This window comes from Triticum aestivum, chromosome 2A (assembly GCF_018294505.1).
Source record: "Triticum aestivum cultivar Chinese Spring chromosome 2A, IWGSC CS RefSeq v2.1, whole genome shotgun sequence".
Taxonomy (NCBI): Eukaryota; Viridiplantae; Streptophyta; class Magnoliopsida; order Poales; family Poaceae; genus Triticum; species Triticum aestivum.
This window is the reverse complement of record NC_057797.1, coordinates 57,247,832-57,305,366: the sequence shown is the minus strand read 5'-3', so window position 1 is coordinate 57,305,366 and position 57,535 is coordinate 57,247,832. Positions and strand designations below refer to the sequence as shown.

Sequence of the window (57,535 nt, the reverse complement as noted above, 5' to 3'; positions counted from 1 at the left end):
ATGCCCACTCCCACACATAATCCAAAAATTTATGGTATTTCGATACGAAGAGCACGTTGCGTCACGCCCGGTCAGCATTTAAAGTGTTTCGACCAAAAAAATTATAGAAAATTCATAAAATGGCAAAAAGCCACGAAACTTGCCATGCATCCTATTCATGATGGTACAAGACTGTGGAAAAAAATTGGGTTCATTTGAAGGATGTCGAAAAATACCTGTAATGTTGACGAATTTACCACATAAGATTAAGTAATTATATTAAAAAGAATACTTAATACGGAATTTCTTTCGTATTTAAATTATATATAAGAAAACTTTAGTATTGTTATTTCTGCGCGAATTGACTAGCTGATATTAAAAAATAAGATAGTAATAATGTCGGTTGACTTTAGTTGAAGTCATATGACATTATTACTATCTTATCTAGTAAATAGCTCAAAGGTGGCTATATAAGCCGGTCCTGGCGTCCCTCGACGCGCGAGGTGGGACTAAAAAAGTGCCGCTTCCACCTCTCCCGCGCCGTGAATCGTAGAAGCCAAAAAAATGATTAAAACAATAAGCCCGCCTGTGCTGGCAGGACTCAAAGTGCGCCTAATCGGTCCGGCCCGATCAAGCCGGGTGGCGAAAGGGCCGGCCTTTCGGCCAAGAAATGGCGGCCAGCACAGGCCAACGGGGCAGCGGCGGGACGAGGCGGGGATCAGAGGAGTTCTGCAAGGGCGGTGTGAGCTGGGCATATAAGGCGATCGCGACGTGGATCGGTGGGCGAGGTGGGACTAAACTTTAGTCCTCACCGCCGACCCTGCCCCCGCACCGGGCGCACATTCTGGGCCGGCCCACGCGCGCCGTCGCCCACAGTCACTGGGCCGGCCATCGCGCGGCGTCTTTCGGCGGGCCAGGATGGGATTATTTGTTTTATTTATTTATTGTTTAAAAATGTTCATTTTTATTTGTTATAAATGTTTTATAATTTATTTAATGTTCATTATTTATTTGTTGTTTGTTTTGCATTAATGGCTACAGTTGTTTTCATAATAGTAAAGTGTTATTTGTTATAATTTATAATTTATAATAATTTGGAAAATACTCATACATAAAAAAAGTACTTGATATGAAATTTATTAAGTAGTTATGTTAAGAACAATACTTAATGTAGAATTTAGTATGTAATTACATTAAAAAACTACTTAATATAGAACTAGTTAATATAGAAAATGGCACCTCAATTTTATTATTTACTTTATTAGTAAGAATAATAAGTTGTTTATTATAAATTATAAGTACTAATAATCAATTTTTTGAAAATAATTGATTATGACTTTCTGGTTACTGCCTAACATTTTTGAGTTTATTAAAAAATTATAATCAGCTAGTTGCTATGAGTACATGTAACCCCAAACCGACACCTCAGGTTTGTACTGTGACTACACGTCAACATGGACGAAACGCACCCAACTTTTGCATGCGCGTGTGAGTGACCCCCGCGTCTCGCACGTCAGATTACGACGGAATCGGAGTACGAACGGAAGTCGCGTCACGTCAGGAGACGTTTTTTGGGTATTTTCACGGAGAAAATCGTAGTAAATGCATCGAGTGTCGAAACACACCCAAATTTTGCAGGCGTGCTTGTGTGCCACACTGTAGCGTGTCAAAAAAAATTCCGACGTTTCATGGCTTTGCGAGAGAGAACACATATTGAATGCATGTCACACCCCAGACGGACACCTCAGGTTTGTACTGTGAGTACATGTCAACATGAACGAAACGCACCCAACTTTTGCATGCGCGTGTGAGTGACCCCCACGGTCTCGCACGTCAGATTACGACGGAATCGGAGTACGAACGAAAGTCGCGTCACGTCGGGAGACGTTTTTTGGGTATTTTCACGGAGAAAATCGTAGTAAATACATCGAGTGTCGAAACACACCTAAATTTTGCAGGCGTGCTTGTGTACCACACTGTAGCGTGTCAAAAAAATCCCGACGTTTCATGGCTTTGCGAAAGAGAACACATACTGAATGCATGTCACACCCCAGACCGACACCTCAGGTTTGTACTGTGAGTACATGTCAACATGGACGAAACGCACCCAACTTTTGCATCCGCGTATGAGTGACCCCCACGGTCTCGCACGTCAGATTACGACGGAATCGGAGTATGAACGGAAGTCGCGTCACATCGGAAGATGTTTTCTATGTATTTTCACGGAGAAAATTATAGTAAATGCATCGAGTGTCAAAACACACCCAAATTTTGCAGGCGTGCTTGTGTGCCACACTGTAGCGTGTAAAAAAAATCCCGATATTTCATGGCTTTGCGAAAGAGAACACATACTGAATGCATGTCACACCCCAGACCGACACCTCAGGTTTGTACTGTGAGTACATGTCAATATGGACGAAACGCACCCAACTTTTGCATGCGCGTGTGAGTGACCCCCACGGTCTCGCACGTCAGATTACGACGGAATCGGAGTACGAACGGAAGTTGCGTCACGTCGGGAGACGTTTTCTGGGTATTTTCACGGAGAAAATCGTAGTAAATGCATCGAGTGTCGAAACACACCCAAATTTTGCAGGCGTGCTTGTGTGCCACACTGTAGCGTGTCAAAAAAAATTGCGGCGCGTGGAGAAAATAATACAAAATAAACAAAAAATAAAAAAGTCCCATATTGCGGACGGACTCACTTAAGAAGATTAAAGTGAATTATTGCAGTGACACTCCATGATTATGGAGTGCCAGAGCATAATTTACGTTAACCTCCTTAAATGATACCGCCACACTAGAGGACTCGACATTGCAAGCAGACTACGGTATTTAAACAGGTGAATTAGCACGACGAGAAGCAATGTGGGACTAAACATTAGCATGTTCGGCGGTGGCCGCCGTCGCTATAGGTTGGGCGCTATAGGTTCGGCGGTATCGGGCCTGGGCCCAGACAGCGAACGAATAATTTTTTTTACTTTTACAGCGCTGTATACTGCCACGCACGGTGGAACCCTATCCACACCATTCGCCCCCCCCCCCCCCCCGTACGCTGCCCCGTGCCCTAGTCGCCCCTACCACGATCGCCCTATGACGATCGCCCTCAGGCGCGCAACGATCTCACCGCACGTGCGGCACCGTCCATCGCCGTCCACAGTTAACGGCGCTCGTTGGCACAGACTGCCCCACGCCCGCAGGCGCAGATCGCCGACGCTGGGCAGTCTGCTTTCGACTCCGCCACAGCCGTTGTTTGATGGCTGTCGCCCGGATTAAGGTCACGTTTCCCACCTCGAACAATTTATGTCGATGCTATTGCGTAATCATATGTATTAATAGGAAAAAAATTAACATGCGGTATGGACATCGATGGTGTGATTCCATGTTCCATAGACAAGTGGATAAGTCTCGTTGAAAGATTTACCACCGCTCAGCGATTTAGGTTCTACGAAACAGGCTTGGAAGAGATGTTGATCATTCCGTCAATACAAATGAGAGATTTTTTGCTGCATTTTATGTTGTTAGGTTATAACCCAAACAGCAAAAAATTCATGATACAAGAAAATAGTGGCAGTAAAGGCCTAATTTCACTTAGACCGGACGATGTGTTTTCAATATTTGGGTTTAAGAATGAAGGTGAGGATGTTTTGGCATTCTTGCGACGGAAGGGAAAGAGTTAATAAAGAAAATTCCTATTCAGTACGTTCACAAAAAAATGGTCACATAATGATAGATGACTTGATTCAAAAAATTGTGAGGAATAAATCCGCCGACGATGAATTTCTTCGGATGGCTGTTCTTGTTTTGCTGGGGACCATTATTGCACCCATATCGGCTGTCTCCATACCAAAGGAGTACTATGCGTTGGTGCATGATGTGAAGCGGATAAGCACGTTGAATTTTAACGTGTTCATTTTGCGAACTTGTTTGACGGAGATTGGTAAACTCAAGCAGGACGGCCGTGTGAGGCAATGGCCATGTGGCAACCTAGCCCTACTCCAGGTATGCTTAATTAATGTTATTTCATATTCCTTTAATTTATGTGTTCGTAACTTATTTTGTCTTTTGTTTTGTAGTACTTATATTGGGAGAAGGTGCAGCCAACCACCGGCCCGAAAAATGACCCGTTGTCGTTGCAAGTTCCCCTAATGAAAAATTGGACTGAATCTAAAGCGGAGAAACGAGACAAGTACGACCTGGAAAATGGTCGTGGCCATGGATTGGTAATATTATAATGCTTATTTACTTGTACATTGATTATGCATTGAGAATGTTATGTACTCATGTTGTCATTGCATACTCACTTTGCAGATTGATGACTGCATTACGAAGGAGTATAGAATGAAAAAACTTGCAGATGAACAAGCTGAAAGCAGTAAGAAACATAATAGCCGAAAGTCATCCGTTACGGGAAAGAAAAAAGTGGACAACGTGTCCGAGGTCCCTGCTAATCTAATGCCTTTTATGGACAGGGTTATGAATGATATGAAGGAAATTCGTAAGGAATTGTTTCGTATGCCAGAGTTATGCGCACAGGTAAAAATGTAACAACTCTGCTATGCACTTTATTAAACTCGATAAATTAATAAAAAGATATAACATGTGAATGAGCTTACTTTTGCAGAGAGTGTTAGAGAAAATGAATAAAACAGGTGTACGGTACAAACCGGGCACAATGGCAGAGCAGGAAGAAAATCTGTATGGACAGAATAGTGAGTCCAGGTATGAAAACAAGTATCCTCAAAAAGAATTTCAGTATGATGACAAACACACACCTAATGGCCGAAATGACAGTGGGCATTATGATTTGGATTCTGAAGAAGGGGATTCGTTCAAATTCAGCACTGGTCACTTGAGTAGCTTTAAAGATGAGAAGGAGGATCCTATAGAGGTCCCGGAGCAGTCAGAAAAAAAAGAAGCATCATCTCTAAAAACCGATGAAATAGAAGCTACAAGATGGCAAGTCCCTCAAAATGAGCAAGAAGTGTCACAGGCCTTGTCAGATGGTAATAGCGAGGTAGAAGAGAAGAAGGTGGTGATTCCAGCGAAGCGAAAGCGGTGTGGGTCAAAGTACACGAAATCTCCTTATGTTAAAAAGACTCCGAGAAAACGTGCGAAACGTTTCGCGAAAACGAGTAAGTTAAACATGCTATGAATATATTATTGGAAATTGTGTAGTATAAATTTGTACTTTAACTTTATTGACTTGTGTTGTAGAACTGTTTAATGAAACAACCCCTCAATTTGATCATTCTGTGGATGATATGGTGTGTGCCGCTGTGCAGTACGTGAAAGCATACGAGCACTCACCAAAACATAAGAATCATGAAATATTCAACAACGGTAAAGATGAAGCACTTTCTGCGGATCGAGTTTGCCAGATACTTAACCATGCATGGATATCCGGTGATGTATGTATTTTTATTGTCATGCTTATGTCATGCGTTAAGTATGTTGCATCCATCTTAAATTTACTTATTTATTTCAGGTAATTGACGCTTATGCGACGTACATATCGGATTCAAGTCTCGTCAAAGACAGGTATATTGTACCCACATATAGATCTTACTGGTTATTGAACACTCGGTCAAAGTCAGTAAGACGAGGGAAATCAGTAGACGATCCAGAAGGTTTAGCACATGCAAATGAACCTCTCAACAGATGCATGACAGAATATTTTGCAAAACCGAAGGTACCGTTTGTATTGCAGAATTGTATTTTTATTACTATCTTATGTGAAAGCCGAGCTTACTAACAATATTTAAGTTATGAAATAGGCTTATTTTGCGTTAAATAATGATAAAAACCATTGGATTACATGTGTTTTGCACACTAGAAAGAAAGAGTTCTAAATTCTTGATTCTTTGAGGGGGGAAGTAAATATCTCTGAAGCTACCAGGATATTCGTTGAAAATTTGTAAGTTGCGTATTCATGTGTGTACAATTAACCATATAATTTGTTTACCATATGTAGTCAATGTGTTCATATTTTTTTATCAGAGAGAGCAACTTGCAGGAGATATTGAAGATGCAAACGGCAGTGCTATTATGTCGTTTCTGGATGTGTCCGCATGGCCTATAGTCCCCTACGACATGCATCAACAAGAAGATGGGTGAGTTACATGTACCATGTGCTTTTGAAATATATTAATTGGTCAAGTGATATCTTACTTAACGTGCTTTCAAAATTGCACTTATGTTTTTTAACACAGGAACTCATGTGGACTGTTTGTTCTTTGCTGTTTTCAATACTGGGACGGAGAAAAATTTATTACTCCTATTTCTCAGGTGGGTACATTTTAAGTAAGAAAAATTAGTACATTATATTATATATAAGTGATGAAAATAATATTATTTTTATTACTTTTCAGGAATCTATTGATAGTTCGAGAGAAAAAATGATAGCTGGAATTATTATGTCCCCCGGAAATAAGCTTACAGAAGTGAAGAACAAAGTAATTCGACTTGCAAAAAAGAAACAAAAATAAAAATATCATATGAAAATTCGACGTGATTGTCGAAATATTATTTGTTCATGACTGAGAATTGTGTGTGGATGCTTTATTTCTTTATGTGAGTTTCAAATATTTTTAGTATGTCAAGTTTATATTACCTGGCAAATTTATTAAAAATATATTTTATCATTTTTTATTTTATTATTTTATTTATAATTTATGTTCAATGAGTGTTCTCGCGAATATATGATTTGTGGTTTTAAAATACTCCGACGATATATGACGACGATATCTCACAGGCGAGCGCCGCCCGCGCCGCACGTTTGGCGCTACATGGCGCACGTGGGCCGTGTCATCTGCCAGCGGGCGCGCACCGCGCGTCACCCCAGGGTTGGCCATTGCCGGCACCGAGGCTGATTCTACCTCGTCCCGTGTGCGCCCCTCTGCGCCCGAGGGCGGCGTCAGCCTCGGGATCGCCCCCGCGGCGCCTACCGGCGGCTGTGCAGCGTCTCGGGATCGCCATCCGCGGGGCACCTGTTAACGTAATTTTTTTAAGGTTAAAGCAACCGGCGGCTGTGCAGTGCCTCTGATCGTCCAACATGCATGATTTATATACAAAATTATATATTGATACAAAAATATATATATAATACATATCATGTTAAATTTATATAACGCATATCATATTATAACGTAAAATTTATATGTCGCATATCATATTAAGAACAACGAGTATAGTGCCAACAAATATGACATAAGTAAACAGTGATTACAAATCTTCCGTATCAATATAACGAAACAAATATGTAAGTACTATTCTTTAAGACAACCAAATAAATCGTCAACTGTAATCAAAAGTTGTTCTTTTTATTTAAACATTTCTTTGCTATGATTATCATGCCATGTTCCTGCATAGAAAGATTGTAATATACGTCAAAAATTTGTAAAGTATTAACTAAACAAGAAAAGAACGTTAATGAAATGGTGTGCACATACTTTGGATTCTGAGGACAATTGTTTTTTAAATGACCATTTCCTCTGCATAAACCACATAGACGTATAGGTTTCTCATCAAAACCTTTGGGTCTACCGTTTGTAGTCACACCAGATTCCTTACCACGACCTTTGTTATTCTGCCCTTTCGGTGCTCCTTTTGTATTGATTTTTTCTGGATTACCAACAAAAACATGATTTTGATTCGGCACAAAAGCATCATCATGTGCAACTGTATGCTGTCTCACGTAATCTTCCTCCTGAACATCCTTATTTGCTATCACATCCTCCAGAGCAGCCTTCAGTTTATCAAATAGAAATGGTTTATGACATGCCGCATGATTTGCTTCCGCAGACAAAATAGTCAACTCACTATACTTAGTTCTCTCCTCAGTACCTGCCCATCCCCATGCGAAGAGATCGCTAGTGCGTTTCACGGGCAGTCCACCTCTAACATTCTTGCTGAATCTTCGCAGCACCTAAGCACCTAGGTAAGTCCTGCACGTTCAACCTGGCTAAAACATAAAGAACATGCTTGCATGGAAGACCTTTACGTTTCATACTATCACAACTGCACTTCACTGTTTCTTCTGAATTACTAGGTGTATAGTCCACTTTGAATCTCAGTTGCCTGTTATTTTTCCATGCCACTATGAATCTCCTACTGACGACTCCACTCAGTCTATCTATGATCTCAAGATCCGCTGCCTTCTTCATTTCTTTCTGCAAGAGGTAAAAGTTCACCGCAGTGAAGTCACGGGCAGCGTCTTTTTCAATGCATTTGAAGTCGTTGAGTACTGCTACAGGGAGTGTCTGTGTGGACAGGCAGTCGTCGTGTGACCGGTTCTCACGGAGCCGAACAATGCAGTTCTCATAATGCACAACCATATCAACAATTGTCATGCCAGAGTCAAGATGCATATGAAGGCAAGAGTTCAGACTCTCGCTCCTCTGGTTACTCCGTATACCAAGGAAGAACCCACCGGTCAGATATGACGCAGCCCATAGCCTTTTCTTCCGGTACATCCTACGCAATCATGTTTCAGTTTTCTCCGACTCCCATTTAGCTCTAAAAGCTGCCCATCTCGCCTCAAACTCATCATGTGTAGTGGCATAATAAATAAGAGCCATGAACTCCTTAAGGGACTTGTGGTGGAGGTGTTTCTGCATGTTTTTCTCAATATGCCACGAACATAGTCGATGCCACACGTCAGTAAGGACCTTCCTGATGGCCCTTATCATGGCTGCGTCTCCGTCAGTAATTACAGACCTCGGCTTCTTTTGACAATGAGCTCTTAAGAAGGTATGCAACACCCAAACGTATGTATCCTCCATCTCATCTGACACAACTGCACAACCGAACACATGGTGCAACGATGATTGTTTAGACCAACAAAAGGTATGAATGGCATTCCGTACCTATTCATCTTGTAAGTGTTGTCGAAGACGATTACATCAGCAAAGTCAAGGTAATCCCGACGTGACTGAGAATCACATCAGAATATGTTCTTCAGCTTTCCTTCTGCATCGACGGTGTGCTCAAAGAAAAAGTCTGGATCCCTTGTCTTTCTCGTCATCATGATACCAATTGCAGTTTCCGCATCACCCTTTGCTAGCAACTCCATTTTCTCCCTATAACATATGTTATAAAGCTTCCTCCTCCCGAAACCAGCCAGTGCATATGATCCATACCTACTAACGAAGTTGTCATAAATCCAATGTTTTTTGAGCCCAGCACCTGCCATTGCTAAGATCTCGAGCTTCTGGTATCCCTTTATCTGATTATGAGATCGAAGATATATAACTTCATCTGGTCTAGCAAGAGTGTGACTACGATCATCGCTGAAACTGCTGACATACCAAATGGAGCGCTCTCTGTCAACCTTCACAGTTAGATGGGCCTCACAATAGCACCGAGTCTCCGCTCTCAGCCTGCGCTTCTTCCCTTCCATGGTACAAAACTTGGCCTGTCGTTTCCCAGACCTTGAACAGAGAAACCTCCTCAACCGCCTATGTGCGTCGATACCCTTATTATATTTCAAGTTGTCCCTCCCAATGCTGAAGCCTTGCTTTTTCGCATAATCGTTATAGAAATCATATGCCTCCTCGTCTGTCCTGAACGTCGTGGACATCACCGTCCAATGCCTGTCCAGTGATTCTTGCTGGTATTCATCGTACCCAGTATCAAAATTGCACTCATCACCATCGGCATCATCGTCGTTTTTGCACGCGTCACCATCCTCGTCCTGAAAAAAATACAATGAACAGTATATGTCAGTAAGTAGTTGTATAAGGACTATCATATGTATTCACTTTCCACTACTTACTTTGCTCGAGCTGTTATTATAAGATGCATCGATATCGTTTTCGTCATTGGCATCATCGGAAAAATTCCACTGATAGTACCCTTCCACTTCCATCTGCGCAAATTGTAAATATGATATGTAAGACTTGATGCGTATTTAATTTCACTTTAAAATAATATTTAATTTCACTTTAAAATAACCTACATAATTCTAAACCTACATGGCTTCCGCTTTCAGCATATGAATCATCTACATCCATATCCTCATTGTCATCATCCCCTCCTATCTGTTCACCGTCGAACATGTTATTGTCATTGCAGATGCTTGTATTTAATATGGTTGAGAACATGCGGACCACTTACATTGCCACTGTAAGACTCATCCAAATTCATATAATTTTCGCCATCATGTTTGTCTTCGTCCAATGACAATGATCCGTCCTCGCTACCGCCATCATCACCATCATATCCTATTTCAGCCTCAATCTATACACGTTCATATATAATCAAATATCCATTCAAATATCACGTAACATCTTTTCAATTCAAATCCATTCTTAAATTACTATGCCAGCACCTCGCGTACCTCGTTGCCTTCGTCAGACATGAGGCGGTTGTCCCCGGATACGAGCCGCCGGCGGCGGAGGCGTCTGCCAGACCGAGGCGGTTGTCGGCGTAGCGCACAGCGCGTGCATTTTTTTTCATCGGCCAGGTACTGCCGGAGATGGCGGCTGCGGTGGCGGCGCGAGAGGAGGCGGGTGAGGCGTCTTGAAGATAGGGTTCGCCGATCGTTTTTTTTAATCACTCGGGCGTACGCAGCGGACGCGGGCGGGGCATGCATGCGGGACGTGGGCGCCTACGGGTGCCCGTGCATGCGGACGTGGGTGCGTACGGACGGCCGTACGCGACAGCGCCGTACGGCGACGCGGGCGCGCCTACGGCGGGCGGGTATTTTTATACGGCGTGTGAAAATGATCGCCCTTACCCTTTATACGTTTTAGGGGGGGTGTACCGAAGACCACCTCATGATGCAAAGGAAAATAATCCCCTGGTGCACTCCAATCATCATCCGGTGGCCCAGTTGACGTGTAAACTCGACCGTCGCGTGTGCCACTGTGGTACCTGTTTGGTTCAGTCTAAGATCCATCTTTGAGCTCAAAGATCTGCGGCGACCGGTCTCTGGCTCCGATGACACTACAGATGGCTGAGGTAATGAAGCTAATTTGGTGTTGTAAATATTGGTGTATTTTTCCATAAATTTTTCAAACTTAAAAAAGTTTTACTTGGGACAAACCTAGAACTTCAAAGTATTTTGGGACGGAGGGAGTTGCTCTGGCCATTAGAACACACAAGATTTTCATCCTTGATCAGTCCATGGTGTCTTGTAACCTGCAAGGATCGGTAAAATTTAGGCCTTGTTCACAACACTGGAATTTTTACAAATGACAAAATTTAAGTGTTCTTCAAAATTTCTTGTGAGTCAGCTGTAACATCTTCAGCAATCATGCCAAACTAAAACATTGATGGACTTTTTCTCTTCTTCCTCTCCCTTGTGAAAGGTGTCTTTTGCTAATCTAGAAGAGCAAAGCTTGCCCTTTCATGGCCGCCATGGGGTTCCTCTCCGTTTCTGCTCCTCTGTTCATTGATTGTGTATGTAGGCACTGACTTTGTACAGGCAAACATAAACGAACACGGTCAGATCAGGGACCATCATGTAGTCGGAGATGCCTCCTAGACATTTGAGTCGTCTCTAAGCTAATGGCTAAGCACACTTGGGTCACCAAATCTGGGCCATGTCAGCTCCAAATCCTTCTCGAGATCTACCTAATCTTCCTCTTAAAATAATGAAGCAACCTAGATTATTAGTACTACTTTTCTTATCAGTTGGCTTCTGATGGAACGTATAACATGGCTGTATAACATGGGAGTACTAGATAGACAGTAGATAAATAAAAAGAGATTGGCAATAGGCAGACACGCTTGTTTGAGATTCTAGTGACGTGCGAAAAGGAGGAACTCTAACTTTTTTTTTGCGGGAAATTACTTGTATTACTCACGTAGCCGAGCTACTAGCAGAATTACACAGTTTGACGACCTCATCAGGTCCAGATCCGAGCCACACCATGGTATGACCCGTAGTTCTACCAAAAGATGCCAACAAATGGCTTACAGTGTTTTGACTATGATAAATGTGAGTAATACAAGAATTTCGTTGATCCATGAGTATTTTGATTTCATGAACCATGAAACTGTTCGCAGATCTATCCATTTCTCCCTTCTTCAACAGATTGATAGCCTCCAAGCAATCAGACTCAATGTCTATAGGTAGCTCGCTCCATTGTAAAGCAAGTGACAGACCCTCTCTGATGGCTGCAAGTTCAGACTCTAAAGCATTGAGGCAATGATACAGATGACGACAAGCACTGAGGACTATATTACCGTTGTGATCACGCAAGATCATGCCGCTGCCAGCAGTACCGTCCGCTGAAACAAAGGAGCCATCTGTATTGAGTTTCAATCGTCCTTCTTCAGGTCTCAGCCACACAGCTGGTGGAATTACCAGTTCAAACGTAGCCGCAGGTGCAACAGAAAAAGAACAATCTAGCATAGCAGATTTCCCCTTCAAGGGGTCTATCTCTGGCTCTTTGGCGATTGTCAACATGGACTGAACATAGCTTCTAAGAAAGCATACAGAAACCTGAACTGGCGTTGCTGGTTTATCATGTACTACCTCATTTCGAACGTACCAAATTCTCCATAAGAGCATAACCAGGTGCAGGCGCTGCTCATCAGGCAATTTGCATAGGGCATGGAGAAGCCATTCCGGGCCCGTGTTCATCATGTCTTTAACATCGGGGATAGGCCAAATATCAGCCATTGCAAGCCAAAGATTCCTGGCATTGGGACATCGACACAAAGCATGAAACGTGTCTTCTTTTTCAATGCCACAAACTGGACATAAATCCACAACCTCCAGCTTCCTAGCATGCTTCAGATCCCAAGTCGGAAGTGAGTTGTTTGCAGCACGCCAAGCAAAAATGCGGGTCTTTGGTGGAGCATTACAAGACCAAATAGCTGACCAAGCTCTTCGTTCTCCATCAGGAGAGTTACTGGAAGAAGATTGATTCGGCTGGTTCATTTCTTCAAAGGCAATCCTATATGCGCTACGAACCGAGAAGATGCCCGTCTTCTCTCCAGCCCAAGCAATAAAATCGTCCTCGTTGCGCACGGAATTCTTGATCTTCAAGATTACATCAGCATCAAGCGGAAACCATTGACGGACTGCAGCAACGTCCCAGTTGCCATTGATATCCAAGAGTTCGGACACCCACTTCAACCTGCAACGCCCCTTGGCAGAGATTATTTGGAAGGAGGGTTTTCGAGGGATCCATCTATCTCTCCATATTCGCACTTGGGTGCCATTTCCAATCCTCCATATTAGCCCTTTTTTCAAAAGCTCAAGACCATGAGCTACTCCTTGCCATGATGATGACGGGTTACCAGCAAAAACAGTGTCCTCAAGCCTACCATTAGGGTAGTATTTGGCATGTAGGACACGTGCACAAAGACTGTCCGGGATTGTCAGGAGACGCCAAGCTTGCCGCGCAAGTAAGGCTTGGTTAAACAACCTGAAATCCTGAAAACCAATACCACCCATACACTTCGGTTTAGTAATCTCCTCCCAAGATTTCCAATGGGTTTTCCTTTTCCCTTTTTCTGAGCCCCACCAATAGTTGCGGATCATCTGATTTAGTTCATCGCAAAGTCCTAGAGGCAATTTAAAGATACTCATGATATAAGTTGGAATGGACTGAGCAATGGACTTTATAAGAACTTCTTTACCACCTTGTGAGGGGCATCCCCAAAGCAACATTCTCTTTGTCAGCTTAACTTGTAGATTTTGGAATTTACCTTTTGTCATGCGACCATCAGGAGTCGGTAAACCAAGGTAACTCTCTTCAAAATTTATGGTATCAGCTTGGAGCATGGCTCTGACTTCATGCTGCTGAATAATGGGACAATATTCCCCAAAAAGGATGGAGCATTTTGCAGGGTTGAGTAATTGTCCAGTAGCAGCAGTATAAGCATTCAAAATACTCTTAACATGCATTGCCTGAGATTGTTTCGCTTCAAAGAATAGGAGTGTATCATCAGCAAACAATAAATGAGAGATTCCCGGGGCGCTACGACATATCTTCACAGGAGAAACATTCCCTAGTCTGGTTGCACTGTCAAAAAGAGCAGACAGACCGTCTGCAACAAACAGGAATAGGTACGGAGATGGAGGATCACCTTGCCGTAGCCCACGCGACGGTGCAAATGAATCCAAGATTGTTCCATTTAATTTTACAGAATATCTCACAGTGGTGACACATGTCATTATCCAGTCAACCCATTTGTGAGTGAAACCAATCTTTTCCATCGTTTTCCTAAGGTAATTCCAATCAACCCTATCATAAGCCTTGGAAAGGTCAAGCTTGTAAGCACAGAAACTTTTTTTCTGGGTCCTTCTCTTGCTTGATATAATGGATGCACTCAAATGCAATTAAGGCGTTATCCGTGATCATTCTACCCGGAATAAATGCACTCTGAGTAGGAGAAATAATATCATCGAGTAGAGGTCTCAGTCTATTCACCAGGCACTTAGTAACAACTTTATAGATAACATTACAAAGGCTAATAGGGCGAAAATCAGTTAATTTAACCAGGTTCGGAATTTTTGGAATCAGAACAATGATTGTATTATTAACAGAATCTGGCATGATACCTGAGTTAAAGAATTCCTTAACTGCTGCTATAACATCTGCACGCACCGTGGACCAGTTTCTTTGGAAGAATCGAGCAGGAAATCCATCCAATCCCGGGGCTTTTAGCGGTCCAATTTGGAAAACAGCATCCGCTATCTCCTGTTCAGTAAACTCAGCACATAAAGACTCATTAATTTCATCATTAACATGTGTTTGCATGAGCTGTACAATAGGAGATGGATCAAGCAAGGGGTCGGCAGTGAAAATGTTTTGAAAGTAAGTAGCAGCCTGGCCCATTGCATCTCCAGAATGAACAACCCCATTTGTATCTTCAAGTTTTTTAATATTGTTTTTCCTCGCCCGCCAGATCGCTTTGGCATGGAAAAATTTTGTATTTCGGTCCCCTTCTTTTAACCAAGCAATACGAGACCTTTGCAACCACATCATCTCTTCTCGGTATAGTAATTCATTCATTTTATCCTCCTCCTTTCTCAGTTCGGCTCGGTCCGCATTCATATTCATTAGCTCCTCTAGCCTCGTACGAGACTTCTCAATCTCCCTAGTTACATTGCCAATTTTGGCTCTGCTCCATTGATGCAACGAGGTCATTACCTTCCCCAAAGCTTGACCAATCTCCCCAAGTGTACGTTTTTGGCCCGCATCTTTCCACATGTTTGCAATAACTTCTATGAGGGCAGAATCCCTCTCCCACATGATCTCATAGCGCTTAACTTTCTTAGGTTTTGGGCCCGAATCAGCTTCGCACTTGACAAGCAATGGACAATGATCCGACCGGGGTGAAACAAGATGATGGATTGAGGCAGCAGGGACCATGTACCTCCAATCCAGATTTGCAACTCCACGATCTAACCGTACTTTAACATTTGCTGCACCACTCCTCTTATTATCAAAAGTATATGGCCTTCCAACAAAACCCAAATCAGTCAGCTCGCACACTTCAAGTGAATCCCGAAAAGCAAGCATTTGGGTCGGCGCACGCGGCGTGTTGGAAAAATGTTCAAAATCTCACAAGGCTTCATTAAAATCTCCAACAGCCAACCAAGGAAGAACGTTCTGGGTAGCTATATCTTCCATCAAGGACCACATTAAGTGTCTATTCTCAATACGAGGCTCTCCATACACGCATGTCAGGTGCCATTTAGTCTCTCTAGGAGCTTGGATGTGTGCATCAATGCATCTTGAATTTGCAAGCCTAATATCCACTGTCCAATTTTCATGCCAATAGAGAGCAAGCCCCCCGCTATTACCATCACTGCTAACACCTTCAAAACCTCGCAGACCAAACCTATTTCGGTAGCTTTTCATCTTATCCTTACTTTGCCTAGTTTCACAAAGGAAAACCAAGCTAGGGGAATGCGACTGGATCATAGTCGCTAGGTCTCGAACTGTCCGGGAGTTCCCCATCCCCCGGCAGTTCCAACTTAGGATAGTCATTGCCCCCGGCGGTCCTCCGCCACGGAGGCCGCCGATCTACAAGCTGTTGTACTGTCAACTGCCATGCCATCTCCTCCTTTCAGCTTCTTTTTATTCACATTTTTCTGTGGTGTTCCAGTTATGTTATTATCGGTAGCTCCTCTTCTGATGCCTCAAACTGATCAATAATATCAGAAGTATTTCCCAAAGGAACAATTGCACCGCTATTCTTTTCAATGATATCCGCTACAGCAGAACCTGCAGGAAGGGAGCCCGAGTCCTTTGCAACTCTTTTACGAAGGGCATTAAGATCGTCCTTTCGCTGTTCTTTCTCTGCACCAAGCTCAGACACTCCGCCGGTCTCCATAACTGCAGCAGCTAAGTCCTGGGCATTAAAGCGCCAGCTTCGCACATCTGTCACCCTTGCATCTTGGCTTATCAAAGCTTGACCATTATTTATATCATTCTCTCCCTCCTTCATATCCCCCTGATAAGCTTGATTAAATCCCCAATTTCCTGCTGGTGCCATTCCATCTCTGACACGGCCGCGCCTTTGTCTGTGACCAGCAAAGCCAGCACCTCTTCCTCTACCGAAAGGATTATTTGTTCCGTTAACTTCGTCAGTGCCATGTCCACCTCTGCCGGAACCGCGTCCAGAGCCTCTTCCTCTGCCCCCACGTCCTCTCCTAGGCGCCATAATAAAAGGCCCCCACTCCAAATCCTTCTCAGCATGCTCTCCTGTACCACACTCCTCATGCCAATGGCCTAGGATCCCACACATGTAGCAGAAAACTGGAAGTTTTTCAAACTGTACTTGGTAAAATTCAGTCTTGCCAGACTTGGTGAAGCTTACGAATCTGGTCAGTTTTTTGTTTACATTCAGTTTGACCCTGACCCGTATAAACTCACCTACAAAACCACTCGGTAGAACTATCTGAAGCTCTAGCACCTCTCCAATACGCTTAGCCATGTTTTCCACAAACTGCTCATTCTTCAAAACACCATCAGGCAACTTGTGAATTTGGCACCAAGTTTCAATCTTGTCTAGCTTAACGCTTTCTGGATTAGTGAAACCATCGTATTCCTCGATGATCAATGCCATGCTCTTGAAATCCCACGGCCCTTGATGGATTGCCTTGTTCCAATCCGCTAAACAATTGAATTGTATCGAGAACAGATTGGAGTTGATTCTACGCCAAACCACATCATGTGCCGGATTCCAAGCCGCCTTCATGTATGCGATCAACGCACCCTGCCCGAAGGTCTTCGTCATCAGTACCTTTGCAAGCGCCAGCCACTTCGGGTTTCTCCTCTGATTCATCCACTTCCTCTTCCCAAATCAGATTATCCAATTCGTCTTCCTCAAGATGCAGTCTTTCCAGAAGAACACTAGGGTCCTCTGCTCCTTTCTCGCGTGATCCGCTCGACTCCGAGGGGGATGCCATGGCTCGCGATCTTTCCCCCTACCGCCAACCCCTCTTGCCTCACCAACCAAGTCCGGGCAGTCCCAGCGGTAGCAGACAGAGAGGGGATCGCCACAGCAGGGGAGAGCAATCGACGACGGGGAACTCAAGCGGCAGCGCCGGAGGACTGGGGGGAAGCTCACTCTGCAGCAGGCCGAGAGGGGGTCGGCGCAGCAGTGGAGAGCGCTCGACACCGGGGAACTCACGGCGGCGCCGCCGGAAGACTGGGGAGAGCCCGCTCTGCAGCAGGTCAAGAGGGGATCTGCGCAACAGCGGAGAGCACACCGGGGGAACTCACGACAGCGGCGCCGGAGGACCGGAGGAACTCACGGCTGCGGCGCCGGAGGACTGGGGGAACTCACGGCTATGGCGCCGGAGGACTGGGGGAACTCACGGCGGCGGCGCCGAAGGACTAGCTAACCTAACTCTGCCCTTTCTATGTTAGCCGGAGGACTGGGGGAACTCACGGCGGCGGCGCCGGAGGACTAGCTAACCTAACTCTAAGTAACTGGTAGCGTTGAATTTCTCTGAAGAACAATTCAAGTGGTCAAGATATTCTGTTTTCGCGCATCCACGGTATTCTCTTGCTCGCCATTGTTAATCATTAAATGTACGAAACTGCTTCACACACGATAAACTTTTGAACGATCTGTGCACGATTAAAGAATCCACCGGCCGTTGCTCTGCCGTGAACAAGATTGCACGGCTGGATTCAATCGTCGGCTGCAAATCGTCCAAATAATGTCGTCTGGATAGCATTGCTCTTAAATGTATATATATGCTTCGGTAGCCTGTCTGAAACCTTTGACCGTGATATGCAGAATTTTCAGGTCATTTCCACAGCAACTGTTCATCAGCAAATGTTCAGAATAGGCAAAGCTCTGTTTCTCCAAGAGAGAGAGAGAGAGAGAGAGAGAGAGAGAGAGAGAGAGAGAATTTGTGCTTCTTTCTGGGCACGGTGCCGATCTGGAAAATGATACAGTACTGTGGAGTACTACTGCTGATACTGAAAGCTCCGTGCATCCGTCTGGAACACGACAGACAGAATAAATACGCCACGTCGTGGGCAAGGACGACGGCGGCAGGGGCTGCCGGCCGAATGAGAGCAACAGCGCCTGATCGACGCGGCAGGCATGGAGTTTTGCTGGTCGCCGTGGTACTGCAGCGCGGTGGTCCGTCGGCTCCACTGAATCACTCCACAAGCATCGCTCCACAATGCACTGAGCTGTTCTGGGACTGGCTGACCGATTGAATGATTCTTGTGACCTGTTCCTATCTCAACATGTGCCATGGTTACTGTCGAGGCGGCGGCGTGCCGTGGCCTGTGGATGCTGAATGCAATGAGATGCGTCAGCCCACACGTCATCTTGCTGGGAGGCTTCTGCCTGATAGATTGAGAACCAGCTGAGCCTCTGCGCACGTTGCAGCAGACACACGAGCATGCGTGGAACGATGGTTGCAGCTTGCGGGCGCATTGCATAATGAGAAAACTTCAGTGACTGTCTGGACATGCAGGGGCGGAGCCAGGATTTGGGTATAAGGGGGGCCAAACAAAATAGAAAAAAAAGTCCAGTGCAAAAGATAATTACAGAGAGCAAGGTTGATAACTTGCACAACAGCCTCCTTAACAATTTTAGTAAGTTGAGAATTCGAAGCAGCCAGCTTAGAAAATAATTGATCTTAAAGGTGTTTGGCAGCAGGTTATTTTCTCTTCATAGTTGAGGAATTTCAATTTCAGAAGGAACCAGCTTGGAAACCAAATTAATTTTAATGGTGTTTGGCAGGGCTTTTTCTCTTCATAATTGAGCAATTTCAGTTTCATAATTAGCTATACTGTATACGGTTGACATAGAAATTTTTCGCATCACAAATAGGAACCGATACAAGATAATTTGGATCACGATAATTTGTGGGATACTTACACAATATGAATTCTTGATAGCATCTCAAATCTAAAAGAAACTAAAATCTATGTATAGTTTCAAATTTCAACACTGATACGAGATGAGAGTTGAGAGAGATTAGTAGTGTGATATGTTAACCTGCTAATTCGTCGTATGAATCAGATAGTGAGTAGTAGGGCAAGGAGATCAGAGGTAGACGGTGGCAAGGGCACACGGGGGCTGCAGCCGCGGCCGCGTCTAATCCCATCAACTACACACCAATCACGCATGAAAGAGGCATCTCAGGAGATTAGTTTTTTTAAGCAGTATCTCAGGAGATTAGATCGGAGGCTACATTGCCCATATGGCCGCTAGTGGGCTCTTTCACTATGGGCTTTTTCCTCCTTTACCTAAATACACGTACAGAACCTGAGATAGGGGGGCCAAGTATGCTTGTACGTGCGATCGTATCGCTGATTGCCTATGCATCTTTCACGCATTGCTCGATTGTTAGGGGGGGCCAGGCCCCTGCTCGCCCCCCTTGCCTCCGCCACTGTGGACATGCTTTTCCGCTCTGTGCAGAGACGTCATGAGAACTGTAGGAACCTAGGATAACGATGAGACAACACTGGACGATAATTGGTGCCGAGTTGAAAAGATACACTTCGTGCATTTTCAACCCTAAACCGGACATCGTATCTCTCCGCAAGAGCGAAGAGGACTAGTCTATGAACGCTGCCATGAGAGCTGGCCATCCGACCCTATCCGCATACATTTCAAAGTATGGTTAAAAAAACGAAATTCATCCAGCCACCTCAGGCCACGCCGACGAGCCCAGTGGTTGAGGGCATGGACCTCTTGAGCGGCGGCGGTGCCTCCGCCGGCAACTGCGCCTCCTCTTCACCGGCACCGGCGCCAGCCTTCGCAAGAAGGCGGGGCATGGCAAGGTGCCAGCTCTGGCACCACCGTCGTCGTCCTGGGCTCCGCCAGCACATCCTACAGCTGCCTCGTCTCCCTTGACTCGGCTTGGTCCACTACGCTGCCTCCCTCCTCGTCGTCCCAGACGTCGACCCCGGCGGTCGACGCCCACGCAACAAAGCAGAACAGATCAAGGAAGAAGGCAATTGAGCTTGTCGTGAAGGACATTCTGGAGATCGTCGCGCTTCTAGTTGATGTGGCCATTGTGATGATGTTCGTCATGGCTGGCATCTTTGAGATGCTTGCTCTGGCGGCCGAAGCCATGGGACGTCATCAGGCGGCCGCGCCGCCTGGTGTATGGGCCTGGTGGTGGCTTTGCGTCAATTGTTTCAAAAGGCTGACGGATTTTGTTTGTTTGTTAGTGATAGCTCAATGAATAAGAGCACAGCAACACCGGCGGAGCTACATGCAAACCTGAGGGGGCGGTGCCCTCCCCGCCATAGGAAATTTACTGAAGAAACTTTTTTAGGGGGAGTTGAGTGACAGGTGCCATTTGTCTAGGTTTGCTTCTTTTTTTCCACTCTGTGCAACATGTGTTTTGAGCATGCTTCGGTTTAGGTGTTTCTTACTCCCTCCGGATTCCCAATTGTCTTACTTACGGGATGATGAACCTCCAGATTTTTTATTACCACATGTACTCAATGATGTAACTCTTTCATCCTTGGAATAAAATGCCAACAGGTTTTCCCTAAAAAACAGCAAAAAAAGGCCAGCGGAATCAAACGCCCAGGCTAGCGGAAAGAAAATCAACAGGGGAATCGGATCCATCGCTACATCCATGCTACTACCACTGTAACTGCAAAAAAGTCGCCAGGAAAATCCTAAGTCAAACTTTTTTTAGGTCTGACCAGACATTTAAAACATCAAATTAGTTTCATTAGATTCATAATAAAGTACGTATTTTTATACTTCCTCTGTAAATAAATATAAGGCGTTTTAGATCACTAATATTCACGGTTGTGAATACTTGTAAGTATTTTTTTATAAACTTGGTCAATATTAAGATAAACAAGTTGAAATTGTTCCCAAAGTTCATCACAAGTGAATGAGGCTATTTAGTGTGTGTATTTACCATGTCGGCAAATTTATGCCATGCATATTTAGTCTCCAGCCCAACACTATGTGGCAATGATCATGAGGAGCGTATATACACCCTATAGAAATGAAATTGGTTTCTTAACACCACCACAATTGCATTAAGGGGATGACCGCGGCACGGGCTCATCTCTAGCCGCCGCCGCCTCCTTAAAAAAAAAGCTAGGGTTTTTGCTTCCCGCCGGTGTTGCTGTAGATCCGCCTCTTCTCCGGTGGCCTTAGGGCCATGGGGGCATGGTGGATCTCGGCAAGGGCCGGCAGGAGGGCTCCGTTTTTAGTAGTTTCTTTCAGTTTTGTTAGGGTTTGTGTCCTGCTCAGGAAGACGAGATGACGACGACTCCCTGAAGATGGAACAAAGGTCTTCCCGCCTAGGCCCCGTTCTGGTGGTGTCTCTAGCGTTGTTGGTGGGTGTGTCTCTGGCGGATCTATCATTGGTGGATTTGCTCGGATCTCATCGTTATGTCTACGTTCGTGTGTCTTCGGGCTGTATCCTTCTGATCTATGTTATTCTTCATCTGTGGCGGTTGCTGTTCTGGTGCATTGGTCCTACGAGGCCTTACACGACGACTTTCCGACGGTCTACTGCAACAAGTTGTGCCTGACTCCGGCGATGGAGGGGCGATGGCGACGGTGCGCCTTCTGCTTGCTTCAGTGCTTGTAGTTGTCGTTAGATAGTCTACTGATATGGATGTAATTTTTATTATTTTTAGTATTCGATGTACTGCCATGATTGAAAATGAATAGATCGAAAGATTTTAAAAAAAATTGCATTAAGGGAGGATTTTGGCGTTTGGTTCGTTTCTGCAGTAGAAATTACAGTTGGGACGGATTGGTGCAGCTTCGTCGCAAAAGCAACGGAGTCAACGCCTCTGGATGACCACTCACCTCTTCCCGCAAAAGAAAATGTCCAAGCAAAGCAGTCTCCCTCCTCCTCCCCTGTCCCGCGCCGTGTAGGTCCGGCCACACAGCCAAATCGTCGGCGCCGGAGTGGCGCCGGCGAGACGAGCCCTCCCAGGCAATTCGTAAAATAATCCATGGTCTTTTACTAACCAGCAACCACACCACCACGATATAGGGTTAATCTGGAGCCTAATCACCCGGCCACCAACCCCCACTCCCACCCCAGCATCTTCTCTCCTCGCCTCGCCGTCGACGACCCCCACCCAGCCGTCGTAGCCACCCGCTGCAACTCCGCAAGCCATGGAGAAGCCGTCGCACGTAGCCACCGCCGACGGGAAGCAGGCATCGCACAGGTACCTTCGCTGGTGAATCTTACTGGTTTCTGATTGCATCCTGAGTTGACCTTTGAATACTGAGTAGTACTTAGAATATATATCTAGCGTCTTCTCAGATTGGGTGGCACTCTTCTGCACTCTAGGTTGCTCATTCTAGTATGCTTAGTGCTGGACCTGTTCTTGGGCAGCCCGGCCCGAAACCCCGGCATCCGGGCCAAGCTCGGGCTCAACTTTTCCACCCGAAGCCCGGCCTGAAAGCCCGGAAAAGCCTGAAATGATCATCAATATATATTCATTCAAAAAATAGGTATAATGCATTTTTGTTGTTCATAAATCAGGTTCTACCCATTCCTCCTAGTAGTCAGTTTCTGCTACTACTAGTGTTTGCCGGATCATCCAATCCAAGAATAAAAGTAAAAATGGGCAGGGATGCTGATATTCTGCCTGCTTTTCATCAGGATTGCGGTGGTCACTGGTGGAAACAAGGGAGTCGGCCTGGAGGTGTGCCGGCAGCTTGCCGCCCAAGGTGTGACTGTCATTCTCACAGCGAGGGACGAGAAGAGAGGGAAGGATGCCGTCGAGTCGATCTGCCGTGAATCCAACCTCTCCAACGTTGTCTTCCACCAGCTCGACGTCCGGGATGACAGCAGTGTCGCCTCTCTAGCGCGACACATCGAGAGCAGATATGGAGAGCTTGACATCTTGGTAAAATGAAGTCGCTTTTGTTAGATCGTCACTTATGCATCTTTTCCGGGAACATGTTATGTGAATGAGGATGAGTTGGGTAACATCATATACAGGTTAACAATGCAGCAGTTGTAGGAGTTGCAGCAGATGAGGAAGGCCTCAAAGCTCTGAACCTTGATGCAGAGACATGGGTACTGATTTCCTCTGAATCTTTTTTTGAAAATAGTTTATCACGCTTGCCACACGATAATTTTCTTTTGATCTGAACCTTTTGCAACTTAGCAATTTCATCTGTAACTTGGATACTTAGTACCGCGACCAATGTTCAGTGTTCAGTTTTAAATTCGTGTTTATGATTCAGACATCTGGCAGAGCAGCCACTGTGCTCAAAGACGTGTTCCAGAATACCTATGAGGTGGCACGGGACTGTCTCGACACCAATTACTACGGATGCAAACGGGTTACAGAAGCCCTTCTTCCTCTACTGAAACTATCCAAGTCGGGAGCGAAGATCGTTAACGCCTCCTCCCTTGCGTCAGAGCTGAAGGTACGCTATCAGTTGAAATTCTTTCTCCAAAACCTCTGAGAACCAAGAAAGAGATGCATTCTGCCCGATCCATAGTCAGTCTTATGTGTTCAACTTTGGTGCCTGCCAGAGAATGCCGAACGAGGAGCTACGGAAGGACCTGAGCAACATCGACATCTGGGACGAGGCGCGGATCGAGGCGGTGCTCAACACCTTCATGGATGACCTGAAGAATGGACGGCTCGAAGAGGCAGGGTGGCCGGCGATGCTGCCGGCATACAGCGTGTCGAAGATGGTGATCAACCTCTACACGAGGATCCTGGCGAGGCGGTACCCAGAGATGCGCGTCAACTGCGTGCGCCCCGGCTTTGTCAGGACCGACATCAACTGGAACCTGGGGACCCTGACGCCGGAGCAGGGCGCGAGGGGCCCGGTCATGCTGGCCCTGCTCCCTCAGGACGGACCGACCGGGTGCTACTTCGATCAGACGGAGATGGTGAATGTCTGGTAGTGTCTGTTCACTGGATTGTCTGCAGCTACGTTATGGTAAGTTCATCTTTCTGTGTCATGCCTGAGGCCATTGGCCAGGACAGTTTTCTCTTCTTGCATTTTCGATATGAATAAATAGTTCAAGACCAGCTATGGTCCTGCGTAGTAGTCAGATACCACTCCTCAAAAAGGAAGGGCTGATTGGATCTGAAACAATTCACAGTAACACAGTCCATTACTTCCTCCGTTCCTAAATATAACCCCTTTTAGAGATTCCAACATGGACCACATACGGAGCCAAATGAGTGAATCTGCACTCTAAAATACGCCTATATACATCCGTATGTTGTCCGTATTGAAATATCTAAAAGGGCTTATATTTAGAAACGGAGGGAGTAGAAGGTAACCAGTTTGAATCCCAAAACAGAAACAGAGTGTTTTCTTTTATTATGATATCACTACTACGTTGCTGAGCCAGACACAGCAGGACTGCACAAATATTTTGTGTTAAGATAGCAAGTAGTAGAAGCTGCACATCCAAACCACTTTGCCACTAATAGCGCAGTAAACGTGAGAGTACAATGCCACTCAATCACTAGTCACTACTAGTTAATTAAACAGATCAAATGTTTAGCACTGTCACACCAAGAAAATGCGCTGAGAATACAATTTCAATTGGTGACCAGTTAGACCTCACCTGATCTCATTTCTATCACCACATTTATACCTGCATAGTAGTTAGGTACCGCTACTCAAAAACAGAGGAGCTGATTGAATCTTGAACAATTCGCAGTAACACAGTGTATTAGAAGGTAACCAGTTTGAATCCCAAAACACAAACGGTTTGTGTTCCTTTATTATGATGGGTTGAATGAAGGGCACAGCAGGACTGCACATTTGTGTTAAGATAGCAAGTAGTAGAAACTGAACATCTAAACCGCTTTACAACAAGTAGCCCAGTAAAACTGAGAGAACGATGCCACTCAATCACTAGTTAAACAGATTTAATCTTTAGCACTACTAACTAATTACGCTACACTAGTGTCAAAAAACGTCTTACATTATGGGACGGAGGGAGTAATTATCACACCCGGAAGAGGCGCCCAGAATAGAAGTTCCAATTGGTGATCAAGTTCGACCTCACCTGATCTCATTTCTATGACTACATTTATGACACGATATGACAATATCAATAGTATCTATATGATGTTAAATTTGAGTCATTCACTTCCCTCATATATTGCCAGATATGGTTCATGCAGGATATAGAAAAACAATCGCAGTGCATTGATCATTGCGTATCAGCAAGTATGTATCTGGCCTCCCCGGTCGTACAACATTTAGTTGGCACAAAATAAATCTCTTGTATTGTATGCTGCTGCATGCATGCGCTAGATCTCCAAGTGATTTATCTTGTGCACCATAAAGGTTGCAGCACATTGATCACTCGCGCGTGCTGTATAAATGAAGAACAGCGGGTGATGGCCGGATAGACACTCAATCGCCATCGCCATCGCCTTCCTCAGTTGTGTAGGTTTGCCTAGCTTCAGCCATGGCGTCCTTGACCAATCTCATCATACTACTACCACTTCTCTTCCTCGCCACCCTCTCTCCTACACCCTCACTGTGCTATATCAGTCCAGCTGCTGCAAGGGTACAGCAGGGTTCTACAGGAACCTCTGCTTACCGCACTTACATCGTACTCGTCGACCCACCTCCCTCAAGTGCCGGCGAAGTCGGGCATCGTCGGTGGTATGAGACTTTCTTGCCGAGCTCTCACATCGGCGAATCTGGCGAGCCACGTCTCCTCCACACCTACACCGAGGTGTTCAGCGGCTTCACGGTGAGGCTCACTGATGCCGAGCTCGACGCGATGGCCAAGAAACCAGACCGGATGCTGCAGCTCATGACCACGCACACGCCAGAGTTCCTCGGGCTGAGGAGTGGCACCGGGTTTTGGAGCGACACACGCTACGGGAAGGGAGTGATTGTCGGGATGCTTGACAGCGGAATCTATGCAGCACACCCTTCGTTCGACGATCATGACAAAGTGGAAAGGCTCGTGCAGGGAGGTCAGGTGCAACAACAAGCTCATCGGTGCCAAATCATTCATTGCCGGTGATGACCGCCCATTTGATTTTGCGGGGCACGGAACACACACCTCATCCACTGCCGCTGGGAACTTTGTTACCAATGCGTCATACCATGGCGTAGGCATGCGCACTGCTTCCGGAATTGCTCCAGGTGCCCACATCGCCATGTACAAAGTGTGCACTGGGATTGGCTGTGAAGAATCTGCCATAGTGGCTGGCCTGGACGCGGCCATCAAGGATGGGGTGGACGTGCTCTCGCTTTCCCTCGGCAGTCCCACCAGTGTGAGCTTCGACAAGGATCCCATCGCCATCGGCGCGTTCAGCGCGATATCTAAGGGTATCATTGTGGTGTGCGCGGCTAGCAACCATGGTCCCAATCCACGGTCGGTCATCAACGACGCACCGTGGTTGCTCACGGTCGCTGCTGGCTCGGTGGATCGGAGATTCGATGCTGGTGTTCATCTCGGCAATGGGTTGCGCTTAAATGGAGAAGCGCTTACCCAGGTGAAAATGCCAACCTCAAAGTCGTATCCTCTCCTCTACTCCGAGGAAAATCGTTTCTGCGAGAACGAGGATCGCATTTCCATCACCGGGAAAATCGTGGTATGCCAAGCCATGACACCCCGATGCCTCAGTACTCAACCATTCGCAGCATAATGGATGCTGGAGCGGCCGGTGTGGTACTGTTCAATGATGAAGCCGATGGCTACTCCATTCTTCTTCAGGATTACTACTCGAGAGTGGTGCAGGTGGCCGCAGCTGACGGCATTGCTATCACAGGTTATGCGAAGTCGGCAGCGAGCAAAGCCGTGGCCACTTTCACATACAACAACACAGTGCTTGGTGTTCGTCCAAACCCGACCGTGGCGTCGTTCTCTTCACGGGGTCCAAGCCCTATCTCCCTGGGCGTGCTCAAGCCAGACATTCTGTCTCCCGGGCTCAACATCCTCGCCGCATGGCTGCAAGAAACAAAATCTGCATCGAGGCCTTTCAACATCATATCAGGTACATCCATGGCAACACCACATGTCAGCGGTGTTGCGGCGCTCATCAAAAGCTTGCATCCCGACTGGTCACCGGCTGCCATCAAGTCGGCCATCCTGACAACGTCGGACACCTTCAACAACATCGGTGGCCCGATATTGAATGAGAGGCATGGTAAAGCCAGTGCGTACGATAGAGGCGCCGGCCATGTGAACCCGGCGAGAGCTGCCGATCCTGGTCTGGTGTATGATCTCGGCGTAACTGATTACATGGTCTACATCTGCTGGCTCCTTGGCAACAAAGGCTTGGTGACGATCGTGCACAACCCGAGCTTGACCTGCGAGAAGCTGCCCAAGGTCAAGGACGTCCAGCTCAACTATCCAAGTATAACTGTGCCATTCACATCAACGCCATTCATCGTGAACCGAACAGTGACGAACGTTGGGCCAGCAACATCGATATACAGGGCGAAGGTGGACGCACCCAAGTCAATGACGGTGCGTGTTTCTCCGGATACACTGGTGTTCTCCAAGGCCCGGGAGAAGAAGACATTTAGCGTGTCGGTGAGCAGCCACCACGTGGATGAACAAGAATCCATGGAGGGAAGCCTGAGCTGGGTGTCCGAGAAACACGTGGTGAGGAGCCCGATCGTCGTCTCCCTTCGAGTCGGTGGTCCTACTCCCCTGCGATCACCATGAATGACTTTTGTGCTGTTAGATTAGTGGATGTTTTCATCTGGCCCTGTTTAATCAGTTCAAATGCATCGTCTCTAAGGAGAATGCTTGCTTGAGAAATAAAGGAGTTGCTGCGATAAGAAAATAGAAGCAGAGCCCAGTTATTGATATCTTGTGAAGCATTTTGGTCTTGTGAAGCATTTGGAGATAAAGAAACAGATCAAGACCGATGCGGGTCAGTGGGCGTTTCCCTCTTTAGTTTTGTTTTATGCTGCCGTTGGGTTCATTCGCTGGGTAGTAGTAGGTATTCAGTGTTTCTGCCTGGTTTAGAGAAATCTGATTCGCTAAGCACCAGCAGATTGGTCCACTGGAACGCCAAGTCCAGCCGTTCCTTCCATGCACACCCATTCTGTCATTTTCTTCCATTTCTTCATGCAGCTCCTACTAATATTTGTTCAAGAGTTTTTTGATAGAACTCGATCAGGTTTTGAGCGTAAAAGAAAATGACCCATTCAACCTCACCTAATTTCATGACTTCGATATTGCCATTTACTCCAATATTTTTTCTTCAGGAATCTGTTGATAGTACTCATTGTATGAGATGATAACACATCATAGGTGGGGATACAAAACCAGAAGCTGTTAATTTTGAAAAATTAGTTATCCTCCCAATTTACAGATATTTAATATATGTGTTAAAGACCATCCAGAAAATCGAAAAATACCATGTATCTTTTTCCCTACACCCCGCACCATAAACCCGGGTAGATACATTACCCACACTCATTCCTGCCATCCCACATAATCTTATCATATCTTCCAGATTTAACAGAAGTTAAACTCATTAATGTGTTACCATATGCTCTGGATTTGTCAACTGATTAATATATGCCAAAAGTAACACACAACACATTAATTGTTCGTGTTGTATAAAGATTGCCCGGTGATTGATTCTATTCTGGCATTGCCATCATCTTCATCGTGTAGTTGTGTGGTTTGAGCCTCGAGGAATGGCGTCGTTCACAAATCTCTCAATACCACTTCTCTTGCTCGCCATCCTCTTTCCTACTCTCGCACTATGCTATATCAATCCAGCTGCCACAAGCGTACACCAAAATGCCACAAAACCCTCTGCTTATCATGCTTACATCATGCTCGTCGAGCCACCACGCTCGAATGCCGGCGAAGACGCCCATCGCCAGTGGCACAAGTCTTTCTTGCCGAGTTCGTTGACGGATGAGTCCAACGAGTCGCGCCTTCTCCATTCCTACACCGAGGTGTTCAGTGGCTTCGCCGTGAGGCTCACCGGCGCCGAGCTCGATACGGTGGCCAAGAAGCCAGGGTTTGTGCGTGCATTCCCCGACCGGACCCTGCAGCTAATGACCACCCACACACCAGAGTTCCTTGGACTAAGGAACGACACCGGGTTCTGGAGCCAGGCTGGCTACGGGAAGGGAGTCATCATTGGACTGCTCGACACCGGCATCTATGCGACACACCCTTCTTTCAATGACCATGGAGTTCCACCACCCCCAGCAAGGTGGAAGGGCTCATGCAAGGCGGCCCGGTGCAACAACAAGCTCATTGGTGCCAAGTCATTCATCGAGGGTGTTGACTCTGGTGACGAAGAGGGACACGGAACGCACACCTCGTCCACGGCAGCCGGGAACTTCATCACCGGCGCGTCATACCATGGTGTGGGTGTGGGAAAGGGCACTGCAGCCGGAATTGCTCCTAGCGCACACATTGCCATGTACAAGGTATGCGACAGTAGAGGCTGCGAGGAATCCGCCGTACTGGCCGGCCTAGAAGAGGCCATCAAGGATGGGGTGGACGTGCTCTCGTTCTCCGTTGGTGGCACCATGAGTCCCATCTATGATCAAGACCCCATCGCTATCGGCGCGTTTAGTGCTATGTCCAAGGGCATCCTCATGGTGTGTGCCGCAGGTAACGATGGTCCGTATCTGTTCTCGGTCACCAACGTCGCCCCGTGGTTGCTCACAGTCGCCGCCGGCTCCATAGACCGGAGCTTCGGTGCCAGTGTGAATCTTGGCAATGGCAAGATCATCGATGGAGAAGCGCTTACCCAGAAAGCGAGTCCGAGCTCAAAGTCGCACCCTCTCGTCTACTCCGAGGAACGGCGGTACTGCAATTACAGTGATGACAGTGGCATCGCCGGTAAGATCCTGGTCTGCGAGAACACGAAGTCGGAGACTCAAAAGTCCAACGTCCGCAGAATAGTGGGTGCTGGTGCGTCCTGTGTGGTGTTGTTCAACGACAAAATCAGTGGCTACACCACCATTGTTCAGGATTACAACTCCAGTGTTGTACAGGTGACCGCGTCCGACGGTGGCATCCTCATAGCTTACGCCGCATCGTCGACGAGCAGCTCTGTGGCCTCTCTCACGTACAACAACACATTGTTTGGTGTCCGCCCGGCCCCTGTCGTGCCTTTTTTCTCTTCGCGGGGTCCAAGTTTCACCAACCTCAACATCCTAAAGCCGGACATATTGGCACCGGGGCTCAACATCCTCGCTGCATGGCCGCCAAGCACGGCCTCCGGACAGGGCCCTTTCAACATCATATCAGGCACATCCATGGCGACGCCCCACGTGAGTGGTGTTGCGGCGCTTATTAAAAGCATCCATCCCGACTGGTCGCCAGCCGCCATCAAGTCTGCTATCCTAACGACGTCAGACATCGTTAATAGCACTGGCGGCTCAATCTTGGACGAGCAGCATCGAAAGGCCGGGGTGTTCGACACAGGCGCCGGCCATGTGAACCCGGCGAGAGCCGCCGACCCTGGCTTGGTGTACGACCTCAGCGTCACTGAGTATGCCGGCTACATCTGCTGGTTCCTCGGTGACAGCGGCCTAGCAACCATCGTGCGCAACTCAAGCTTGACCTGCGGGAAGCTGCCCAAGGTCCAGCACGCGCAGCTCAACTACCCGACGATAACCGTGTTGGTTTCATCGACTCCGTTCACAGTGAACCGAACTGTGACGAACGTTGGGCCAGCGGATTCGACATTCAAGGCCAAGGTGGACGTGCCGAAGCCTCTGACGGTGCGTGTCTCCCCGGAGACGCTGTCATTCTCCAAAGCCGGAGAGAAGAAGACCTTCAGCATGTCTGTGAGCGGCGACCTGGGCAAGGAAGTACTGTATGTGGAGGGAAGCTTGAGCTGGGTATCGGAGAGGCATGTCGTGCGGAGCCCCATCGTCGCTCTTCCGGCCTCATCACCATGAATGATGTACGTGCCGCAAGATCACTAGATGTTTTATTTCTTCATGTTTAAGTCATCTTTCAGTATTTCTTTTGCGTCAACATAATAATAAATAAACAGTACCAATGGAACAAAAACTTGCATTATGATTTACTTACTGGTGCAAAGTTTTAAGTTATGCGATTCGAACCAGAGATGAGCGGTTGATACTTGGTCCTGCTGCTTAATGCCGCGGCATCTCTGCCTGTCTGAATTCTGAAACTCCATTACCTTTTTGTTCAGAGCAAGAAAACAAAGGTGGACGGAAACTTCTGAAACTCTGAAGTTGTATCCGTCCCTGTAAACTTCTGTTGGATATAGGAAACAGAGTAAATAAATGATATGGCCGTGTCCATCACAGGCAATCTGCAATTGAAATTATTTTCTCTTTGATGCAGATCTCCCTCTAAATGCTCAACAAAAGAAATGTGAAAATTGTTGGTGTTAATCTCTTCAGTAGGGTTTTATGGATGTGCAAGTTTGTAGGTTTCCTGGAGACATGCGTGAGTTTAAGTCTAGTTTGTGTTTGCCTTCACATATGAATACTTCAGTATGAGCGTATATATGCTAGATCCAAAATTCTGATCACTGGATATGCTAAAAAAAAGTTAGAATGCACATCGCAAGTTTTTGAGTAATGCTAGTGCTATCAAACATTGTTGTTGCCACTTTCCATCAAGCACCAACATCCAGGCCGTAGTAGTACAATGCATTCTTGTTTTACAGCGGAAGGACTAACTGAATCTCATTCCAAAAACTGTTTCCCTGAGACGTTCAATCTCTCCGTTAGTTTGTGAGATCTTGAACATTGTTTTGGTTTTTTAACTGCAGGATATCATGCACTGCATTCTGTTACCGAGCTTCCATTGGCTCCTGTCTCATGGACATGTTTTCTTTGGCTGTTGTGGCACATACCTAATTCTTGATCTTTGATGCGAAGTCAGAAATATTATGGGAGTAGAATCTTTAGAATTTTGATTTGTACTTGGGAAGTTCTCCTATGATTCGTGCTTGGGAAGTTTTCCTTTGTTTTAATGTTAATTATGGCATAATATTTTCTATGCCACAGCAAACTATTCGTATTGCTTATTCATGTTGTCCCCATATATGTAGAAAATGGCATGTCATGACATCCAATTCCTGTGTTTTAAATTTTAATAGATTCCAATGGCCCTAGCATTTCATAATCCGCCTTTTTCCTATTCCCGTGTTTTTGAAATATGCAAATTAAAAGGCTACTTAAAATTTGGGTTCTCCCATTTCTTGCCCAAAAGCATGACTCTAAGCTGTATGATAGAGTGGAGAATCGAACTTGCAACCCAAAGAGATGCTCTGCTGCAGAAACAACGCCCACCCAGAAAGGAACTTGCAACCTAGAGAGACTAACTGAAGAGTTGGTTTTGATTAGCTGATGTTTTCTTCTTCTCACATCTCACTCAGCATTTCCTCCCAAGTATAGGTTCCTAACGCCCTATGAACATGGCGGTGCAGGTGGAGGGGGAGGCCGGAGATGATCCGCGTCACCTGCTCCAGATTCTGCAACATCAAACACGACCATGAAACAGTAACGAGAAAGAAACTTTGCTCTGATGAAGAGACTTGATCGTCAGCGATCAGTGTCTGTTGTGGTGTTCGGCCGATAGCATTTGCGATATTTGAACAGGTTGTTGGTTTGTCGACAGAAAGCTGCCGTCTTATGCAAATGCCAGCAGTGGCAATCCACAAGTAAAGCAAGAATTCGTCTGGCTCTTATCCAATGTAGGAGGTTTCGGTTAAGAGGTTTAATCATGACTGGCTGAAGAGTTTGCAAGCACATATTATGCCTGTAGAAGCGCCATGGATGTGCAATCTTGCACACTATCTACGATATGGCTGATATCTGAAAAAAATGAAAGAAAGATGGGTTTGGTTAACCAGGCCCAACTGCTTTGGTCTTTGGATAAAGGGAAGAAAAGGATTGGGCCATGGTCCGACCCAACAACACCACCGGCCACGAAGAAAAAAATGTGTGATCCCTAAAAAAAAAGTGTGCCGTAGACGTACCTCCCTATCCAAACCCAATCTCCGCTCCCCCGGCGGCGCCGCCGTTCTGCACCAGGTCCGTCGTCGGCTTCTTATTCCTTGGGTCGGCATGACCTGATTTTTGTTCTCATTTCTTTTGAATGTACTGCTACTACTACAGGAGGTAAGGAAGGAAGGACGATCTTGCTTTGAGGTGTTGGATCTTTGATCGGAGATGAGCGCCCGGCGGTTTGTGAACCTGCTGGTGTCGGATTGCCAGAAATTCACCTACACGCTGCGGCGCTTCGACCTGTCCCGCAACCAGCTCTTCTACCCGACACCGGAAGAAGCGGCGGAACATGCCAAGGTGGTGCCTCCATTGACGGCCCTGCCCAACAGGCCAGACCTAATAAACAACCCCTCGGCGGTGGCGGGGGCGGGGGCGGGGGCCAAGGGAAAGAAGAAGAAGATGATGATGATGATGAAGAAGCCGGTTTACATTCGGCTGCCGGCGGCCACGGTCACCATGAAACCGTCGATATGCGCGATGACCCCGTACGATCGATGGGGCAGGATGTACTGCTTCCCTCTCACCGAAACCAAGCTCTTCTTCGGCGACAGCTCCACGCGCATCTTCCGCTTCGACGCCGAGACCCACTGCATCGACACCATGCCCAGCCTCCACACGCCCAAGCGCCCCCCCTTGGCCCTCTCCATCCCTCAGTATCCGGCCATCTCGAAGGAAGGCCAAGGTGGAGCCCTCTACAATACATCATGGATAGCATCCTCAGGCCGCACAGCGAGGGCCAGGTCCAGTTCGAGGCTATCGTGTACCGCAGGCGCTACCACCCCACCTCCAGCAAGGCGTGGCACTGCGACGCCCTCCCGCCGCCGCCTTTCGTCCATGACCTGCAGGTTGGTAACAAACCGGCCTCCGTCTGCTCGTACGCCTTGGTTGGCGGACACACCATCTGCATCTCTGTCACGGGAGTCGGCATCTATTGCTTCGACACGGTGACTCGCGAGTGGAGCAAGGCCGGCGACTGGCTCATGCCGTTCCACGGCAGGGCGGGGCACGACCCGGAGCTCGGCCTCTGGTTTGGTGCCTCTCACAGCAACTCCCACCTCCCCTGCGCCGCAGACATCTCCGGCGTCCTGAGAGGGGAGGGGCCGCTGCCGGAGCACACACGAATCTGGGCGGACACTGACGTGCCAGAGGGATGGTACCCACCCCGTTACGGTGGCTGCCCCACCAAACTCGTCAACCTGGGTTCCGGCAGGTTTTGCGTCACCAACTTCTACGAAACTATGGCATATGATGAGCGCTGCGGCCACTGGTTGGTTAATGACATATTGGCTGTCTTCACGGGCATGGAGGTAGTGTTACCTACCGATGGCAATGGGAATGACAATGATGAGGGTGATTTCAAAGGCAACAACAATGGGAACGACAATAATGGCAATGGCGATTGCAAAGGCAATGCCAATGGGAACGACAACGTGTCACCTGGTGTCCGTATGATTAAGCATAAATCCAGATTTTGTGGGAGTCACGGCACCAACATGATCATGTCGGTGCTCTGGTTCACATATTTTGAGGCATATATAAGAGCATCTCTAGTTGGCTCTCCCATCAAATCTCTTCTAACTCCCTAAATTTTGGGGGTTAAACCCCTTCCGGCCCTTCCCTCAAACTTGCCTCTTCATGCTCAAATTTGTGGGGTAAAAGAGCTATTCTCCTGAATGCTTTTTCCTTCCCGACACTATTTTTTCCTTCGGCAGTCACCTAACAGCCGCTGTCCGTCACTTCCCATCTCCATGCCGGTGGCACCATGCCCTCTCTGCCATCCACCACAACCCTATGTGGCCCCTCGCGGCCCTAAAGAGATCAGTTCCATGAACCTGGGGCGGATGATACCTTTTGGTTGCAGTCGACCAGCTACTAATTATATTGAGAGCACCTCCAGCTTCCTGGAGGCGAGATAATTCGATCCAAACAGTGGTCCGTGGAGGACGAATTTTGCCGACTTCCTTGAATCCTTTCTAGCATGCGTTCTTCACGCTTGATGAGTCCCTTTTCAAATTACTTATGCATATCATCTACTGGCCAGAAAGTTGTTGTTGTGCCCATATCAAATTTGAGGAGTTAAGTTTTGATGGGTGGTTTGAGGAGTTTAATTTCAGGGAAAGGGCTAGAGATGGTCTAATAGTCTGCTCTCAGGCCATGTCTAGATGATTTATCCTTTTTTTTCTGTTTACCCATATATCCATTGTAAGAGACGTATGTATATTGGGACTTCATTTGTTATATGCGCGTAAGGGCCCAAAATTTCATGAAATAAGAATTCTAGGATTTCATTCTTCTATCGCATTGGGATGTTTGAATTCTTGAATAAACTAATTTGAGAACAGTTGGATGCCGGCAAAATCATCAAAGAGTGTCATTCTTTATTTCGATGTATTGGGACTTAATTTGCTGCTCTTTTGTACCTCGTTTTCGCAGCAGCAATCTAACTTTCAATAATCTCTCTGGGCAGAGAAACCGGCTGATGTTACTGTGGAGCATATCGAGCTTTTATCCAGATTTACTGTTGAGCAACTAATTGAGACACAACTTTTGCTACTGTCAAGTGACCTGTAAAGAAGAGCAGCTTATGTATAGTTGGAGTGCTGCCAGTAACTAAATCCATCCAGAGCTTGGCCGCCAACTCTGAATGTGTACTCTGAATCTACACGAGTATCTTATTGTGACTGCTTACTTTGATCAGAAGGAGATGGTGAATGTCTGGCAGTGGTTGTTCACTTGATTGCCAGGAACGACGATATGGTAAGTTCATCTTCCTGGGTCATGCCTAAGGCCCATGGCCAGGGCAAATTTCTGTTCTTACATTTTCGACATGAATAAAGAGTTCAGGGCCAGCTATGGTCGTGCATAGTACTGTAGTTAGATACCACAAATCTCAAAGAATGGATTTACACAGTAGGAACACAGTTTATTATAGCGTACGTAAACAGCCCAAAACATAAACAGATTATTGGATCTTTATTGTGATGGATTTGAGCGAAGGATCCTTGATACTGAGAGTACAATATCGCTTGATCACGCTAGAAAAGATTGTGTATTTCCCCCACATACCCCACATCATAACTCTGGAGATACACTATACTGATCATAAAAAATGTGGGTACTAGTGTATATATATATATATATATATATATATATATATATATATATATATATATATATATATATATATATAATTCGCTAACAGATCCAAACGATCTACACGTCGTTGGATCTGGATCACACAATCGTGATTTTTTAGCGGAAACTAACTGTAGTCCTACGTGTGCCGCGGAAACAATCCCTTCGCTCCTCCCCGAAATCACGTTGATTATTACCTTCCCGCCCGTACTTTCCTTTTTTCGTGCTGAATTAATTACCCGCACTTTCCTTTTTTCCGCAGGTATTAATAACCATCTAAAAATAGAGCAGGTTGGGCAAAGAAAAATTGTATGCAGGAACTCGAACTGAGCACCTATAACATGAAGCTAAGGAAGACCTCAATACACTAACCACTCCACACTGTCTAGGTACATGGTAAGTTGGATAAAGCTAAACTATTTGGTCATGATATTTAGTACTGTATTTCTTAGTAAAATATACATTTTCTCTTTTTAATTCCATGAGTTTTCTCTATTTTATCGTTGTTGTTCCACTTTATGATGGAAGTAGGTATCTCCGCCAACACTTGGATGACAGCGCAGATGATTTTGGTGATGTGATCAATGATTCTTCTAAAGAATATTCAGTCCGAGAGGTAGGAGATGTTGACGAAGGGAAGGTGGTAGGTCGTCTATGAAAGACGGTAATTTTTGGGCCGCAAACGTGATAATTTACGTACACACACCGTGATAATTTTAGCCCAAGGTGAAAGAAGTTGTTGAAATATACCAACCGGTAATTTTCTATGTGAATAGCCTGGTAATTTATGCACCGCGGACCTGATAAATTACATGCAAACACGATGGTAATTTTTAAACCAGAAAAAGTTGATGAAATATACCCCGGTAATTTCCGTGTGAATATCATGATAATTTACGCACCGCAAACATGATAACTTTTCCCTCCGCCGGAGGGAGGGGTTTTGATGAAGTATACCCTCGATAACTTCTGTGTAAATATGATGATAGTTTACGCATCACTGTCCTGGTAACTTCTATGCAAATAACATGATAACTCATACATCGTAGACATGATAAATTATGTACCCAGTCCTGGTAACTTTGTCGGCGGGGGTAGGGGTGGAGGGGAGTCGTTGGAACATACAACGGTAGCTTCTATGCAAATAACATGATAAATCACACATCATAGACATGATAAGTTATGTACCCAGTCCTGATAACTTTGTCGGTGGGGGTAGGGGTGGGAGGAGTTGTTGAACCATACCACGATAACTCTTATGCAAATAACATGATAACTCACACATCGCAGACTTGATAACTTATGTACCTGATCCTGGTAAATATGGCGACCGTGGCGAGGGGGGGGGGGAGGGTGATGCTCCGCTAATTTCTGTGTAAATTGATAACTCCCATACAAACGCCACTGTAACTTTTGACCTGAATTTTTTTTGTTAAAAAACATACACCCGATAATTTCTCTGTAAATAACATGATGATGTATCATTGTAGACTTGATAACTAATATCTTACGTTTAAACACCATGGTGTCTTTCATCCAAGGGGAACAAGTTTTTGAAACATTTCACCGGTAATTTCTATGTTAAATTACCATACTTCCCCATGCTTTTAACCTTCTCGTACTGTAGTTACCAGCCTTATCATGGTATAGTTATCATGTTGCTCAGACCATAGTTATCACGCTGGTCATTGCCAAAGTTACCAAGCCATACTTTATTTTTTCTTCTGATATGGCAGAAATAAGAAAGGTTCAAATAACATTGTCATTCTACAATAGACAACAACAAAAGGTAGCTTAGTTGGTTATTGGGCTTGATAGGTATAACATATACCTGGGTTCGAATCCTCTTTCAAGCACTTTTATTTTCTTTTTATATTATGCAGCGAAAAACTAGAAAAAACCACTAGCAATTTACTACGGTTTTTGAGAGAAGGAAAAAAATCAGTGAAAGCGAGCGTGGGATGATAACGATCACGTAGGAACTAGTCGTGCGGATCTGTCGCTAACGACCAGTCGACTGATTTCCTTTCATTTCCGCTCATATTGTAGTATATGATTCATGAAGGAGATAGAAAAAGGATCGTGCTGCATTGATTTTTTTCTCATTGTTATCGCATATTTGCGTCTCACTGCATGCGTATTAAAGATGTTGTATGCTTTAATAGTACTGCTTTTATCACACAAAGTAAAGCTGTTGTATGCTCTTGCATGCGCTAGATATCCATGGGATTAACTTTTGCAGCATTAAAGTTGCATCACATTGATCATTCATACTATATAAATGAAGACCATCGGGTACTGGCTGGACAGAACCTCCATCGCCATCTTCTTCCTCGGTCGTGTAGGTGTGCCTAGCTTCAGCAATGGCATTCTTGACAAATCTCATACTACTGCCACTTCTCTCCTACACCTTCACTGTGCTATGTTAGTCCATATGCTGCAAGGGTACATCAGATTGCTACACAAACATCTGCTTACCACACTTACATTGTGCTCGTTGAGCCACCTCCCCCAGGTGTCGACGAAGAGGGGCATCGTCGGTGGTACGAAACTTTCTTGTCGAGCTCACACATCGGTGAATCTGGGGAGCCACGTCTCCTCCACTCCTACACCGAGGTGTTTAGTGGCTTCACGGCGAAGCTCACAGAGGCTGAGCTCGATGTGGTCGCCAAGAATCCCAGGTTTGTGCGCGCGTTCCCAGACCAACGCTGCAACTCATGACCACACACACACCGGAGTTTCTCGGACTGAAGAATGGCACCGGATTTTGGAGCGATGCAGGCTACGGGAAGGGAGTGATTGTCGGTCTACTCGACACCGGGATCTATGCATCACACCCTTCGTTCGACGATCATGGTGTCCCACCACCCCCGATGAAGTGGAAGGGCTCATGCAAGGCGGTCAGGTGCAACAACAAGCTCATCGGTGCCAAATCAGTTGTTGGAGATGATGGCTCGTAGGATTATGACGGGCATGGAACACACACCTCATCCATTGCCACCGGGAACTTCGTCACCGGTGCGTCAGACCATGGAGTGGGCACGGGCACTGCTTCTGGAATTGCTCCAGGTGCCCACATCGCCATGTACAAGGTGTGCACCAATAGGGGCTGCAAAGTATCCATCATAATGGCCGGCATGGACGCGGCCATCAAGGATGGGGTGGACGTGCTCTCGCTGTCTCTCGGTAGCCGAACCACTGTCAGCTTCATAAATGACCCCATCGCCATCGGTGCATTCAGCGCAATATCCAAGGGCATCATTGTGGTGTGTGCGGCTGGCAACAGAGGTCCCACTCCACGATCGATCACAAACGATGCGCCGTGGTTGCTCACGGTTGCTGCCGGCTCGGTGGACCGGAGATTCGACGCTGGCGTGCATCTCGGCAACGGCAAGCGCATCGACGGGGAAGCACTTACCAAGGTGACAAAGCCAACCTCAAACCCGTACCCTCTCCTCTACTCCGAGGAACATCGTTTCTGCCAGAATGAGGATCACGGTTTCGTTGCTGGGAAAGTAATTGTTTGCCAGGCCACGACACCAGCGAATCAGTATTTTGACATTGCGAGGCTAATGGCTGCCGGTGCGGCTGGCGTGGTGCTTTTCAATAATCAAGCCGCCGGCTACACCATTGCTCTTCATGACTACAAGGCGGGGGTGGTGCAGGTGACCTCTGCCGATGGCATCACCATTGCAGCTTACGCGAAGTCAGCAACGAACGGTGCCGTGGCAACTTTCACATACAACAACACAGTGTTGGGTGTTCGTCCGAGCCCGGTCGTTGCGTCATTCTCTTCCAGGGGTCCAAGCTATATCGCCCCCGGCGTGCTCAAGCCAGACATTCTTGCGCCCGGGCTCAACATCCTTGCGGCATGGCCAGGACCTTCTTTCAAAATCATATCAGGTACGTCCATGGCAACGCCACATGTCAGCGGTGTTGCGGCTCTTATCAAAAGCTTGCATCCTGACTGGTCACCGGCTGCCATCAAGTCGGCCATCTTGACAACCTCGGACGTTGTCAACAACATCGGCGACTCGATCTTGAACGAGAGGCATGGTAAAGCCAGTGCCTACGATAGAGGTGCCGGCCATGTGAACCCCGCGAGAGCCGCCGACCCTGGTCTGGTGTACAAACTCGGCGCGACTGACTATGCAGGCTACATCTGCTGGCTCTTCGGCGACGAAGGCTTGCGGACCATTGTACGCAGTGGCGGATCTACCATTGGGGCGAGGTGGGGCGGCCGCCCTGGGTCCCCGCCGGCAGAGCAACGATCCCCGCCTACCTATCGTCCGGTGGCCGTCTGATTTCATGGCGGCGGCGAGCAGTTTCCATGGCGGCGGCTTGTTTCTTGTTTCCACGAAGCAGTACGTGAGGCAGGGCTGGGTGAGGGAGAGAAACACGTTTGGACTGGGCTGCAGCAATGGGGCTAACCTGTAGCATTTGCACAATTGCATTTAAGGCCCAAGTGGTCGAACGCATGCTGCCGGATACCGAACATCGATCCAGCTCAGCAGTACTGAATGGGTTGGTCTTCTACTGTCAAAATCAGTGATAAGCAGACTATGGCACATTTTTATACTTTGCGGAAACGTAAAGGCCATCTAGCTTGACAACCTCGTGTTCTTTGTACAACTACATGTTAGAGGTATACTGCCATCTTATGAAAATATACAATAAATTTTTTTTTGAGGGGGGGGGGGGGGGTTAGAAAATATACAATAATCCTTCCGTTTCAAAATATAGCACGCCCACGCTTTTCAAGGTTCAACTTTAATCATAAATTTAATCAACAAGACCAACTGCGGCGGAGGCAAACATTATATAATTGAAAACTTTTTTTGAATACGAATTCATTGTTATAATTTTAGTCCTGCCGCAGTCGGTCTCGTTGGTTAAATTTATGGTCAAAGTTGAAACGCGAGAACCAAGGACGCACTATATTTTGGAACGGAGGGAGTAGTTATCACACTTGAGCCAATACATTTATAATTTTGTAGGCCTCGCTTGAGATTGTGGACATGTATTGTGACATCAAGTGAAGAATCCATAATAATTGTTTCAAAGACCTTCTTATGTTTTTGGTAGTTGAATGACATGAATTTTGATTAAGTAGATTTATATTTCCAACAATGTTCGCCCCGGCTAACTTCAATTTCTGGGTCCGTCACTGATTGTACGCAACTGGAGCTTGACATGCGCGAAGCTGCCCAAGGTCAAGGACGTTTAGCTCAACTACCCTACTCTAACTGTGCCGTTAGCATCAACGCCTTTCACCGTGACCCGGGCAGTGACGAACGTCGGGCCGGCACATTCTACTTACGCCGTCAAGGTAGACTCACCAAGCTCTATGAAAGTGTGTGTCTCCCCAAAGACACTAGTGTTCTCCAAGGCTGGAGAAAAGAAGACGTTCAGCGTGACAGTGATCTGCCAAGGCGTGGGTGCATCGGAAACCTTTGTGGAGGGAAGCTTGAGCTGGGTGTCGAAGAAGCATGTTGTGCGTAGTCCCATTGTCGCCGTCCATGGAGCAGGAGGTCATGCTCCCGCTCCATCACCATGAACGATGTCCATGCCCTGAGATTTCAGGCTTAGTGTTTTTTTGTGTCAGATCAAACATGGCAATGGAATAAGATTTGTGTGATTGTGTCGTCTCAGTTTGTTTTTCTAATAAAAGTTTTACTAAGAACTTCAGAATCTTGTGACATTCTGTTGTTGTTTAATCCTTATAACCTCTTGTCGGATAAGGAACAGTACAAACAAGTGAAATATAGGCTCAGTTGTGTGTGTAGAGTACGGACAATCTGTAGTTAAACTCTCAAGACTGCTGAGGCACAACAATCACCCTGTAGGCTCTTGAATTTTCAAACTGAACCGAAAACTTCCTATTTGACACCTTTCCGACTTTCAGCTTTGATTAAAGTCAAGTTTCTACCGATTTACTGAACTTGTGCTTCAACCCAAACATTTAACAGGGAGAAAGATGGGCTAATGCGGCAAATTTTTCTCAAGTGGCTTGTCACATCCCAAAATGACACGCTGATTTGGATCCATGTCAGCAAAACCAGTATTCGGACTGCTTGAATGTTTGAGCGGATAGAATGGACTAAAGCTATTAGCCGTTCTGGTCTTGTATGTTGGACACAAATAGGGTTCAGGACAACTCCTGCATAGTGGTTAGATACCACTCATCAAAGAAAGAGGAGCTGATTGAATCCTAAAGATTTCACAGTAGCTGGTTTGAATTGACTAAAGGGCCTTCAATGTAGATGACACCTCTACATTGCTGAACCACACACAACAGGACTGCATAAATATATGTGTTAAGAAGACAACAAGTAGTAGAAACTGAACGTCCATCCACTAATAAGGCCAGTAAAATGCCACTCGATCATCAGTACTAATACACTAATAGATCATTAAGTCTTTAGCACAGTCACACCAAGAAAAGGTGCTGAAAATAGCCGTTTCAATTTGGTGATCAGTTCGACCTCACCTGATCTCATTTCTGTCACTACTACTATATTGACATTTATGACATGATACCTGTTAGATGTGTATAGTCTCTTTTCGGTATATCCCCATTGTATAAGGGGTTTACTGCACTTTACCACACATGTATATGTATTGGCCTTTGGCCCTCAGTAAAGTCAGATGCCATTCATCCAACATGGTATCAGATGTTAGGTTCCCTTCTTTCCTGCACGCTGCAACTCCGTGCTAGCTCCTCCCCCGATTCGCCCACTGCCAGGTCCGGCTCTTCTTGCCGCGGATCCGGCCGTCCCGGCTCTCCTCTCCGCGAATCCGTCCGTCCCGGACCTTCTCGCTGCGGCTCCGGCCGTTCTGGCCCTCCTCTCGACGAATCCGTCCGCCCCGGAACTCCTGCCGCCGGGCCGCTGTTGCTTCCCTGCTCCGTTTCGGCTTCGCTCGAGGCTGGCCGCCGCTCGAGTTCTCCGCGCGGGGGCTGTTCCATCGGGCCTGCTCAGCTCGAGTTCTGCTTCGAGCGGGGCTGCTGCTCTGCTTCGAGCGGGGGTCCCCAACCCGCCTGCTCTGCTTCGCGCGGGGGTCCCCAACCTGCCCGCTCTGCTCGAGCTCGAGCCGCTGACCCCGCTCGCCTCGATTGCCCGAGCGAGGGCGTGAGTGAGCGCCGAGCGCTCGTGTTTCTCTCGATCCCGATCCCGATTGGGTTTTCCTGTACACGTTGACTTCAAAAAAGAGAGAGAGAGAGAGAAGGCAGAAACAGCACAAAGGGATACCTCAGTATGTCATCTTCGGGCTATGTGGCTGTTCCTCGCTGCTCGGTGATCTTTGATGGCACCAACTATGATGAGTTCGCCGGTTTCATGCGTATTCATATGTGCGGTCTTCTGCTGTGGGGTGTTCTCTCTGACGAGGTACCCTGTCCGCCGTGCCCTGTTACTCTGGTGGCGCCTATTCCGCCAGTACCGCCGGTGATTGCTGCTGATGCTTCTCAGGCTGATTGGGATGCATCCAAGACTCTTGATGATGCTGCAGTTGATACTTATGATCAGCAGGTATCTGCCTATTCTGATGCTCTTTCTGTCTACCGGGATGATCTGTCTGCTTACACTCAGTGGTGCAATGATGATGCTCGAGCGGCTGCTGTTCTCACTGCGAGTGTTCTCCCTCTGTTTGCTTCGGAGTTCATGGGACTTGGCACAGTTGCAGCGATGTGGTCTTATCTGTGTCAGCGCTATCAGCCCTCTGGTGATGCTCTCTACCTATCTGTGGTACGTCAGGAGCATGCACTTCAGCAAGGTGATTCTTCTGTTGATGAGTTCTATTCACAGTGCTCTGCCATCTGGCGCCAGCTTGACTCTCTTCGGACAGTTGTTTGTGGAACCTGTCGTTGCTGTCAGACTACTCAGTCTGATCTGGAGTTTCAGCGGGTTCATGAGTTCTTATCTCGTCTCCGGTCTAAGTTTGAGCCTCGACGTGCTCACTTGCTTGCTCGTGGTCGTGTTCCTATCTCGGAGGTACTTGCCGAGCTTCATGCTGAGGAGACTCGCCTTCGCTCTGCTGGGTTGCTTCTGGTTCCGTCAGTGCTGGCCGCCCGAGCTCCTGTGACGTCTGCTCGCCTCACTGCTCCGCCGCTCCTGCCTACTCCTCCAGGGGGAGGTCAGTCGTCCTCCTTATGCTGAGAAGGGCACGTTGTGCCGTGACACCTTCTGTGGTTACTGCTCTCGGTCAGGTCACCCAGAGTCTGATTGTCGCCAGAAGAAGCGAGACCAGAGGCGCACCCCTTCTAGTGGGACTCCTGTGTCTTCCTCGACTCCGTCCCTCACTGATCAGGACATTGTACGCCTCAAGCGTCTACTTGGTTCATCCGGCTCCTCGTCGACTGGTTCTGTTGCTGCAGTGACTGCATCCCCTTCATCACCATCGCAGCCACCTACACAGTCATGTACATCCTCGTGGGTTCTTGATTCTGGAGCTTCTTTTCATATGTCTCCTGATTCTTCCGCGCTGTCTTCTCTTCGACCTCTTGATTCGCATGTTAATGTTCTTACCGCCGATGACACACCTCTCCCTGTTGCTAGTCGTGGTATTCTTTCCACTCCTTCCTTTTCGGTTCCGAGTGTTTCACATGTTCCTCGTCTTACCATGAATTTTTTTTCTGCTGCCCAACTTACTGATTCTGGTTGTCGTGTCATTCTTGATACCGACTCTTGCTCTATTCAGGATCATCGCACCAAGGCTTTGGTTGGTGCTGGCCCTCGGCGCCGTGAGTCAGAGGGTCTTTGGGAGGCCGACTGGCTTTGTGTTCCTTCCGCTGCCACCACTTCTGCCAGCTCCCATGCTCTTGCTGCCTCTTCGTCTGCATCCTTCCAACAGTGGCATCATCGCCTTGGTCACCTCTGTGGCTCTCGCTTGTCTTCTTTAGTCCATCAGGGCCTCTTAGGGTCTGTATCTGGAGATGTTTCTTTACATTGTAATGGTTGCAAACTGGGCAAACAGACGCAGTTACCTTATCCCACCAGTGAGTCGGTATCTCAGCGTCATTTTGACTTAGTTCATTTTGATGTTTGGGATCCTGCTCCCTTTGATTCGAAAGGTGGTCATCGTTACTATGTCCTATTTATTGATGATTTCTCTCGCTACACTTGGCTCTACTTCATGAAATCTCGTGGTGAGGTTCTCTCTATATACAAACGATTTGCTGCCATGGTTCACACCCAGTTTTTCATGCCCATTTGTACTTTTCGTGCTGACTCCGCTGGAGAGTTTATCTCCCAGCTGTTGCGTGGTTTTCTCGCGGAACAGGGTACTCTTGCCCAGTTCTCTTGTCCTGGTGCTCATGCTTAGAATGGTGTTGCTGAACGTAAGCATCGTCATTTGCTTGAGACCGCTCGTGCGATGATGATTGCTGCTTCTCTTCCACCCCATTTTTGGGCTGAGACTGTTTCTGCATCCACCTATCTCATCAACATTCAGCCATCGACTGCCTTGAGGGTGGTATTCCTCTGGAATGCCTCACTGGTTGCTTTCCTGACTACTCCGCTCTCCGTATGTTTGGCTGCATATGCTATGTTCTTCTTGCCCCCCGAGAACGCACCAAACTGTCTGCTCAGTCGGTTGAGTGTATTTTTCTTGGTTACAGTGATGAGTACAAGGGCTATTGATGTTGGGATCCTGTGGGTCGTCGCCTGCGCATCTCGCGTGATGTGACTTTTGACGAGTCTTGTTCCTACTACCCACGTCCTTCTTTCTCGAGTTTCTCTGTGGATGATCTCTCTTTCCTTCTCCTTCCCGATACACCTTGCTATGTGCCTTCTGTGTGATCTCTTCCTCCACCATTCCTCATTCCTTCTCCTTCACCACCGACCCCACCTTCTCCATCCTTCTCATCCACCTTCTCGCCATCATCCCCAGTTCATCGCCCTCTCTCACCGTTCCCTCTCCACTATACTCGTCGCCCTCGTCCTGAGGATGCCTCCTCTGACGTGCCTTCCACCTCTGGTGCACCTCTTCTCACGCCTCCCCCGGTTCACAATCTCCGGGATCGGCCTCGCCCCCCGCCTGATTGCTACTCTCCTGATCGGTATGGTCTCTCTGTCATTGCTGAGCCCACTTCCTATCGGACTGCCATGACTCAACCTGAATGGCAGCTTGCGATGGTCGAAGAACTTGCTGCCCTTGAGCACTCTGGCACATGGGAGCAGGTTTCCCTCCCTTCCGGTGTTCGTCCCATCACCTACAAGTGGGTCTACAAGGTTAAGACTCGTTCCGATGGTTCTCTTGAGCGCTACAAAGCTCGTCTTGTGGCTCGTGGTTTTCAGCAGGAGTAGGGACGCGACTATGATGAGACATTCGCTCCTGTGGCTCACATGACCACTGTCCGCACTCTCCCTGCGGTGGCTTCTGTTCGTCAGTGGTCTATCTCTCAACTTGATGTCCAGAACGCCTTTCTCAATGGCGAGCTGCGTGAGGAGGTTTACATGCAGCCCCCACCGGGGTATTATGCTCCTGACGGTATGGTCTGTCGACTTGGGCGCTCCCTCTATGGTCTTAAACAGGACCCTCGCGCTTGGTTTGAGCGTTTTTCCTCTGTGGTGACTGCCGCTGGTTTCTTGCCAAGTGATCATGATCCCGCGTTGTTTGTTCACACGTCTCCTCGTGGTCGTACCCTTCTCCTTCTTTATGTTGATGACATGATCATCATTGGTGACGACTCTGACTACATTGCCTTTGTTAAGGCTCGCCTTCATGACCAGTTCCTCATGACTGATCTTGGTCCTCTTCGCTTTTTTCTTGGGATTGAGATCTCCTCGACCTCTGATGGCTTCTACATCTCTCAAGAGAAATATATTCAGGATCTTCTTGCTCGAGCTGCTCTCAGTGATGACCGCACTGTTGTGACTCCTATGGAGCTCAACGTTCAGCTTCGTGCCTCTGATGGTGACCCTCTTCCTAATCCCACTCGCTATCGTCACCTTGTTGGTAGCCTTGTCTATCTTGCTGTTATGCGTCCTGACATCTCCTATCTCGTTCACATCCTGAGTCAGTTTGTTTCAGCCCCCACCTCTGTCCATTATAGTCACCTTCTCCATGTTCTACGATATCTTCGTGGCACGATCTCTCAGCGTCTTTTCTTTCCCTGCTTCAGTTCTCTTGAGCTCCAGGCTTACTCTGATGCTACCTGGGCTAGTGATCCCTCTGATCGACGCTCATTGTCTGCTTACTGTGTCTTTCTTGATGGCTCTCTTATTGCCTGGAAGACCAAGAAACAGACTGCAGTTTCTCGCTCGAGTACAGAGGCTGAGCTGCGTGCCATGGCTATGTTGACAGCTGAGGTGATCTGGTTACGATGGTTACTTGAGGATTTTGGTGTGTCTGCTACTACCTCGACTCCCTTACTGTCAGACAGTACTGGTGCTATCAGTATTGCGCGTGACCCGGTGAAGCACGAGCTCACCAAGCACATCGGTGTGGATGCCCACTTTGTGCGTGCTGCTGTCCAGGATCAGACTCTCGCTCTTCACTACGTGCCCTCTGAGTTACAGTTGGCTGACTTCTTCACGAAGGCACAGACTCGAGCGCAGCATACCTTTTTCCTCCCCAAACTCAGTGTTGTTGATCCACCATGAGTTTGAGGGGGGGGGGTGTTAGATGTGTATAGTCTCTTTTCGGTATATCCCCATTGTATAAGGGGTTTACTGCACTTTACCACACATGTATATGTATTGGCCTTTGGCCCTCAGTAAAGTCAGTTGCCATTCATCCGACAATACCTATACTATATATCACGGGCATTGATCTATATCATGTTAAATTTGAGTCTTTCATAGAAAAGCGATCTCAGTGGATTGATATTTCCTTATCGTTCCAGGCCAGATCATTGTGTATCAACATGCACATGTCTGGTCTCCCACATGGGTATTAGCAGAGAGGACAATCTTAAGCGCCTCTTGCACGACTCCCGCGCACAGGCAATTAGGGTTCCCCTGCCTCCATTGATGCCACCGCCGGTCTGCCTCATCAAGGCTGGGGAAAAGAAGACGTTCAAGGTGTCAGTGAACTGCCAAGGCGTGGGTGCACCAGGAATCTTTGTGGAGGGAAGCTTGAGCTAGGCGTTGAAGAAGCGTGTTGTGCGCAGTCTCATTGTCGGGGGGCAACTACTATAGAATCTGAGCCTACTGTGAAGAATAGAAAAAATGAGTTTGGACCATTGGATGGCATATTGATGGCTCAGATTCGGGTGGAGCAATCTCTGACTACAAGTTTGCAAATAGGTCCCTGCCTGAGAGTTAATTTGCTCCCGTCGTCCTAATCATTCAGACCCAAACCCGATTCCCCGATGCACCGACACACGCACGATCTAAAATTCCTCCTGCGGCGGCGGCGGCGGCCCAGATCCCTCAACCAAGAGCTGGGCGAGTACGACCAATGGAGGCGTGTTCCAGTGGGGAAGCACCTCAGAGCTGATCAGATCGGAGAGGAGCAGATCGGATGACTCCTGGCCGTTGTGTCGCCGCCCACCCGGTTATGCAGAGCAGATCCGAGCTCGCCGGCTACTAAGCTCCGCCCTACTTTGTGCTCGTCACTGGTCACTGCCTCCCCATCCGAGGTTCCAGGAGCGGTGGGTTCGTCGCTTCCTCCTTCACCTCGTCGGCTGCAAGCAGGTGATGCCATCTCCAGTTCTGTTTTCCTGTACTTTTCCATGTCACTGCTCATATGGGAAGATGCCATTTTATAACTTCAATTTGATGATGTATTGCTACTGTTCTTAGTGGTTTGGTAGTCTATTTTGAAAGTTCTGTTTCACCGGTAATTACTTAGATAACCAAGTTGGAAGGTTGCAGATGGGTAGATAAATCCTCGATTTTAGGACAACTCAATAAAAAATATAATTACTACCTGCGGTTGCTAAGTTTGTTGTCGCAATATGCAGCCATTGGTTGAAAACTTGATGGGACAGTAAGCTCATTTTTATTGTGAAGATGAAGATAGATTTTACCAGTTCATATAATAGATGGATTGTATTAAAATTTTCCAGTTCTAGGCACACCCTTCCGTCTCTAAATTTGATTTTTTATAAATGCAATCTTGTGGTGATATGGCTAGAATCAAGAGGAACACATAAGCTTAACATTTGCATGCTTCAGTAGCAAACTTTTCAAGAGAATAGTCAGTGTACTTAAACTCACAAATGCAAAGTATGCGCTCCTGTAAATAGGCGACAGCGACACCACTGTAACCTTTGTTGTACTTTGCGAGAAAAAGTTAGATGTATGGAACATCATGTACAATCACAGCAATGCTTCCATTAGAAAAAGTACTATAGAAATCGGCAGATGTAGCATAGGCCCTGATTTTTTATGTATCAAAAGTGCAAAACCAATCTCCAGCAGTAGACCCTTTTCATAGAAACCTTGGTGGAACCCTACATATTGTCCATTCTTCTGGAGTTCATGAACACCAGGCACTGATGGGTGAAATTTGCTGGCAGTAATCATTGATGCAAAGCTTGTTGTATAACTTGTTGGACGTACCAGAAGAACAACCTTCCATATACGTTGAACAATTCTAGCTAGAAAGTGTTCCAGTTCCTCTGCAGAAATTAAAATCAAGACTTTAGTAAGACAATAAAGAAATTTCAATGCTGGAATACTGCAATGCGCACCATTTCAGGACTTGCTAGTAAGCATCTGTAATTGCAATTTCTTTAGGTGATAAATGCAAGTCATACCATCAGTTTTTAACCAATTTAAATAATGACAGTGCTGGATGCCAAGATAGATTTTCTCTGTACTGAAGTGCAATTAAAAAGAAAAGGCGCATATATCTTGTAGCTTTACTTCTATTTCGTTTGTTCTTTCTCCTAGGGAAAGTAATATGGCTCGTGCCCTTGTTTCTAATGCGGAAGGTACCCTAATTTCTGATTTCATTCATGCCATACTATCGGACGATGTAAGTTTATTCTCTAATCGATAATGTTGCCATGAAGGCTTTAGGCGCATTGCTTATTTTCTTAGCAAATACACCGAGATTAGTTCATTTCCTCCCTCTGATTTGTCATGCTGTGTTTGTGTTGTGTACCATGAAGATAGCAATGCAGTTCATTAGCAGATACAAACTGGGATTAGCAGCACAAGAAGCTCAATGAGCAAGAAGCACTCGGTGAGCATGAAGCACAAGATGCAAAGGCTGTAGCTTTTATGTGATGTACCACCAAGATAGTAATGCAGCTTTTAATGGCCGTGCTTGTTGGGTTGTGATTATTTTAGTCTACTTAGTCTTGCCCGTGTTGTAACAAAAGTAATCCTCTCATGCTATGTAGCATTTGATATGTATGTATCTCTTCTGTTTGTGTCTTATATGGGATCGTCAGGTTTGAAATGTATGCTTAGGTATGCTTGAAGTGGGTGGTTAAATTTGTCATGTACTTTCTAGTCACCAATATGTCTGGATTTCTTGCATATTTACTGATGTAGCAGAAGCTACTACTTAAATCAAATCTACAAGAAGTTTCATGCCGTACATATGTGCAATTTTTTTAAAACCTAAGAGACGGATACCTGTACAGTTTTGTACAATGTCTTATTTATGACAGGCATAATTATTGATATCTGAGGGTGGTTATTGCAAAAGTCATCCTGTATATGTACCTAATAACAGGGGGGTTTCTTAAAATGTGCATTGAGAACCCTCTGCCTCCATCTGTACCGATCATGCTGCATCCGATGGTCCAGATTTCTTTTTCTATTTTTTCACAGCAAGCTCAGATTCTATAGTAGTTGGCCCCTCATTGTCGTCATCCGTGGAGCAGGAGGTCCTGCCCCGCTCCATTACTGATGGATGTTTTTGTCAGATAAAGCAGTGGTAATGGAACAAGATATGTGTCGTCTTAGTATGTTTTTTTGATGTAAGTTTTACTAAGAACTGCAGAAACTTGTAACCTTTCTAGAGTTGTTCAATTCGTGTGACCTTTTGTCGAATAAGGAACAATGCAAACAAACTGGCTGATTGGGACGTTAATTTGCTATATACTCCTGCTGCTCTTTTGTATCTCGTTTTGGCAGTATCAATCTCTTTTTTTTTTTAAAGGAGGAAGACCACCAGCCTCCGCATCTGGACGATGCATACAACCATTTTATTAATTATTCATAAAGACCTTACAAAATAGTACATCAGTAAGTCTGAAGCCACCATCTTGGCAATATCTGTTGCTACTTCTATCCACTTGATGAAGGGGTGCAAATAGTCCGAGCCTAATATCAAACAGACCTCGCACCTAAGACTAACATCTAAAACCGGAAGCCCAGCCAAGCCATATACTTGGTCTGGGGCACACACTAGTCCGGCTCACTCTTAGAGGATGCCGCCGCCGTCTCTCACCGATCCACCTTCAGAGCAGATACCGACGCCACCACGACACCATATACTGACGCCATTGTTAAGTGATCTGTAAAGAAGAAGAGCTTATATATAGTGGGCTAACCCCATCAAGAGTTCAGTGCCCAACCAGCCGGTGCCGTATCTTATGGTGACGGCTCCAACTCTGAATGTGTACTATGAATCTCCACAAGCATCTTTCGGTGACGGCTTACTTCGATCAGACGGAGATGTTGAATGTCTGGTAGTGGCTGTTTTTATCAGGAACCACGTTATGGTAATTGTTAAGCTGATCTTCCTGGCCTCATGCCCAAGGCCATTAGCAAGGACAAGTTTATGTTTCTGCATTTTCGACATGAATAAAGAGTTCAGGATCAGCTATGCTCCTCGAAAGAAGAGGAGCTGATTGAATCTTAAACAATTCACAGTAGTAACTCAGGGTGGACACGGTCTGGGCCGGTCCGGTCCCTGACCGAGCTGTCCTTTGGACTGGCCGTCGGCGGTCCGGACCGGACCGGACCGAGCAGTTCATGGTCCTGTTTTCAGTACCGGACCGGCAGGGACGAAGCCCGAGCCGGATCGAGCGGCTTGTTTGGACCGGCCGGAGTTCACCACAGAGCACACGCTGGAGCATGGCGACGCGGGGAGGGCGCTGGAGGCAGCAGGGCTCGTCATGGAGATGTCCAGTGTCTTCTGTGACTCACGATGGACGGCACGGCGGCCAGGCAGAGCTCGGGCAGCAACAGCGACGACGAATCTGGCACGACGGCCGGTGTACAATGGCGGTGTAGGGCCTCCCACTTCAAGTTCTACCTTCCAGATGATAGATCCGAGCATGGTGCATCCACTAGACATGCTTTCTAGCGTCAGAGAGGCCGGTGGCCGTGCGGATGAACGACGGCGGCGCAGACCAACGCACGGCCGACGCGCCCACCATGCGCCCGCCATGCAGCTCTGGCCACACGCTCGCCACGCGCCCGCCACGACGTCGACACGCCCCCGCCACGCCCCTGCAACGCCCTGGGCACGCCCCCGCCACGCCCCTGCAACGCCCTGGGCACGCCCCCGCCACGCCCCTGCCTCGTCCTGACATGCCCCCGCCATGCTCTCGCCATGCCACAGCTCATGTTCGTCGGTCCGCTCGGTCGGCTTGGTTAAAGCCCGGACCGGACCGAAGCTTTGTCGGGCTGGTTTGCTAAGCTTGGACCGGCCGATTTTTTCAGCGGGCCAGGACCGAGCCGGCCCAAGCCGAGCGGGCCACGAGCCGGACCGCTGGACCGGACCGTGTCGTCCACCCTGAGTAGTAACACAGTCATCTCATTAGAGGGTAAACAATTTGAATCCCAAAACATAAACAGATTATGGATCGTTATTATGATGGATTGAGTGAAGGGTCCTTAATACTGAGTGAACAATGCCGCTTGATCATACTAGTTAAGCAGATTAAATCTGTAGCGATATTATCATTTATGAGGCGATATATAACATATCGCCCGATCTCTCACCACTTTGATATTGTCATTTGTGAGGTGATATATAAGACATCATGATAAAGCACCAGCTGTTGGTTTCGAATCCTGAATTATCTTCCAATTTAAACCAATAGTCCAAATGCGTCCACACGAAATAATCTTCAAGATCATGCCGAAAATCGAAAAAGATCATGCATTTCTCCCCACATATCCCACAACATAAACTCTGTAGATACACTACTAGTACTGATCATAAACATGTGGTAATCTATTATACGATATTAAATTTGAGTCATTGATTTTCTGAAATTTCTGCTCATATTGTAATATATATATAATTCATGCAGGAGATAGAAAAACGATAGTAGTGCATTGATTTCGTATATTTGTGTATCAGCATGCACATATTAAAGCTACTGTATGCTTTACTACTGCAAGATATTCAAGGGATTAACATCTGCATCATGAAAGTTGCAGCACATTGATCATTCGTGATGTATAAATGAGGAACACCGGGTGCTGGCCGGACAGACACTCCATCGCCATCGTCTTCCTCAGTTGTGTAGGTGTGCCTAGCTTCCAGCAATGGCGTCCTTGACAAATCTCATCATACTACTACCACTTCTCTTGCTCGCCACCTTCTCTCCTACACCATCCCTGTGCTATGTCGGTCCATCTGTTGCAAGGGTACATGAGGGTGCTACACAAGCATCTGCCTACCGCACTTACATTGTGCTCGTCAAGCCACCTCCCTCAGGTACCAACGAAGAGGGGCATCGTCGGTGGTACGAGACTTTCTTGCCGAGCTCACACATCGGCGAATCTGGGGAGCCGCGTCTCCTCCACTCCTACATCGAGGTGTTCAGCGGCTTCGCGGCGAGGCTCACAGAGGCTGAGCTCGACGCGGTCACCAAGAAGCCAGGGTTCGTGCGCGCGTTCCCAGACCGGACGCTGCAGCTCATGACCACGCACACGCCGGAGTTCCTCGGGCTGAGGAACGGCACCGGATTTTGGAGCGACGCAGGCTACGGGAAGGGAGTGGTCATCGGGCTGCTCGACACCGGGATCTATGCAACACATCCTTCGTTCGACGATCATGGTGTCCAATCACCCCCGACAAGGTGGAGGAGCTCGTGCAAGGCGGTCAGGTGCAACAACAAGCTCATCGGTGCCAACTCATTTACTGGAGATGACGACTCGTACGATTACGTGGGGCACGGAACACACACCTCGTCCACTGCCGCCGGCAACTTCGTCACCGATGCGTCAGACCATGGCGTGGGCACGGGCACTGCTTCCGGAATTGCTCCAGGTGCCCACATCGCCATGTACAAGGTGTGCACCGCCGAGGGCTGCCAAGAATCCGCCGTACTGGCCGGCCTGGATGCGGCCATCAAGGATGGGGTGGACATGCTCTCGCTATCTCTCAGCAGTCTCGCCGGTGTCAGCTTCAATAAGGACCCCATCGCCATCGGTGCGTTCAGTGCTATATCCAAGGGCATCATTGTGGTGTGTGCGGCTGGCAACAAAGGTCCCACTCCACGGTCGGTCTCCAACAGTGCACCGTGGTTGCTCACGGTTGCCGCTGGCTCAGTGGACCGGAGATTCGACGCTGGCGTGCATCTCGGCAACGGCAAGCGCATGGACGGAGAAGCATTTACCCCAGCGATAAAGCCAACCTCAAAGCCATACCCTCTCTTCTACTCCGAGGAACATCGTTTCTGCCAGAATGCGTATTACGGTTCAGTTGCCGGGAAAATAATTGTTTGTCAGTCCACAACACCCATGGCTCGCTATTCTGACATTTCGAGGTTAATGGGTCATGGTGCGGCTGGCGTGGTTCTTTTCAATGACAAAGCCACTGGCTACACCATTATTCTTCAGGATTTCGACGAAGCGAGAGTGGTGCAGGTGACCTTCGCCGACGGCATCGCCCTCGCAGCTTACACGAAGTCAGCATCGAACGACGCCGTTGCCACTTTCACATACAACAACACAGTGTTGGGTGTTCGTCCGAACCCGGTCGTGGCATCGTTCTCTTCCCGGGGTCCAAGCTCAGTCGCTCCAGGTGTGCTCAAGCCAGACATTCTTGCGCCCGGGCTCAACATCCTTGCGGCGTGGCCAAGTCCCCCTTTCAAAATCATATCGGGCACGTCCATGGCAACGCCACATGTCAGTGGTGTTGCGGCGCTTATCAAAAGCTTGCATCCTGAATGGTCACCGGCTGCCATCAAGTCGGCCATCCTGACAACGTCGGACACCACCAACAACATCGGCGGCTCGATCTTGAACGAGAGGCATGATAAAGCCAGTGCGTACGATAGAGGCGCCGGCCATGTGAACCCGGCGAGGGCTGCTGACCCAGGTTTGGTGTATGACCTCGGTGTAACCGACTATGCAGGTTACATCTGCTGGCTCCTTGGCGAGGAAGGCTTGGTGACCATCGTACGCAACTCGAGCCTGACCTGCGCGAAGCTGCCCAAGGTCAAGGACGTTCAGCTCAACTACCCTACTCTAACTGTGCCGCTAGCATCAACGCCGTTCACCGTGACCCGGACGGTGACGAACGTTGGGCCGGCAGATTCTACATACGCTGCTAAGGTAAACTCGCCAAGCTCTATGACATTGCATGTCTCCCCAAAGACACTGGTGTTCTCCAAGGCTGGAGAAAAGAAGACGTTCAGCGTGACGGTGAGCTGCCAAGGCGTGGGTGCATCGGAAATCTTTGTGGAGGGAAGCTTGAGCTGGGTGTCGAAAATGCATGTTGTGCGTAGTCCCATTGTCGCCATCCACGGAGTGGGAGGTCATGCTTCCGCTCCATCACCATGAACGATGTCCATGCCCTGAGATTTCAGGCTTAGTGTTTTTTTTTTGTGTCAGATCAAACATGGCAATGGAATAAGATTTGTGTGATTGTGTCGTCTGAGTTTGTTTTCCTTATAAGAGTTTTATTAAGAACTGCAGAAACTTGTGACATTTTGTTGTTGTTTAATCCTTATGACCTCTTGTCAGAATAAGGAACAGTGCAAACAAGTGATATGTAGACTCAGTTGTGTCAGAGCACAGGCAATCTGTTGTTAAACTCTCAACTTCCTCTTGAATGCAGAGCTCCTTGTAATTGTTAAAGAAAAGAGATGTGAAGGGGGACTAAGGCACAACCATCACCCTATAGGTTCTTGAATTTTCAAACTGAAACAAAAACTTCAGATTTGACACCTTTCTGACTTTCGGATTTGATTTAAAATTTTAAGTCAACTTTCGACTGATTTTATGAAATTGTGCTTCAGCCCAAACATTTGACGGGGAGAGAGATGGGCTAATGTGGCAAAATCTGCTCAGTGGCTTGTCACATGGCAAAACGACATTCTGATTTGGATCCATGTCAGCAAAACCAGTATTCGGACGGCTTGAATGTTTGTGCAGATAGAATGGACTAAAGCTATTGGCCAGGACAAGTTTTTGCTCTTGTATTTTGGACACAAATAGGGTTCAGGACAAGTCCTGCGTAGTGGTTATTAGATTCAAAGAAAGAGGAGCTAATGGAGAAGTTTTGCCTACGGGCAGCAGCTGCGCTATACTGTGCCTGGAATATTTGGAATGAGTGAAACCGAAAAATCTTCCAAAACCTATCTTCAACTGCTGATATGGTGTTATTTCCGTTATTTCTATAATTTTTTTTATTTTTTTTAGAAAAGGAGGATGACCCCCGGCCTCTGCATCTGGGCGATGCATACGGCCACTTTATTAATTATTCTCACAAGACCTTACAAAGAAATACAACAGCAAGACTAAAGCCACCGTCTAAGCAACAACTGTCGCTACACCTATCCAAATGATGAAGGGGCGCTGATAGTCTGGGCCTAATACCAAACAGACATCGCAGCCAAACCTAAACATCTAAGACCTGAGGTTCCAACCAGGACGCCTGCCTGGTATGGGGCACCTACCAGTCCGGCGCACTTCTCAACCAGGACGTCTGCCGGGTATGAGGCCGCCGCAGCCACCTGCCACGAGTCCATCTTTAGAGCTGTACTGTTGCATCTACCATGCCAGATCTCTCTGCCATCGACGTCACCACGACGCCAGACAGCGTCGTCCTCCTGCGCGAGTCCATCCTCCCACATCGAACTCCGAATCTGCACTGCGCCATGCCGTCAAGATCCGTCGCCATCAATGTATGGATGAAACACCGATCCACCAAAGAAACCGTCCGCTGGTCCCGC

The 57,535-nt window shown here is 47.2% G+C and overlaps 4 protein-coding genes, 1 long non-coding RNA gene and 2 pseudogenes across 7 annotated transcripts; all 7 read left to right on the top strand.

The window, feature by feature from the left end:
* Nucleotides 1–22,202: 22,202 nt before the first annotated feature.
* On the top strand, nucleotides 22,203–33,004 carry LOC123187432 (short-chain dehydrogenase/reductase 2b). 3 transcript variants are annotated; one of them, XM_044599302.1, is made up of 6 exons: nucleotides 22,203–22,586; nucleotides 23,027–23,273; nucleotides 23,369–23,446; nucleotides 23,617–23,802; nucleotides 23,912–24,327; nucleotides 32,775–33,004. In XM_044599302.1, exons 1-5 carry the CDS (start codon nucleotides 22,534–22,536, stop codon nucleotides 24,290–24,292), a joined length of 945 nt encoding a protein of 314 aa, XP_044455237.1. In that variant the 5' UTR covers nucleotides 22,203–22,533; the 3' UTR covers nucleotides 24,293–24,327; nucleotides 32,775–33,004. The 3 variants fall into 3 exon arrangements, with proteins under 3 accessions (XP_044455237.1, XP_044455236.1, XP_044455235.1); XM_044599301.1 differs by lacking the exon at nucleotides 32,775–33,004 and adding an exon at nucleotides 32,115–32,470 and having other exon boundaries at nucleotides 22,204–22,586; XM_044599300.1 differs by lacking the exon at nucleotides 32,775–33,004 and having other exon boundaries at nucleotides 22,204–22,586; nucleotides 23,912–24,512.
* On the top strand, nucleotides 24,749–28,098 carry LOC123187431 (subtilisin-like protease 1; annotated as a pseudogene).
* On the top strand, nucleotides 28,964–32,108 carry LOC123187430 (subtilisin-like protease). Its single transcript, XM_044599299.1, has one exon. The coding sequence runs from the start codon at nucleotides 29,032–29,034 to the stop codon at nucleotides 31,264–31,266; it is 2,235 nt and encodes a 744-aa protein (XP_044455234.1). The 5' UTR covers nucleotides 28,964–29,031; the 3' UTR covers nucleotides 31,267–32,108.
* A 235-nt stretch (nucleotides 33,005–33,239) lies between the features above and the next one.
* Nucleotides 33,240–35,696, top strand: LOC123187433 (uncharacterized). Its single transcript, XM_044599303.1, has 2 exons — nucleotides 33,240–33,381; nucleotides 33,466–35,696. The coding sequence occupies exon 2, from the start codon at nucleotides 33,520–33,522 to the stop codon at nucleotides 34,300–34,302; it is 783 nt and encodes a 260-aa protein (XP_044455238.1). The 5' UTR covers nucleotides 33,240–33,381; nucleotides 33,466–33,519; the 3' UTR covers nucleotides 34,303–35,696.
* Nucleotides 35,697–38,852: 3,156 nt separating this feature from the next.
* On the top strand, nucleotides 38,853–42,046 carry LOC123184691 (subtilisin-like protease 4; annotated as a pseudogene).
* A 6,738-nt stretch (nucleotides 42,047–48,784) lies between these two features.
* LOC123187429 (uncharacterized) lies at nucleotides 48,785–50,926 on the top strand. Its single transcript, XR_006493999.1, has 2 exons — nucleotides 48,785–49,127; nucleotides 50,552–50,926. It is a non-coding gene; the product is annotated as an uncharacterized lncRNA (long non-coding RNA).
* A 2,941-nt stretch (nucleotides 50,927–53,867) lies between these two features.
* Nucleotides 53,868–56,250, top strand: LOC123184690 (subtilisin-like protease 4). The gene has a single exon (XM_044596771.1). It carries the CDS (start codon nucleotides 53,898–53,900, stop codon nucleotides 56,139–56,141), a length of 2,244 nt encoding a protein of 747 aa, XP_044452706.1. The 5' UTR covers nucleotides 53,868–53,897; the 3' UTR covers nucleotides 56,142–56,250.
* Nucleotides 56,251–57,535: the final 1,285 nt, after the last annotated feature.

What these genes read in the sequence shown, in the direction of transcription:
- LOC123187430 (XM_044599299.1), top strand. Translation starts at nt 29,032, where the DNA reads ATGGCGTCGTTCACAAATCTCTCAATACCACTTCTCTTGCTCGCCATC.
- LOC123184690 (XM_044596771.1), top strand. Translation starts at nt 53,898, where the DNA reads ATGGCGTCCTTGACAAATCTCATCATACTACTACCACTTCTCTTGCTC.
- LOC123187432 (XM_044599302.1), top strand. Translation starts at nt 22,534, where the DNA reads ATGGAGAAGCCGTCGCACGTAGCCACCGCCGACGGGAAGCAGGCATCG. An exon ending in ATGGAGAGCTTGACATCTTG is followed by an intron (nt 23,274 to 23,368) that starts GTAAAATGAAGT and finishes CATCATATACAG; the next exon opens with GTTAACAATGCAGCAGTTGT. An exon ending in CCCTTGCGTCAGAGCTGAAG is followed by an intron (nt 23,803 to 23,911) that starts GTACGCTATCAG and finishes GGTGCCTGCCAG; the next exon opens with AGAATGCCGAACGAGGAGCT.
- LOC123187433 (XM_044599303.1), top strand. Translation starts at nt 33,520, where the DNA reads ATGAGCGCCCGGCGGTTTGTGAACCTGCTGGTGTCGGATTGCCAGAAA.